At 39.3% G+C, this 62612-nt stretch overlaps 2 protein-coding genes across 2 annotated transcripts; both read right to left on the bottom strand.

The window, feature by feature from the left end:
- Positions 1-6593: 6593 nt before the first annotated feature.
- SPATS2 (spermatogenesis associated serine rich 2) lies at positions 6594-41276 on the bottom strand. Its single transcript, XM_063293548.1, has 12 exons — positions 40988-41276; positions 24401-24480; positions 23694-23802; positions 21977-22026; positions 20006-20264; positions 19278-19490; positions 17264-17399; positions 12330-12388; positions 10210-10319; positions 9306-9408; positions 8234-8433; positions 6594-7679 (listed from the first exon to the last, which is right to left on the bottom strand). Exons 1-12 carry the CDS (start codon positions 41010-41012, stop codon positions 7362-7364), a joined length of 1662 nt encoding a protein of 553 aa, XP_063149618.1. The 5' UTR covers positions 41013-41276; the 3' UTR covers positions 6594-7361.
- Positions 41277-51276: 10000 nt separating this feature from the next.
- DNAJC22 (DnaJ heat shock protein family (Hsp40) member C22) lies at positions 51277-55115 on the bottom strand. The gene is made up of 3 exons (XM_063293551.1): positions 55018-55115; positions 53579-54474; positions 51277-51893 (listed from the first exon to the last, which is right to left on the bottom strand). The coding sequence occupies exons 2-3, from the start codon at positions 54398-54400 to the stop codon at positions 51714-51716; spliced, it is 1002 nt and encodes a 333-aa protein (XP_063149621.1). The 5' UTR covers positions 54401-54474; positions 55018-55115; the 3' UTR covers positions 51277-51713.
- Between the last annotated feature and the right edge of the window lie 7497 nt (positions 55116-62612).

Genomic DNA, 62612 nt, shown 5'->3' with positions numbered 1-62612 from the left:
ATGAAATGTGTCCTGAATGTGACTGTTTCTCCGCTCCAAAAATCCGCTTTTGCAATATACTTGAAAAGCAGCTTAGACTAGAAGTAGTCAGGTTTGCAAAACTAGTTTTGTTTTCTAATAGATTTTCAATGTCACTAATGCGAACTAGTTGCAAAATACTGGCAGTTAAGGAAGAAGCAGCACACACAGAAATATGGCGCAAAGTGTGAGGTTATGCTAAATCCTGGAATTTGTTTCAGAAATAGCTCTGGAGTCTAGAAGAAGTGACTGAATCAATCAATCTTGCTTCTACATTCAACCTTCCTAAGGGCGGTTCTGCATGGCAGGATTAAAGTGCTGTCATCCAATGCAGAAGCTGGCAGAAAAGTATGCCAGCTTAAATATCTGTACGTTCCTGACTGCATTCAGTATTACAGTTCTGTGGCAACCACTGGTGATCTAGGGAGCTGCAGACGTCCTGGGGCCACAATTTGTGCCCCTTTGCCCCAGGGTTCAATTGACTCTGATGCACAAATGGTAGGCTTTGGCACTACCATGACAGTTCCTAAGGTTGAGGCTGAATCTTACAACCACCATATCCAAGGATCCCCAAAGGCACCTGCCAGCTTGCCAGAGAAGAAAACCACTCTTGCTCGGGTAAGAATCCAGAAACAAGGTGTCCTGCTATTTTGTTGTTCTTGGAGAAGAGGGACAGCAGACTGACTTCAGAAGCACAAGAACAGGAGTTGAGCTGAATATGAGATTTATGGAGAGTTGGAAGGCTTTCTCCTGCTTTCTAAATGCCTGGGCCTTATGCAATGCAGGGAGCAGCTCCTTCTCCATCTCCTCAGTTACATGGGAGGACCAAGATTCACTCCTTTCTTCCCACTATGCTAAGACACAAGTTCTCCACAAGGCCAGAAGACAGGGCTATTAGATCTGGGTGCAAAAATCCAGACAATCATTAGAGGACAAGGAGTAAGAGGTTCTAGAAGCTCTTTGTTGTTTGAGGTTTCATAGTCCAGACCTTGTAGCCCCACCAGGAGATTCAACCCTTTTCTACTGACTAAAGCACATTTGGGCCAGCTTCCAAGGCAAACCAAAATGTGTTGACTCTTGGTCAGATTTCTGCCTTTAATCCCAGCAGTGCAAATCAAAGTGCTGGTGATTATTTCTAAAGTCCTATGTGACTCAGGACCTGGCTACCTCCAAGCCCACCTACTCTAAGTAGACTCTACTTGTCCTGCTCAAAATGTGTCTGTGGAGAGTGCTAGCTGTAATAAATAAATAATAAATAAACCTACCTTCCCAGAGGGTGCAATACATTTAGATATGCTTTCTGGATTCTTATCAAGGACACAGCTTTTTGTGAAAGAACTTACAAGCAAGTTTAGAAATTAGTTAAAGCACACAAACACAAAACAGAGGCCCAGATCTTCGGGCTTCAGATAGTCATTTTAACAGTCCCAAACTATAAGCAGAGTTCTCACAATATCCTTGGAAGATATTCTCCAAATATGAATTCCACTTATTGCCAAACTGTTTCCATGGTCTTCTCCCAACTATTAATTCAGTTTTTCTCTGTTATGCTCCTGTGCCTTCCCCAGGCAAAGATAAAAAGCAGCTCTCTGTTCTACACACTTGGAAAACTCTCCACCTTGCACAGGGGTGAGCAGGGAGAGGAGGAGTGTAAAAAATCAAGATGATGACTGCTACCACATGGTTGAAGCCTGCTCCTTTTTACATGCCCCCCACTGTAAGACATAGGGGATAAATTAAAGATAGATTATCTGTTTCTGTCAATCAATAGAACAAATCAATCCAGAGTTCTCAGTCAAGGCACAAATGATTAGACTCAAATTACTGCATGTTTGACACATTAGACAAAGACCCATCTCTTTGGAGAAGTCTGTAATGCTGGGAGAGGTGTAAGGAATAAATATATAGGACCAAAAAATAAAACAAATAAATGAAAATGTTGAAAACTTCTTAGGTGACTAAGAAGGTTGCAGATGGCTCCATTTGGGTAATTGTCATTAGCACAGCAAACACTCAGAGCCTTTGCTGAATAGCAACCAGCATCCGTATTATTCTGAAAGAAATGTGGGGGACAGTAGTTAATTACCAGCCATTTTATTCTAACAGAACCCTTATGCCTTTTAATCTTGCATGACAGTAAATTTCCACATCACTGCATCCCTATGTTGGGTTGGCTCATATGTATATTTAAGCTACTTCCCCAGCAGTTTCAAGGCCTGCTTTTGAATGGGGGCTGGGGGGGGGAGAGGTCTCACAAAGGAGCCAAGGGCTTCCTTTGCTGCTGCCCTGCTTGAGACAGTGGGCAAAGGGAGGCAGTCCTAATCTCTGGGCATATGGCCTGGCTGTCCCATGAAATATTGGGGTGGGGGAATATGAATTGTATGAAATTTCAAAATAATTATGTCAAGGTATGGAGTGAAATTAAGGAAGATTTCTTAAGATGGGAAAAGTTATAATTATCATTGTTTGGAAGAATTTCTGTGGTAAAAATGAATGTGTTACCTAGAATGATTTTATTTCAAACAATGAAGTTTGGTCTAGTGGTTAAGGTGCTGGGCTAGAAACCAGGAATCTGAGAGTTCTAGTCCCTCCTTAGGCATGAAAGCCAGCTGGGTGACCTTGGGCCAGTCCCACTCTCTCAGCCCAACCCACCTCACAGGGTGGGTGTTGTGGGGAAAAGAGGAGGAGAAGGGAGTATTAGTACGTTCCCCACCTTGAGCTGTTTATAAAAATAAAAAAGGTGGGATAGAAAATAAATAAATACCAGTTTTGAAGAATGATGCACCTTTCAAGCAATGGCAAAAAGATACATCCAGATGTATATGGCAGGGTAAGAAGCCAAGGATTAAATATAAAAATCTTCAAGATGCAAACAGAAGAGGAACAAGTTAAAGATTGCATGATAAAATGGGCTAAAAATGTTGGTTATAATATACAGATGGAACAGTGGGAGAGAATGTGGATAAAGGGACCAAAATTCACCCTGTGTTATTATTTAAGAAAGAATTTTCACAAAATGACATACTGTTGGTATATGACACCAGAGAAATTATCTAAGAAGTATAAAGGTATTTCTAGCCAATATTGCAAATGTGAAAAACATGAAAAAAGGAAACAAATACATACGATGATACAAAGAATTTTGAAGATTAATATTGAGATTAAACCAGAACTCTTTTCATTGGAACTTATGAATACTCTATTAGAAAAGAGTCTTGGAAGACTGATTTTATATATAACTGCAGCAGAATTATTATATGCACACCTACAATGGAAGAATGAACTGTGAAGATGGCAGAACTAGAGATAGCAAAAATGACCTCTTTGGTCAGGGACAAAACAATAAGTACTTTTATAAATGACTGGAAACCTTTTATGGACTTTTTGCTGAAGATGGAAAAAAGTGAAATGGTGATTTTTTGGATTTGACAATTGAAAAAAAGATTGAGGAAGGGGCTGAAGGGATTATTGTAATGTTATGGAGGGATAAGGAGTTTGTAACTGCCGCAAAAAAGGGTAGTTGCATCTTTAACAGTTTCTTTAACTGTATTATTTTCTGCATGTTTTATTTCTCTTTCTTTTCTTTATATACTTCTGTATTTGTCCTTTAGCTATGTAAGAGCCCTTAATAAAAATTAATTAAGAAAAAGAAACCTTGGGGGGATGAACTCAGAAGTAACAGGCAGCAGCTGGCAACGATGGACACTTTGGAGAGATTCCCTTGAAGTGGTGGTGAAGGAGAAACCAGCCTGGAGCGCATCCTCCTCTCAGCTGCCCATTCCCCCACTGGGTGTGGCCCTACAGGATACAAGCTCAGGCTTGTTATGGGCAGGTACACCTGCTATGGGAGGGTAGATCATCAAAGGAGCACCTTAGCAGAGGAAGCGGCCAACAGTCTTGGAACTCCTTCCATTCAAAAGCAGCTCTTGAACTGCTAGGCAAGAGTATAATACATATTTCGAGGTTGTTCTCCTTTAGCAAAATGTGTGCCAGCAACTCACTGGGCAGATTGTTCAAGCAGTTGCTGTTTTTCCCACTGCGCGTTATGGCCTAAATGCATTTGGGGTTGGCCACTAGTAGCTTCCCTGCTTTGGACTAATAGCATTCGTATCTAATACTGGGGAATACTGTCACACAACTGAGTAACTGTGAGTTGTGTATAGTTATACACCTTCTCTGCTGCAAGGGACCGTGTTCATGTGGACACTCCTTACATTTTTTTCTTGAGGAAAGAAATAAAGGACGTTTCCACATCACCCTACCCCAAACCTTACGTACCTTTGGGGGGTTCGCTAGTCTTTGCAACCTCACTTGCAGGGACTAAAACTCCCCCTAGGAAATTTGTATTTTGAAACTTAAGGCAATGTAGATATAACAATTCTGAGAAGCGTTAGGGTTTCCTGTACTTAAAAGTTTCTCTTGACTGTTTGGAAGGAGAGTGTTTTGCATGGAGTACCAAGTTCGAGCTCAGGACGTTGTAAACATGAGACAGAGTGTTGGAATCTGAAAGCAAACCTCTTATTGGCTGTGTTCCAATGACACTGAGGCTACAAGTGAGCCAGACATGCTTAACCTAGTCTATCCTAGCCTTTATGTAAACTCAGTCTGCACCATGCAGTTAGTTTATATTGCGTATGAACCCAGACAAATAGTGTCCAGTTGAGTCAACCACAGTTCAGTAAATCAGGGGGAAGCATATTGTGCAAAGATGGATTCCTTTGTTAGAGCTTCTAGACTGGTTCTGTGCAAGATGAAGACACATGCAATTACAGTATTCTTAAGATCATTGACTGTAGGCAAGATACTTACCTACATCAATCATGTGTACAGTTTTATATTACATATGACTAAGAACTTTATTCTGGAGAAAGACTACGTCCATACTAGCTTCCGCACAGGTTTGATATTCTCCCCAGCAGGCCCTAAATCTGCCTATTTCTCCCCAAGTGCATCATTGCTGTTTGGTTAGCAAAGCCACTATACTGCCTTGAGGCTGTAGTTGCATTATAGTGTCATTTTCGCATTAAATTACCATGCCAGTGAAGAGAACGTCACTGCAGCCCTCTCGATTGACATAATTAGAAGGTAAGATTGCATCATTGTGAATAATATTACATCAACAATGTTCTTCAGTTATCCAAATTAGTTCATGTATACTATTTCAGCAAACCTAAACACAGTTATAAGGTAGCTTGGTTATTATCTTCATGTTTAGGTTGTATAGAAGGCCTGAGAAAATTAAAGCCTCCAGCCACACAATAGCCACATGTGCTCCCATAGTGAATTTATGATTTACCTCCACATGCCTCATCCGAGCCACATGGTGGCTTTTTGCTATCTGAAGTTTCAAAAGGAAAAAACTTCTAGGGCCAGATGCAATAGCCAATGAAGACATTAACTGGAATAATACATTCAGACATACACAGGGAGTTGGGAGAGGCAAATACTTTAAAATATTAAATGGGACAATGGGGGCTTTCTGGTTCTTGGTAGTTATCATCTGAGGCAGTTAACACACATAACCATTACTGCAATTGTTCTGAAACCTTATTGTACTTCTCCAGTTTTCCTTTTCAAACCAATTTTGTCATTTTTATGACTGCTTGAAAAGCTTCCTAATTAAAATTCAACTCTATTACCATAAGCACGTCTTCCTAACCTATATCTAAACATTCTCAAACTGATATTCAGTAGTCAGATTCAAGTTAACTTCCATGCAAAATAGAAAGGTGTGTGTGGTTCTCGCTTGCTTTACTACTGTCCAGGCCTTGGTCATACACAGTTCTTTGCCAGCCATCCAGGCTTCTGGAGGATCACTTAGATGCTTTTACTATTCATCTTCATAATTTACTAGCAAGTTTGAGAAACTGCATCTTATACAGATCTTTACCAAATATGATTTTATTAACCCGAATACTTCTATATACGTACTTTTAAATTAACCATTTATTATTGCCTATCTTCTAGGACCTATTTGTGGCTACAGTAAAGATTCTAATGCTTCTCTACACTACGATCCAGTATTTTGCTACTCCATTTTTATTTAATATAAATAGTGTAATAAGAAACTGAGTTTGAACCAAATTTCACTTCTGCAATAAAGTAATTGATTGGTCTCAAGCAAATCACCATTTTCAGTTATCTGCAATATAGGTGCTAACACACAGCCTGGCTGTATGAAATACTCAGATTCTCTGAAGTTCCTTGAACACGCTAGCATCCTAAACAAAGTATTTTGAGATCCACTCTTTTTCCAAAGACTGATTTTTCTTCCTCCTTTTTCACTTACTCTGCAAGTCCAAGCCTGAAGCCCAAATTGAACATTCTGAATTAATCTGTTATTATCTCCAGAGGTCTTATCATTTTTTTCTTTCTTGATTTATCAGTTGCAGCAGCAAACTAGATACCCAAACTAGCCATAAGCGTACTATTTTCTGCAAAATAGTCCAGAACTTTGGTTTTTGCTCCTTGAAATTAAACCAATCCCGAATTAATCTAACCCACATCTCCAATAATCCATTTACTATTAACTCTTTTTAAGGAGAAGAAATAAGGGCACAAAGTGAAGGCTACCATCTTTTAAACATGTATGTTGTTTTTATTTATACAAGGATAGAGAGGCTGTAGCAATCTTTGTTTTTACTTGCGACCACTTAGGCTTAGCACTACTAATAAGTTGCTAGAAATTTAGTTTAGGATCAGATAGTGGGATTTTGGCTGGGAAGTGAAAAAATGAAACCTCCCATCCCACACCAGACATTAAAACTAGGGAACATCTAAATGTATACATGACATATAGACAGCATGTTAATTCTCTCAGGAAAAAATGGGAATAACTCACCCACTGCTGGAAGAGATATTCCCCAGTATTCCCAAGTGTAGACTTTAGGATAAGTTGCAAAAAAAAAGAAAATAACTATTTCAGCAATCTCTTACAGCTTCTCCCCTTCAAATTTCTCATCTTGAACTCACAATTCACAGCAACTTGTTTCACTGCCAGCATGAATAGCTTTTGCTGTTAGAAATAAGGCCTGGCTAGTGCCATCCTGGGAAGAGTTGGACTCAGAGAATTTAGGATTAGAGCTATTGGAAGATATCCCCCCACCCCCAAGATGCTTTTAGGATATAGACCTACCAATGTTTAAAACTGGCGCTAACATAAGAGGAGCCGTTGGATGTTAAGGAGGGGCATCAGTAAGAAGCTGCTTTCCCAGAATGGAATGATTGGGAAAAAGAGGTGGCACATGGATAGCAAAGTGTAAGTTTTCTTTGTTAATATCTCTAGCTAAGTGTGTCCTACAATCTTGTTATCCAGTTTTGGAAAGTGGCAGAGTTTGTGGTCCTCAGGACTCAGATGCCTCATGTTGGCTTGATCTAGGTTTCCTCTGTGGCAGAGCCTTGGCTTCCTTGTTGAGCGGGACCAAATGTGTCTGTATGGATGGGGCTGGTGGACCTGGCTCAGGACCAGTTCCAGTTCCATTGATTCCGGCGGTGCAAGTCTGGTTGAGGTTGTTTGCATTTCCAGAGGGTGGTCGGGACCTGAAGTTGGACTGGTACCAAGACCCATTTCTGTAGCGATTTGAATTGAGGTGCGATGAGCCATTTTGGCGTTGTCCTTGGGACCTGTAACCTTGACCAGATCTTCTATTTCCCTGGAAACCCTGAAACAGAAAAAAAGGAGGGGATCAGTATGATCAGTACCAGTACTACCCGGGTACTTTTTTCCATACTCGGCACAGGGTAAAGATCCACAGATGCCAAGGATATTGTTCTACAACCAAATCAGTAGAACACCTTGCCAGACTCTAATTCTAAGAGGTTCTGAAAATATAGTACTCCATCCATTTCCTAACAACATACAATTAGAACTTAGGCAGCATGTTTAGCCTTGTATTACTGCATATTAGCATTCTTTACTTTACAAGTGATGCTAAGAAGATGCAATAGCCTAGAACATTTCACTTGAATGCTGTCAATCCAGTATTTAAAAATGGGAGGTTATTTTAAATTTGATGCACGTTCTAGTAGAGTTGAATTTTCATTCCAAGTGCTGGCTTAAGAAAAGCAAATGTAAGATTAAAGGTGTGGTGTGACACTGTATGCATAAAAGGTGGGGCCTTCACATTCCCTCTCTAAGTGAAAAACACTGAAGAGGACCCGAGTCTGGCCAATCTCCAGGCCACTCTCAACTGCAGAAACAACATGAAATCATTACCTCTCTGTGGGACTGGTATGGGCGACTTGTTGCATTGGTGGAGTTTTCTACAGGGGATGATGGTTTCTTATTAGCCGTTATGAGGCTAGGAGAAGCAGAGGCACACACTGTGGTAGTGGACTCATCTGGGCTGCTCACAGCCATGGAGGTAATAGAGCTACACCGCAACCTGGTTGAATAACTGTTCTTTGGATGTGAAACTGAAACAAGAATGACAAACCCCCCTTTTCTTTTAACAAGGCTATTTCACACATTTTCTGTAACGTAAAGGTGAATTTACCCTCCACCCCACCTGCAACCAGTGATACATTTTCTAAATCCTTACAATCAAATTGCAGCTAAAAGAAAAATTGCTCCCATCCCCACTGCCACCACTTTACAAACACTCCTGACCAGATGGATGCCATGTGCCTGCTGGAGAGAACCCTGAGGCAGAGACATATTGAAAACACTGGAAGAGGCGAGGCACAATCCAATCAGAATCTGACAATCCTGATAGGCCCAAAGGTAGAGTAAAATTGGAGAATAAAAAACAGAACTGGTGAGCAGAGAGGAGAAGCCTGCAAAGGCATTTTTGTATAAGCTAATGGCATTCACTTCACTAGTACTGCAACAGGGCTTCAAACATTTTTTGTTTTCTCTTAAAATCTACAGTGTTGGGCTATGTCAAACGGAGGCTTCCAAATAGAGGCCCCTGTTCCACACGTATTAATTTGAAATATTTATAGTGTGCCCCCTACCCCAAGGATATATAAAATATAAATATACAATATCTACAAAATAAGCAAAATAAGCAAAGTAAAGTGGTAAAAGCATGTAAGTAACTTAATTCAGAAACACCCAGTAATAATATCAAGACTAAGAGTGAAACACATCAGGGATCTAGATCGTCCTCCTTTTCTGAGCTGATAAAATTCTGAGTAGGGCCTTTTCAGCTGAAGGCCGTGGAAAAACACATTTTCGTTAGAAATGCTTTTACCACTCACATCTGTTTAGTTCAGTTTAGCTTTATCCCAGAATTGCAGTGTTTTTGTGTGGGTACCCAGGTTATACAATGTTTAGACCAGCTCACCTTGTCCAAAGGATTCAATGCTTTTCTTTAGTGCATCAAGGTCACAAGTGAAGCGAGCCACCCTTCCAAGATCTTCATCGTATTTGCGCTCACTAACAAAGTGCTGCAGTGAAGAAAAATGTAGGCATATTAACCTTATACACAAAGCACATTAATGGTTTGGAAGAGAAGCTGTCATATGGATTGCTGGTATCAACCAAGGCACAAACTGCATCTGCTTTTCTCTGATTCTACACAATTGCAGAAGAATAAACAATGGGATTTGTTTTGCAAGATAACCCCACTGGCAAATAATAAATGGTTTAAAGATGGAACTGCTGAGAGAAAACCAATGATCGGGGTGTATTTTTCCATGCAGTGAGATTTTATTGGAATGTGAACATAACTTCATTCTGGCCTCTAGTGGTAGGCAAAGGAAGCATTTGTCAGAGTTGCTGGTTCATACAGCACAACACACCCAAGATCAAGTCTTTGCCGTCACAATCAAATTATTCTTCAGCTTTATGGATGTTAATAAATGTGAAAAGGTTCAAACAAAGTCTTCAACTTCATTTTTGAGTTTCAAAAATGTTCTTTTATTTAAAAAAATAGTGCTCTTGTTTTTCAGTCAGTCCTGAGCTTAAGCAAAAGTTGTTGCCAGCTCTGGTACTGAAATTGCCTGTTTCAGTTTCAAATGCTAAAGATTAAAGCCCCTAAAGGCCCCTAAGTATGTACTCTACTGTTCAACTATAGCCCTTCTGCAAAAGAGGAACATAAGGAAATGTAACTACATTAACAGAAGCTGGGGGAGTGGAATTTCTCTGTGCACCGTTGTGGCTGCCCTTTGACAGGATCTCTGCCCCAACTGCCTAGTCTGTGTAGATTAGAAGAAGATTTATATAGCCCAAAGCAGTCTGAGATTCACCTTTATGTCAGCTCTGAGTTCTACCAGTTGCTCCTCTGACATTCGGACCGCTACATCAGTTAGTTTCTTCAGTGCCTCTGCCTTCTTTTGGCGGCTGCTTAGGATTTCCACTATAATGTAAAACAGAGCCCAAAAAGTGCAATCACCTTTCCAGAACATTTATAATAAATATTTATTATAGTTAACCAATTCATGCAGAGAAAGGCCATGTCTAATCACTGCAAATCTAATTCCCACCTCCCCCCTGCCCCCTCCCCCCCCCAATATTTTAGTTTAGTTTATCCTTCTAAGGTCAGCTCAAGCTTTGCAATACATCTGAAAAATGCTTGAGGCCTTGGAAAACACCCAGGAAGGCTGGAGTTCAGTGTCAAAGGACAATCACCTAGAGGACACTGAAAAGTCTTAAGTCCCCTATATTGATAGACTCTTATCTAGCTCAGGCTCAACACAAGAAATCTGTGAATAGGGTCTTTTTACTCTCTCTCTCTGCCTTTTTAATAAGAAATTGAACAAGTTCTCAAGTTAAATCAGTTGTTTACTTGATTGCAATGCTTTGAGGGGGGCGTAGTTTGTAACTCTTTTCTCCTGTACTCTTTTCCCAATGAACAAGTTAATCAAAGCAGTTCTTTTGCTGCATCAAAGCAGTTATTTTGTCATATAGAGAGAAAACCATATAGATACTACAATAAAGCCCCGGGGAACATAAGTTTCTTCGCATGTTGTGCATAGCCATTTAAGATGAGTATGAACACTTTCAATATTACCATGGGCTAAGGTTCTCATGCTTTTTGCCAGAAAAAGCTACTTCTGTACAGTCATCAGGCCAGTTCCAAACAAAATACACTTTGATAACTTTACCTACTGCTTCAAGTTTTAAATGCTGTTTTTTGCAAGTCGGCAACCAATAGAAAGAACTGCAGTTTTTCTATTGAGAGAAGTAATGGGAATGGCTTTTATAAACAGGTAGTTCTTGGTTAAAATGGTAATTGGGACCAGAATTTCCATTGCTAAGTGCTGTGGCTGTAAAACCCAACCTCACGTGAATGCATCGCTTGGCAATTCCAGCACTCTCCATTGCTGTCCTTAAGCGAGGATCACAGATCGTTAAGCAAGTCCCAGGTGGCTTGCAAGCAGGCCAGCAGGCAGGTAAGTGGCTGCTGCCGGGGTGGGGGGAGTGCGAGCAACTTACCGGAGCAACTTGCGACCTTCCCTGCCGGCTTCCCCATTGACTTTGCTTTCAGGAAGCCAGCAGGGAAGGTCGCAAATAGCGGTCACATGACCACAGGATGCTGCAACCGTCATAAATGCAAACCCACTGCCAAGCGCCCAGACTGTGATCAAGTGTCTGAAGGGGTCCTGTCCTCATTCAGCACCATCGAAACTTCAAACAGTTGCTGAATGAATGGTCGTTGAATGAGACTACTTGTATGAGCCATATTAATCAAGTTGCATGTTAATGAAGTCTTCAAGGAGTATGTTTTCTCTTTACCTTGTTCTGGGGAATCCACATCTTTCATAGTACAGGACTAGTAGCAGCAGTAGGTTTATTTAGGTATGAAGACTATGGAATCACAAGAGTGATTCGAGTCTCAGTTCAGACAATCAGGCTAGACACATATCTTATTCTTATACTTTTCAGCATATTTGGAATCTGTAGTGAGAAGTTTCATACCAGTTGGAATGATGCTGTTCTATTGGTCACAGAAAATGAGACATTGATAGTTGACCTCCAGGGTGAGTAAGTTAGCATATAAAGAGGTCTTAGGAGCACTCTGTTTAGCACTGCTTTTGTACATGAGAAAATCTCCCATGCTGTTCTGGTGTAGTGGCAACTTAGATTAAATATGGCACTACGCTTGGAAAATAAGTAAAGACCACAACCAGGTCTTACCCGTGTATACTTAATTATAAGATATTTGAAACATGAACCTGTACAACTAGATGTGATTGAAAAATAACCGATGTGCACGTATATAGTATGGGGTTTACATACCTGCAAATAGTGTGGAAATGGAAGCCCTACTTTGTATTGTGTCTTGCAGTGCTTACATTAAAAATCTGGTGGCTTTGTACAGTTTCAGTACAAAGATAATAGCATAGTTGTGCTTTTTAAAACTTACTTGCTTCTGCTTTTACTTTGTCCATTTCACCTAGAAGGGCTACTTCTCGATCCATGAGGCTAAAGAGAAGAGAAGATTAAAATTCTTATATTCATAGGCTATACACCCCATTTGCAGAAACCAACCCAGCAACCAATCAGACGGTAAGAAATGAATTGGGACAAATCTCTGCCTCCTTGATGAAAACAGTTCCTTGTGGTACACTAAGCTTTCAAACACTGAATGGATCAATATCACTAACGTGGAACAAGCCAACAAATGGTAGCTGAAAACTGCAATTTTTTCTGAGATTTCCAGCACAACTTCTCTTTCTTAGTAAACCCAAGAAACCCCACATGATTCATCACTGTTTTGGTTCCAAAAATCACAAGTATCTTGATAGGACATTTTAAGCAATAATCTCCAAAATTATCTACAGTTTTCTAATCTACTTTTAATTCCCAGAGCTATACCATTCAAGAGTCTGTACATACAGGTCAATACATAGCTGAAGTGGAATGATCCAATACAGACTGGGCTCCTTTGCCAGCTCACAGTGTATCAAAATAGCAGCATTTTACATGACACAGGTACCACTTTCTTAATCCTTCAGAGTACAGGAAAATATACTGTTCCTTATTATGCATAGCATATCCCAAAGAGAAAGACAGATTTGGAAAAAAAATAGGAAGAATAAATTCTCGGTTGAAATGAAAGATAGAATACGCTTTGGTAGCATCAGTTTATTCCTATGGAATGCCAAGAATTTGTTTATAGGGTGCAAAGTTCACTCATACTTCATGCTGTAATACTTGTGAGAAAAAATGGTCCAGTAAATGCAGGATAATAAATGCATGGGGATTATTTACGGGCATAATCTGAACCTCTAAAAGTCTCTGAAAAGACATTCACCTCAGGATTCTCAGCAGAGGTTGGCATGGCTACCAAGGGCTGCTCGCCATGCAGCTGGTTCTGCCTTAACTAATCTTCACTACCACCCTCATTAACAAGGAACAAGGAACAAGAAAACAAATAAAACATTATTTGTTGATATTCTATCCTTTATTCACTATGTCTTTTTTATTTTGTAGCTATTTATTCTGTTCCTTCAAATGTTTTAGTAAATAAATTGCATCCCCCCACCCTCCAAAATATAACAGTCTTATGGGATCTGAAGAAGCCCTGAGATTTTCTAAGGGGGGTGCTGGGCCCCAGTCTCTAAGTACTGCATCTGAGAAAGACATGAAGGAACCATCTGATGCTTCAGTTTTAATTCCAAATTTCTCAGTGGTTGAGGATAGTTCAGAGTGGTTATCTATCATGCACTTCTACTGAAACATGCACAGAGATGGGTGACAATGGCACATTTTGGATATCTGCATGAGTAGCTTTCTGTTTAGATGTATTCAGATGAACAACTGGTGAAGAATAAAACTTAATGAGTGAAGGGGCTGAAAGCTTGCATCTCAGAGGCTGAACAGTCCCAGAGCAATGGTTCAGGGGTTGTGATGATAAAGCCCACGGATGATGATGCAATTTTAAATCCTAGTAACCATCCATACACATGTTCCAGCTTCTATTCAGGGCAGCAAGCCAAGGGAAGCCAATAAGAACCTTTAGAGTGAGGAGAATCAAGACCGTGTAGATATCAGCCTTTATCCTACTGTTAGAGCATCTAGAATAGAGATCTACTGCTTGCCTTCATAAATGAAAGAACTATTACAGGTAGTCCTTGCTTAACAATGGTAATTGGGACTGGCAACTCCATCGTTAAGTGATGCAGTTGTAAAGCACAACATCACATGACCACACCAACTTATAACAGAAGTTGCGGCAATTCCAGTTCCCACCATTGGGCAAATCCTGTGCAGTCATTAAGTGTGACATCACGTGATTGCCATTTGCAACCTCCTGCCGGCTTCCCCATTGACTTTGCTTGTTGGGAGCTGGCAGGAAAGGTTGCAAATGGCGATTATGTGACTGTGGGATGCTACGACCGTCATAATTAGGAGCCGATTGTCAAGTGCCTGAATCGCAATCACATGACCATGGGGATTCTGCAACAAATGCAACTATGAGGACCGGTCATAAGTCTCCTCATTCAGTGCCATCATAACTTTGAACAGTTGCTGAACAAGTGGTCATTAAACAAGGACTACCTGTAGAGGGAACCAGATGTTTGTGTCTGAATGCTGTGTTTGAATGACAGAATTGAGCGAAGAAATAAAAGCAATCCTGATGGCAAGGCCGATGAAGTCACAAGTAATGGATGCATTTCTCAGACCAGTACTATAAAAAGTGGGCCTGAAGGGCTGAACTGCCCATGTACTTTGTATTTTGTTCTCTTTATTATACCTTAAATCTTCAATATCAAGTGTGGTCTGCCTGCTTAATTGTTTGCGCTTTAAGTCCCAAAATAATTTTAGTGTTCAAGGCAGTCACAGGGTCTGATCAGAAGGCTCAGAGGGCTGATCAAGCTGGACTTGTGATGTACTCCCAGATACAGATGATTTGTCCTTCAATAGGAACATCACTAGAACTCAGAATTTACAGACTGAATTTAAGGATTTAAAAGTTTGGGCATCTTCAGCAGTGATATCCAAAACCTGAAAGGCTTGAACACAGAGGGGAGCTCTTAATCTGCCTACTTCATTCCTGGCAACGACTGAAGGAATCCACAGCACGTTCTCCTCTTTTGGGAGAGGCAAAGAGAGTTTCCCATCAGGTAGAAGTTTTACTGCCATACTTCCTGCAGTTATAAAATAGCATCTATAGTGCATGTGGCTCCAAAAAGATCTATGGTGGAAGAACAGTGCCTGACTCTGATGAAAATAAAAATATAAAAGAAAAGGTGATAGGTATTTGATACCGAAAGAAGGAAAATATACCAAAAAAAGAGTAAACACTTTCCCAACATATTACCATAAAGAAGTCAAAGAAAAACTGAGAATATAGTTTTCAATTGCAGAGTTGTTAAAAATTACTGTAGAATAGCTGAAGTTGAAAACTCTGAAAAAGTAATGCAGAGAATATCTAGTATGAGCGTTTGATCTTCAGAAAACTGTGAACACTTCAGTCTGCAACAGAACAAGGTATTTCTGAAGGCATTTCCTTTTTATGCCTAATATTATAAATTCATTTATATTTAAAAAGAAATACAGCCTGCATTATGAGCACATCATAAATTTCTGAAGCAAAGCAATTAAGTTTTCAAAGATGCTATAAAACACATTGTATGTTCAATTTTAGTGTACAGAATTGTGGCAATTCCTTCTATACTTCTTTCAGCAACAGCCAACGTATATTAAGAGAACCTAATATTTGTAATGCTAACAGCTGTAAGATCAGTTCTCTTGACAGACTTAAATTGAATAGGCATTGCTGCATTTATGGGCTAATACAAATAATTTTCCTCAGAAGTGAACAGAAAGGGATTTGATCTGTATGACCTGGTTCAAATATACATAACCTTACTTGCAGAATAGCAATCACCATGTTTTCAGGAAACGCCAAATAACAAAGCCTTGCTTCTTCATCTGGCATTTACTAAAGGAGGCTCCAATGGCTTACTTCCAAACAGGCCCTGCATTTCCCTGTGTCACGGAACTGCACTTCCTGGTTTCTGCCCTTACCCTGCCCCACAGCAAGCAGATTTATTGAAACAAGGTCTTTAACCTTTTAAAACATGACGCATGATGAGGCAAAGATCAGAGGACTGATGTAGGAGGAGATGATCTGTAAGTAGCACAACCAGAGCTTTTTACATTGAAGGAATGATAGTTACTGTATGTAGAGTTATCTGTAGAAGAACAAACTATCCAAATGAATGTTGGATAATACTAAATAACAAATCTATTAGCAAAATCCATAACCAGAATTCTAAATATTAAAGTCATGCAGAGGCTGTTAGCATTTGACGAATCTTTCAAGTTTCCCCTATGCCTACATTCTCCATATATATCCTTGGAAAAATAAGTCAGATGCAAGTGTCCCTCAGTAAAAAAATTTGCTTCCATTATCTTTCCTAAGGCTGTACGTGGGATAAATATCAAGGATTTTAGTAGAGGTAAGTACAAATTTTAGCTATGCAGATCATCCATTTTATAGCAGTACTCTAACAATGTGTTTGATAAGCAACACGCAGAGTTGTAACAGATCAGGTCAGCCTATAAACCCCACACGTCCCTTGATTTGCTAAGATTTGAGAAATGAAAATGTTTTTTGACATGGAAAATAATTCTGTCCTCGATATTTCTACTTATTTAGTCAGATTTCAAACTTTTTAAACTCGCTCAGTATTAAGCATCAAGTTGTTATTTATATCTCTGTTTACTGTTCATGTTGTAGCTTTATGGAACTTGGGAATCAAATTGCTTTAATCACTTCATTTGAAATGCAAATGCAATAGATTTCTCAACCATGATGAGGATTAATTACTAAAAGGGAGTGGTCAGTAAAATCCTGTATATGTACAAAACATTTCTTTCTCAACTTTGGCCTATTTTCATCACAAGCCGGTTTCTAAAAATTAGGATAACATAAAAAGTGACTACCATATGTTGCAATACTGTAGATGATCTCTAAGGCTTCTGTTCTTAGGAACTTGCCATTCTTAAGTCCATGACTTCCCTACATAAAGTCACCCTTATACACTGTTGTTTTATTTGGGGATAAAGATGCTATTTGGAAACAGTTTGTACCCTAAGAACATACCACCAGAATCTGGTAGTCAGACGCCATTATGGTTACGAAATTTTGTATATTTTCCCCCCAAATAAAAATCCCTAGACCATTTATAGAACACATGCCCAAGACTGAACCATATGCGGTACTGTATGACTCATCTAATCATTGACCTGAGGCAAGGACTAGTTTGGTGAAGAAAAAAAAGGGAAATTAGAAAGAGTTATTTGTGATGAAAATCCTTTAAAATTATATTGAGAGTATTAGCATACCAGCTCTGAAGCTCTGCAAACACCTGCTTCATTTTCTTAATAGAAGCATCCATCTCTTCTTTAACCACAACCCGATATCGAGACAGTGAAACAGTGCATCGCTGGAGGTCTTTTACAGATTTTTCAATATTGGAACCTATCCAAAAAGAACACACACACAGTACTAAAACATCAGTGGTCCTTACAAGTTTTCCAATAACTATCAAAACTACAGATTATGTGCCATGGAGTATTTTTTCTTCACACACAAAAAAAGGGATTCAAAGAAACTTGAATGCTATTTTGAATGCCATTTCTTCCAAATAATGCTAAATATTTACCAGAAAAAAAAAATCAAGGAATAAAGGAGCAGCATGGGATTATAAAGAGAAAATATCCAGTTGTGAACAAAACTATAAAGTTCACACCAAGTGTGTCTCCATTAAAATCCAATCTGCATGAGAATGCTGTTTCCTCTAAAAGGAGAGATGTACGGTTTAGGTCAGGCCTTCTGCCTCCTGTCTCCAAGACAGCACATTTCCATGCTTCTTTCTCTCACCAGAAACTGCTGAAGTGCTCACCCCTGCAAAGCTGCTTGTCATGGTCCTTGTTAAAGCAAAAAGCTGAAATGCTGCTGCCAAGAGGCAGATGTTCCCATCTCCCCAAAACTATGGATAATGACCACGTTTAGAATCAAGATCTTGAAGGTCTTACTTGCCGACAGGTGGAAAAGGGAAGAACAGAAACTAAAAGCAGCAGCAGCAAGGGGCTGTTGCTCCTCATTAGCCATTAAGGTTCACTGAAAACCTGGCTAACACCATGGAAAAAAGCCTGCGAAGCTGGGATAAGAAATATAATGACTATGAGGGAGAGTATACTTTTCTAGAACTATGTTGCAAGTTATACAGAGTGAATCACTGAGTAATGCCAGCTAATAAAACAATTTCAATCAGTTAATTCTCATTTTATTTGTATATCCAGATGAGGAAAGAAGGTGTAATCTACAACCTGCCCCAAAAGAAAAGACGCAATATTTATATTAAATAACTTATAATCTTTCCACTACTTGGTAATTTAATTACAATAAATTTCAAGTGACTCTAGCTGCCTAATGTATTCTGCAAATTAATCCCCACTTTATACAACACATTATGCAAGAGCTCTCTGCAACCCAAATAGAAATAGATATGGAATTCAAATGGAACTGGATAGAGATATTCTGCCCAGTGAACGCATTCATTCCCAGAGCAATCGGATATTAAGCCATCAGGCTTGGACAGGTCTGTAGCAATTTTGAATTTGGATCTAGAAATCCCTTAGATCCAAGTCTTGCAAAGTCACCATAAAGCTGGATGTGAATTACCATAACAGCAGCCACTTAACATTGAAATAGGCAAGATACAGTGATTGATCAAAATTAAGGAGGGGAGGAAGTGGCAATCAACTTCCACAGGGATCAACTCTGCATTTACCAGACCCAGCTAACATATTACTTATATTAAAAAGCAATAAAAAAACCTCCCATGATGACAAATTGTTGTTCAGAGCATAATAAAGTGTTATCAATAAGCATCACTCAAGACAGAATGAGGGTAATCATACTGACATGTCCTTAAGTATTAAGATGAAGTAAAATAACATACATCTTCATATATTTGAACACTAAGTATTCAGAACAAAAAATAACAATTCCAATTTTAGATCCCGTTTAGTTTAATCTTCCTGTTTCCCAAAGAATATCTTAAATGATAGATTAGGTTCTTTTTGCTTTATCTTTGAAACAGCTGAAGGTTAGGCTGACTTGGTATATGGTTACCCAATGAACTTTTATGATTCAGCAGGATCTGAACTGATCAAAGTCCTGTACTATCCACAGTCACACAATAACTAATGAGATATACACTAGGAATTACAAGCTTTATGGTTGGACCAAATGTCAGTTGGCATCATATAATTATTTTGCAACAAGGCAAGAACTTCTTAGAAAAACTAGAAAGAGATCAACAGAATCACATCACAGATCCATCAATTCTACCTAGTTTTTTGTTTCCAGGGGCCACAGGGACATCGTCCAGCATTGCTAGGGATGAAGGAGCCAGAGACTGGTTGCTGGAGGCAGGTCTGGCAAGCGGCTTGCCAGCATTTCTCAATTCAGGTTGCACTCTGAGGGACTGAGTATTCTGGGAAGACCGCATGGTTGCAGATTTTGGACTCAAGTTGGTTATTCCATTTTCAAACTGAAACAATGCTGAGGAAGGAAAAAAAAAAGTCTTACTCTAAACATTGTGCAACCATAAAAGAATATAAAAAAGAACAATAGGGGAAGGGATTTTATGTAGACCAAGATCCCAAATTACTTTTCTAGGGAATCTCTGCATGGTGAACATCTACCTACCTAAAATTTACATGGTACCCAATTTTCCATTTCAATACATTCACTGCCCTCGCAATCCATAGACTTTCAAGTGAGACTATATAATTTAGTACAAATTCTAGTTATCTGTAGTTTCTCTCATCTTGCTTCCATTTCCACCTCTTTCCCCCCCTTTGGAAACCTGGGAAGAGTCAAAGCTATTTCAAAAAGAATGGTTCACCTCCTTTCTGTGACAACTGCTGAATAGTGGAAGGCAAACCGTAACTGTTTTGTTATTAAATACTGAAGCAGGGCAGAAGACGCTACACAGGTAGAATGGAAGAAGAAAGCCTTCCTCCTTTCTATATAGACTTATACAGACATTCTGGTTTTTATAATAGAGAACTAACCTGCCCCATTAGGACCCTCAGGCATAGCAGGCTCACTCTCCTCTAACTCTCTTGCATCTATGGAAAGTGTATCCAAGCCTTCACTGAGTGAGTCCACAGACTCTGTGTCATTGGCCGAACCATTGACATGGTAACCATTAATCCCGCCCTTCTCTGACGAAACTGCAGACTGTTCTTCAGTGGCTGCTGGCTTGCTGGGGTCAGGAAGGTTGGCACTTGATTCTGCGGCGGGCTTTGACTTGGTTTTCTTCTTTTTGTTCTAGGATTAAGATAGCGATGTTATGAGAGAAGAAACTAAGCTTAATTCCTGGTGTGAAACTGAACATTTAAAAGAATTAAATTCTTCAGTAGTCAAGTCTTAGGACTGATCCCTTAAGTGTGGGATGGACTTATTTAACAGCCAGAACTGATGGACTGTGATATTAATGAAATTTGAGAGTGCTATGCGTAGCAGCCATGTATGGAGAAAAACAGTGGATCTGAGTGATGTTAAAAATGCTGCATTTTATCACAGATTAGTCTGAAGAACTGACTATTCTCAGAGATATGCACATTCCACAGTTCCATACAAATACAGAAACAGACTGAATGTGGAATTAAGTCCTCCAAGACTGCTTTCCATTTCCAGCAATTACAGAAAAAATATGCCTTGTGAAATCTTAGAAGACAGGACAATGGCTGAGTCAGATTTCAAATAGTTAACGGGTGAGACCTTACCATGACACATTAACCCTTCTAAATTACTAAAAGGAGCAGAATGATTTAGTGTATGCTTGATTTTTATTATGGTTATATATCCACACTAATCTTCGCGCACATATGGAAGGGGGTAAATGTTCTTGCATTTATATTGTATTTCTGGGCTTTCCACAGACAATTGATGGAGAATGCTGGAGAAGTTGTTCTGATCCAGCAGGGATCTTATGTTCTCACGTATTGTATGTTCCGTGTTTCTGGGAAATCCCACCTGACGTTTCAGAGTGCTCTAACAAACATAAATGACTGCTGGAATATTTGCTTCTCTCTCCCTTCCCAGGAGGTCTTTTTAAAAAGTCATTTCCTCTTACTGAAATTAGTGGGAATGAACTGAGTTGCACCACCTCAGTTATGCCATGTAAAATCAGCAGCTAATGGGGCATGACTGTGGATCGGCTATGGATCCACAACTTCCTGCTGCAAGACCCGCCTTCAGCATAGCTTACTTTTAATGTTGCCAGTGTCAGGATTAGGAAAGGAAAGGCTGAAGAGGTTTTCATAAAGGCTGGCAATGAGTGTCAAGTTCCCCCCTCCAAAGCCTATCTCTCTCTTCACTGGGGCAGCCAGACTTTTGGGACTAGCAGGTACTGTTGGAATTTCAAGATTATGTTGTGGGGACTAACAGGGGGATGGAGATCCCTGACTATAATATTAGATAAATAAAAAATAAAACATGGTAGTTTTACTATTTCCAAAATGATTGCAATAGGAGGAACAGCCAGTCACAAAATACTCATTTACCAGGAGACAAACTGATGGGTTTGGTCCTTCAGTACTTTTCTTACACCCTACCTTACTTTTGTATTTTTTTCTAATTATATGGGCACACTTCTAACCAAACTAGTGGACTATACTCACCAACAGTATTCATTTTCTAAGAAGGTGTGCAGTATCCATTTGTAAATTTAGATTATGCCAGTAATCAGCTCTTTGTTATGCAGCATACTCAATTCCTTTTTTAAAAAAATGTTAAAAGAAAGGTGGGCTTGGAGCCCTGAAGGTACTAAATGAGGGTCCTGTAGATGCTTTGGAACTTATAAATGCTCCATTGGGGATGCCAGCTTTACATCCCTGGTGGGGGAGCAAGGACCTATGAATGAGGAACTAAAGCCTGTGGCATATTTGTCACGAGGACCAGAGATAATAACCAACAGCCTCAATATAATTCAGTAGAATACCCTACCAAGGCAAGCTCAAGACCAAATCAAGACTTACCTTTTTTTTGCCAGTTACCGTCCATTCTTTCAACACTGCAGTAGCACTACCTATTAAAAGAAAAATCACAAAATTATTAAGGTTCATATGCTTCTCAGCTATACAAAATAACAGTGCAAAACACAAATTACAAGAATAGAATTTAAGTGCAGTAAACCTATATCACTGATATCAAAAGTTGGCATACAGAGAGAAAGAATATGAATTTATTTTCTGGTCAGAAGATAGAAGACAGAGCTATTTTGTTGTTGTTAAAAAAGGGAATGACTGTGATTCTTAAGGCGAGACATAGGGTATATCACTGAAGTTTTAAGTCTTTAAAATTTACTTTAAAAAATAAATACAATAACAAAACACCTATAAATATGTAAATATATTCTTGGGAAGAGTGAGCTTTTTGCTTTTCTATCATGGTGGGGCCTGCACTGTTTTCCAGAATAATTGGTGGAATTTAAAATACAAAAGCTGAAGAATACTAATCTACAAGACGTTGAGTAGAAGCTAAGTTGCTAAATGGATATCTTCAGGCTACTTGTTAGACAAAGTGGTTTTGTATCATAGTGACAAGATTTTAGGGTTTCTATGCTTAATCAGTCTTTTTTAAGCCAAAGGCCAATAAATGGCAATGTGAGTGGAAATCAAAAACCCTTATAAAGTTCCTGAAATCATATTTTCCAGTTAATTTTAGCACCTAATGAAAAGCATCAATCCACTTCATCATTTCAGCATTGAACTGTATTTTGGAAGGGGTCTCAGCAAAATGCTTTCCCAGTCTAGGGAAGTCTAGGCCCTGAAATGTACAATTCTAGGCTCAGCCAGAAAGTCTTGTTTTCAGAAGTCTTAAAGAGATTGTGAAAGAAGCCACAGAATAAAACCATATCTAGAATAACGAATGAAACCTTTCTTTTAAAAGCTATGAAAAAGGACTATATTGTTTAGAACAGAGATGCACCACACTTTCTGGGCTAACAGCACACACCAAAAAACAGTAGGCTGAATCACCTCAAAAAAACATTTATTTCATTTTTATTTAATTAAAATTAAAGTTAATATGTTATTCTCCAGTAGGGCACTTAATGCTTCTCCCCTTCTGTGACATTTAAAATGACAATCTGATAACAACCTTTGGTGTCTCTGGGGCAGCACTCAAAGCTTTCAAAGGCAGCATGTAAGCATCACAAGTAGTTCCTGCTGAGTTTCTCATTAGGCAAGGAAAATTTCAGTTTCCATGAGTTTCCATGAATAGGGATAAATAAGTTGTGGAGAAAACGTGTGAATATGCATTGCTATTGGAGAATATAGAACTCAATAGCTAAAGCAGAAGTTTAACTGAGTGCACCACTCACTTTTCTCTACCCCAGGCAGCCATTTCTAGTCTTCAGCAATGAAAATAGAACTTAGAAATGTTTTTAATAAAAAGGGCATGGAGACATTTTGTATTTCCTGCATAACTTTAACCTTCACATAGAAAGTTTAAGTAAAATATACTCCAAGTAGCATGACAAACATGTAAGCCCTGTGCCTTTGTTATATTTCTTGAAACACTACAGTATTAGAAAATGAATGTATAAAGTTATTTTAGTGAGTAATTCTTTAACAGTCTGTAATAGCATTATGGTAAGATTACATGTTAAATGACAACCCATTGCTTTTTTTCATCAGCTATTTATTTTTGAAGCCTGCCAGAAAACATCTCAGGTAGGAATTAAGAACTTACCTTCCATGAAAGCCTGTACAGTTCGATCTACACAGTTATCAAAGTGCTGCAGCACTAGGATAATCTCATTGTTGCTGCGGTTAGGGACTATTGCTCTCACAGCACTAATCTAGAAAAATGAGATATGCAAGTCACACAATAGCCACTTACTTCCAAGAGAAATATGTGCTATAAACACCAAGGAAAAATTAGGTTTCTGTTCCTCTAAGTTGATGTCAGTTTCGTTTTTACTCTGGGAACAGCCCATTCATTTTTCCCTTGGCAGCATGCGTGCTGTGTTAAACCAATCCCAAGCATTTAAACTACAGCTGCAAGCTACATGAGCCCACAGCATGAGTAAAGCCACCCAGCTTCCACTGGTTAAGCTGCCACTGAAAAGCAAATAATATGACTCAATATGCTCTCAAACAGATTCTGACCAGAAAAGCTTGCTCCCAAAATCAATGGCAGCTAAAAATAAAAGAGGAAAAAAAATGTTTGGCCATGACACAAGCTATCTGTCAACAAATGTTGAGATTGTGGAAGGAACAAGATGCCACTTCCAACAGTAAAAGGGTCACAAGAACAATAAGAGGCCTCCTTATTGTAAGCTGAAAACTTCCATGTATTCTCTATTCATACTTCTAAGGAGTCATCATACTTTCTGACTTTCAAAACAATACATTATTTTAAGCTCTTAGTGAAGTAACCATTAAGGTATTACTTACCTTCTCCTTCATGTTTTCAAAGGTACCTCCTTGGGCCATCACAGTGTTTGACTGCACATCAAAAATAAATCCTGACAAGTCTGAAGAATCAGAAAGAGATTAATGTTCAGAATGTGGGGCAGCAACAAGGAAGAAATTAAGGTCAGAGACTAGCTATAGTTATAGATTGTTCTGTGCAGAATCATATAAATAGCAGGCTGAAAATTATGCTAGAATAACTCATCCAATCCCTGTAAGCAATAATATCCAGGCACGCCTCCTGGGAGAGGCAGAAAGCGTAGCAGTTGTACCTGTTGAACACCACAGCATTGCTAAACACTTCCTTGAAGCAGGATTCTGAAACAAATAACTCTGGCAGTAGTGCAAAACTAGTCAAATATTAAAACCTGCCCCAGAAAACATTTCAGCTGAATAGTTTTCAAAGTCAGAAATTCAGATTCCTATGTCCAGAGACATACTAAAGTTCTTTTTAATATTTATCACTATTCTATGTAATTTTCAGTGAATTCTATTTTTAGACCAAAATTACAGCAAGCTGTGTGTCCTGCTGGCTGTAAACATTTCTTGGCTATTTTCTCTATGTTCCAAGGTGGCACTGCTGATCTGTCATTAGCTGGTTGCTTGGAAAAAACTCATGTTCCAATGTTGATGTAGCTGAGGTCATTGTAACAGCAGTGAAGAATCAGTTCTTACTTTCAGGATTCCTGGGGAGAAGTGATAGGATTTAACTGTCCTCCATTGATTCCATACCTAGGTCTACATGCTCTTCCCAGCCCACAAAACATAGTAAGTTATGTGGGAGAAGTACAAATTTCACCTCTGTGGTAAAGACACCCTTCTCTACCTCAGGGTTGGCATTGGGCCACCAACTCAGATCAGATTTCAAACTATATAGCAGTGGCATGTATTAACAATCAACTGGAATCCACTATCTTTGACTGAACTCACAGCAGGAGTACCAGGCTGAGTAAGTAGAGCGTTTATCAAGAGACATGCTAGTTCTGTTTCGATTCTAGCACATTCATTTTTTAAAATGTTATTATATTGTTGAAATTCTTCTTCATTGGCCAGTTTGGCTAAAAGAAAAACATCCAGAAAGATCACAAAAGCATGAAGGAATGTGAACTCTAACAAAATCAGCAATATGGTATCAATTGTGACAACTGGACCAATTTCAGTACTGCACTAATTTTGCTGCTCTTTGCTAATCCAAAGATAAGGTACCAAATCTATGCAGAGGAATCCACTTCAGCCCCAATATTTTACTCAATAATTAATATTGCCTCTTTCTTCTGGATGTATAAACTGCAGGAGTGTTCTAATGCATTTATTAGATCTACTAGCCATTATAATTTTCACAAAAAATAATTATATGTTCTGCTTTTATTCATGCCACAACATAGATATTCCTGTACTATCCTTTTATCAATTCGAGACCTAAAGAAAGCACTAAAGCAGCAAATGAGTAACTTGATGACTTAAATATCCAGTTGGTGATACAGAAATCAGTGGTACAGCAAACGTGACTGGAGATACAGTATTTTATCTGAAAATTCTTTAAAGTCTCCAAACCTGAAATTTAAAGTTCAGCCAGGAACCAAACATGATTCACCTTTCTTTCAAAGGCTATCCAGAAACTTATTAGTTTGAAGTATCTTTTGATTTTAACAGACATTGCTCTGACTCTTGAATTGCCTGAGTTAAATGTGGATGATATATTAATTAGCATAATGCATTTATGCTCTCCAATAATGACTTGGGGTCTTTTTCCTTTACAAAGGAATAGTTTAAAAAACAATTTGGGGGGGAAATCAATTAATTGTTCCTCCTAGATCCTTAAAAATATCTCGACTTGCTTGTTAACAATGATTTAACAGTCCTCTTTTTACAAGAATACATTTACACCATAATGAATGCATAAAGAAGAAGAAATCAAGCATATATTTTGTGGCTCTAAAAGAACACAGCATAAAGCATCTCTTCATTAGATACAGTCTCTTCCAGGGACAATATTACAATATTGTAATTGCTTTACTGTTCAGCCCTTTCTTTCACAGACAAAAGCATATGCAGGTAGTTGCCACAAGTAATTCACATTCAGATTATCATTCAATCATATTTCATAAATACTAAAACTAATAATTAAAGTAACTAAAACATTGGAAACAACCCATTCACCATAGCAACAGTATATTTGTTATTTGCTGTCTGCATTCATATAGCCAATTACCTTGACACTATTTTAGTAAACAAACCTTAAGGAATAATTGGTGTTAGCAAGAATTCAGTCAGGTGTTCCCAAGACTTTTTCCCACGCTCCTTATTAAGATGAAACCCAAATATGGAATATTCTATCAATAATAATGGCAGCAAGGTAACACTTAATAGCACTTTTATTTACTTCTAATTTAGTATATTAGAAAACAGACATTAATTTTAAGACTATATGTTGTAGTCTAGTCCTATAAATTCAACATGAACTGTGATTACAGATGATCCCATCAACCTGCCATGTCAGCATTATTAAAGCTGCACAAGAAAATATTCTATACTGCAAACCATTTATACGACTTTCCACATGTCACTGCCAAGGCACAGATCTCAAGATGTGAATGTAGTGTGGCGGTGAGTGTGGAATTTGTTTAACTATAAAAAAGAGCATATGGGGAAAATACACCGAGCTCTTCCTTCTTCCATACCTTATGCCATTTTCTCTGTATTGAGAAGAATGGATGGAGCATTCTTCTGGATGAACATGGAGCACATTGTAGGTTTAACAATGAAGGAAATCTGCTGTTGTCATCATAATAAAAAGATTAAGGAAATAATCTTTTTGGACAGTTTTAAATTACAGAGAAAGCCAAGATAAGCTAAAGTATCTAAACTGACACATTTTTCTTAAAAGATGACAGTTTGAAAACTGCTGCTCCAGGCTGCGCAGAATTTATTCATAATATGTACTTGTTTTATATAGGAAGACTACAGGACATGTGAAGATGTACACAAGGTCTTATAATACACATTGAGCTATCAGGGTTCAAAATCTTGTTTGTGCTGCACATTCCTGTGCATTTTTAGACGCAAGTCTTCCTCTGAAACTTCAAAATGACCACGGCAAACATACTAGCAAGGTACATCTATCAGGTCAAGCAGGAACTAAACCTTTGCTCCCTGATGACACTTCCATAAAAGACAGGACAACCTGACAAGGTGAAGAAAGTATGCTTTGCTTGCCAAGAGAGAATGTGTTTAGGGCACCATTATTTAATCATCCTATTTATTTCCCAATTACTTAGAAGCAGTTCTCCACAGAACACAGCACATCATAGATTTAACAATGGAGGAAATCTGCTGTTGTTGTCCTAACAAAAAAATTAAAGAAATAATCTTTGTGGACAGTTTTAACTACAGAAGAGAAACTATTCACTTAATTAGTTATACCTAAGCAGGAAATGCTGGAAATTCAAACACCTTCTCTTCAGCTGATCATTATTCAATTAACTCTTCAAGAGCTACCTGAAAAGGTTTATCACTCTATGTAAAATGGTTTGAAAACAAAATCATAATCATCTGCTGGGAGACACCCCCACCCCCGCTATGGCTCTGAGGCCAAATATGAAGAAAATGGGAAACAAAGATCAGCACAATAATAATACAAGTAGCAATGGAATTTCAGCTAGTAGTCTGATATGTCCAGAATTCCCAAATCATGTTGGATTCAAAGACTCTAATATTAACTAATCTATTTCTTTATTATTCAGGAAATTTTATTAAAATCTGAGTAGTGTAAAGGTTTCTATGAAGACTTTTGGGTAGGCTAGGGTAGCATATGCACTGGGGCTTGAGTAAGGTTTTCAGTTTTGGCAAAAATACACAAAACCACATTCTTGTTCTTGTACTCTTCATGATAGAGAAGGCAACAAATCTTTAACTAGTATTGTTTAATCTCTTACAATTTCTTATGTCTGAAGAAGCAGCATTCAAGAAACAATATCAGCTGAATAACTAGATTTGGTGAAAGGATTGGATTTGGCTTCCCAACTGAGTTAACAGGTCAAACGGCATCATCATTCTATAATCTTATTAAAGCCCCACCTCCTGATGTCACCCATTTCATCATCAAGGTAGACACAGAAAGCCACTGGAAAAAAATAGATTTGTATTCTATAAATGGGGGAAGATACAGTTTGAGCAAATGAGCTGCCAAGTCTTGGCTTTTCCAGTGAGGGAAACAGGGGAATGGGCCAAGTGAACCCATTGAATGGATTAAAAGAAACAGCAAAGCAAGAAAAAGCTGTTAATATGATGGACTGCAGAGCCAGTTAAGTCAGCAGGCAGGTAGCATGAATTGGGCCCAGAAGAGTCCTATTCCTGATTTACAAATCAATTTTTAAGAAAGTACGCTTATCAGCCTGATAATAAAAAATATTTACTCACAAAATTTGCCTAACTATTTTCAAGTATAAATGTATAATTAAGTTTGCATCCTTCATCCTTTAAGCAGTTTTCTGGTCTCCACTGTGGAGAGCAGATAGTCTTGTTAATATAAGCTTTCATATGGCATAAGATTGGCATGTAGCCTTGTCCAATTTATTTCCTATATACAACTTAGGTGCTAGAGGCCCTGAGGGATTCATTCTCTCACAGTAATCTACAAAGTTCTGTACCAAGATGTCCACATAACATTAGCTGTATATATGATTAGCTATCGTTAATGGCATGAAAGACTCAGGAGACAAGTGCGGTATCTTGGAGGTTACACTGAACTTCAGTGGCACTGTGGAACTATAAGACTGCTTCCAGCCAAGATACGACTGCGACTGCCAACCGCATTTATAAAATAATCTATAGCATGAGAAGTAATATTTTTCTGAATAAACTGAGATTCTCAGGAGTTACTTTAACTGCCAAGGAAACAACATTAGATACCACTTCTGACTGGAAATAAGATCCAGCATAAGTCACCTATATAAAATGGAGCTACATCTGCTGTCCTCTGTTGCTCTACCGAATTCCGCAGCTTCTGTGCAAACATATTCTCTGTTTAGAAAGGAAAAAAATGAGTGAATTTGAGGGTAGGGGTGTGTTTTAAGCTTGCCTAGAATTACTGTCTACACTGAAACATGATGGCCTACTATTTAGCAGTTTGTATACAGATTTCTCTGGAATTTTACCCATAGTTGTAGACATGGAGATTTCAAATGAGTTTATTTTTATTATATGTATAGTTCTCTTATGTAGTTCCTTATTTTATGTTTACAGGTTGCAATAATGCCATACTATTTCTTTCTTTGCTGGCTCACTGGTCTTAGCAGAATGGTTATATATATGCTTTTTACATATATGAGAAATGGAATTTTTTTACAGCTCACTGAGGGCCACCAGAAGGTCAAACATATTTGGTTTTATTATAGATAATTATAAAATGAATATGTTTTTTAAGTTTTTTTAATTTTTAAAATTGTAATTGGTTCATGCATTTTAGTTTATGAAGTTTACAGTCTCTCTTTTGCTGTTATTTCAGACAACAGTGAATTAGCAGACCAAACCTTATTATTTATTTATGTGGTTACCATCAAGGAATAATGCTTAGATGGCTACAAGGATATTTCCACGAAATTTCTAACTAATTCTGATAGAAAGACACTACATTTATCACTAATGCTTCCCCATTTGAACTAGTTATTTTGTAATACACTGATTACAGTTTTACATCTAGAGTAAAAGAACACATAACTGAAGTAGTGAACCACTTAAGACAGCAAAAGTGACACAAGACATAACTCTTTTTGCTCTTAAAGAGTACCTTTCAGGGTTGACAATAATGATATCCATTCATTAAAATGCACACCAAAAAGTTACCTTTTACTCTTAATTTGCTTTCAAAACAAAGCAGCAAAACAAATTATTTTGCCAGAGAATTATAATTTCACACACATATAAATATATGGAGCTTAAGCACAGTATCCAAAGTGAGGATGGTGACAAACAAGGCATTTCAGGGAGATTAGTCTTGAGAAACTTTAAAAAGAGTGGGTAATATTTATAGATATATGTTTATGCAACAATGTAAGTTCAACAAGGAGAAGTGCAAGATGGAAAGCTACAAAACTTTTCTCTGTAGCAGCTGTCCTATGCAGCTCAAAACAATTACTGAAACTTCTAAGTGAGAAATTCTGATGCAATACAAGAGAGCTATTGCTGATAAAAGCAAAAAGTATAGCTGCAAATTCCTTTGTAAAAGATGGATGCATAATTTTCATTGTTCTATGCAATACACTCATCACTAAATCAACTGTGATTTTTGCAGTTGTTTGTTCCATAAACTCATTTTTTTTCAACAAGGGAAGATAAAAAACCAAATATAACCAAAGCAGTTATTCTACAAAACAACTGTAGAATAGGCAGATTAATTACAGCTAGTGACATAATCAAAAACACAACTACTCTCATGAAATTAAGATTACATAAAATGAACTCTATTTTGTTAGAAGTTGGAGCATGATTATTTTGGAGCATTTTTTTAAAAAGATGGCACTAAATGGCAGCTACTTCCTCAGGAGTCAGTGAGTTGGGGTGGACAGAATGAATAGAGGTAGAAGTGGTGGTTTTGGACAGAGTTGAGGGACTTTAATGGACTCCTAGTGGGATGTGCCAGTGTGGATGCGGTGAACTTGTATTCAGTGAAGTAGTGCCTTGGACAGATATTGGAGATTTGGAAGAGAGAGAATGGATATCAGGAATTCAATTCATGGTGGTTCATCATGATGGAATGCAGGTTTCAGGTTCAAGAATCTGAAACTGGAGTGGAAATCACCTGCAATTTCCAGACTTGGGTGGTTCCTGGAGCACTGTGGTTGGGTGTCAATGAAGCCTGATTTACTTCTAGCATTTTAGGAATGGGACAACAGAGTCAGGATAGGATGCCCTATGTCTGGTGGGAGCTTCAGGAGCCTAGCAATTGAAGTCCTGGAATTGGTTACAGCTCAGGTCAGGACCCCTGGTAACATGAGAATCCCTCTGAGAAATTTATCAATAGAATGACCCCAATGGGATGTTGCTGTCGTGGGGTCAGTGGAAGAGCTGTTTTAAGTAAAAGGAGAAGCAGATCGAGGTGGGCTCCCACTTCTGGTGAGGTAGTAAGTCAGGGGCTATGATGGGGTACATTAATAAGAAGGCGTATCCTTGCCAACAGGAACACTTGGGGGTGGATTAGGATGGTAGTAGAAGAGGGAGGTGGGTGCCTGGTTGGATTCCAGTATGAGTGGCTTTGCCATATCGCTGGCAGCCTGTAGCTGCTGAAACTGAGTAGAAAGTAGCCAGAATATCTGATACTACACTGGGGGGCTACGATCAGGGGGGAGGTGTATCTTGATTGTGGTGTGAGAGGATAGGCAACAGTAGGTTTACCATTAAGTGGAAGAGGGGGTGACTATCTGTTGTCAGTCCTTGCTTCTGGCCTAGTGGCTTCACACCCGAGTAACAGGATTGCTGGTGACTTTGACCTCAAAGTACTGGCTTTCTGCTTGTTATTAAAACTGAAACTATTTTGTATGGTCCTTTGGAGACTGAAGTGACACCATCAGTTTACTAATTGGCGTATGGGGTTGGAGCTGTTATTATTTTTAGTTATAAATATATGTACAGTATGTCTTTAAGTAAATCATGAATACAAAATTAGCACTTTTTACAATCTAAACTGCCTGTCTTTGTCACTTATCAAGACTATTCAGCTGCAGCTCTGAGCAAAACTATACTTGAAAACAGTTTCCAATTCCATCAAATTACAGCTGAATCTACTTATAACAATTTACAAAAAAGATAAACGTGACACATTAAGGAGCTGCAGATTCTATTACTAGATTAAAAAAAAAAAGTATAGTCTGGAAAACAAAGTAATTACCTTCAGAAGCCCTTTCAGACAATGATGTCCAATATTAACACATTGCCTGTACACATGTCAGAAAAATTCTCCCAGGACCTAAACATAACTGGATTGTTTCAATTCTCATTTGCTTCTCGGCCTTTTGGCTAAGATTAAGCACAGTGCTTTCAAGTTTCATGCAGGCACCTCTCATAAACAATTTTCCTTATTAAATTCTTAAAGATACTAGTCCATTCAATCCCCACAGAAATTATCTATAAGGACTGTAATTCTTTTTCAAAACTGAGCCCCAAGTATTCTTCTATCTATACTATTTTGCTCAACTGGGTCTTTACAATACTAGGAACTTCAAATGCAATTTGCCATCAATACAGTAAATGTAAAAACTAGTTTTATACAATCTTACCATTCCAAATGCAGATATACAATATTCTGAGCACTGTGAGAATGATTTTTTAAATTATTTATTAAACAAATTTATATAGCTGCCCAACTCACACACAGTGATTGATAAACTGTTTTTTTTTTAAATAGCCAATGTAAATAATTGGAGCTCCAAACGATTTACTCAATGAAAATGTCAAATTTGACCAAAAAGAAAACAAAAACCACCAAAACACGCTAAATTTTCCTGTTGCTGGAACCTCATCCACATCCTGTGGATTTTGCTACCATACTTATATTGTTTTTTTCTTTCACACTCACTCCAGATTCTGTTCAATATACGATTATATATTCAAGAGGTATGTTGTTCATACTATACAGTATATTGCTTTGAATTCCTATATTAGTTACTAACAAAAGAAAATACAAGTTTTCAGGCTACTTTCTAAGAAGTTTATAGTTACTTTGCCTCAATAATCATCTGCTTGTTTAAAACTCAAAAAGCGGCTAATGCATTACTATGTCAGGTGACTTAGTTGTATGTCAGGAGAAAACTAGAGAAAAAATAAGCTAATATATAAAATCAGACCACATTCAGCTGTTATATGTTTCCTTATGAGCTGCTGCATGAGTTATGCAGTGTTGATAGATTTTTATGAAGTAGCTCAGGAGATATTTAATTTGACTTTCACTCTTTTCAGAGTTTATTAATGTTTTGAACAAGACTAAATTGGGCACTTCAAATTCCTATTTTCTGCTCATGCAAATCTTAATCACTTGGTTTAAATTATTTTATTTTAAATATTTAAGCTCAGTTCTTTTACAAGAAAACAAAACGCAAGATGTTTCAACCACTAAAAATTATGCATTTTAACAGGGAATTCCATTAGCAGGGGATGCTGTATGTGGCAAGACTACAGCTAAAGTCTGTAACCAGATCGACCACTTTTCTAAATTACTAAAAAGCCTTAAGCAAAAGTCTTACCTGACTGGGCAGCGGAGATTAGTATGTATTGGCCCATCTGGTGTTGCCCATGGCATATGGAATATTGTGACTTGGAATGTAAGAACAGTTAGTGGTAAAGATATTAACTCTGGATGTATCATAAAGGTCTTTTTTCTACAATGGAGACAGTACACTCAACAGTGGATCTCTCCCCCACCCCCAATCCAGAGAAAGGATCAGAATATTCTGGCAGTGTTTCCTGTGTGAAGAAATAGATCCATCTCCAGATCTGTAATAACAAGCCCGAAAGGAAGCACACAAGAAAGGCAGGGGTAAGGTACAGATATAAATGAAACTATATACTACTGATTGTGGAATAAACTAGAGTATTGGGGCCCCATCAGTGTGTGAATGGGCTGGATACCTTTTCTCCTGCACAAAAATGACCTTCAGGTAAGTCTAGTGTACCATTTGCCTACAGCAAAGCCACAGTATTCAATATAGGATATGCCACAGCTGTCCCTGGGAATGGGATCTTACTTCTGGAGGGCCTCTGATCCTTGGTGGAAATTATTTCCTGCAACATCATCCAGCTGAAAGATGCTTTATCAGAATGTAGAAGTGAACAGTGCTTTCTAAAGAAAGATACTGTGTGGCAGTCCTACATATGCATCCCTAGGGGGGTTTAGTGTAGGGGTGCTACTAGTGAAGTCATCCACAATTTTCTATGTGCCTGGCATACTTGGAATTACACAGGCTAATTTGATGCATGCACTGTCCCACATGGAGATTTTGGTCAGTGCTTTATTTACTTATGAAATTTATATGGCTGCCCAACTTGAATGCTACAATTCTGGGTGGCTTATAATAAACCAAAATAAAGAAAAGCAGCTAAAACAATTCCATTCCAAATCCTTGATAGGCAATCAGGGATTCACAATTATTACTTCCTTCCAGATAGAGACTCTTGTCTTCCTGGCCCCAAAACCTGAGGAAACAATCAGGTTTAATATCTTTCTAAAAGCCAACAGGTTCAGGGTCAAATATACATTGGGGGGGACATTGTTCCAGAATCACTGCAGTCCACATGGAGTTGTTGGAACCAAACTAAGTTGCAGATTGAATTCCTCTTTCTACACAAGTAGATTCTGCTCATCTGATGACCAAGTTATTCCAATACTTCTCTAATTGGATTTTGGGAAGGGAATGGAGGGAGGGAAGGATCATTTCCTGGCTGTAGTGAAAGGCCCAATTAACCTTATTCATGAAGGTAGGGCTTTTCTCCTTTGCTATCCTTCCTTGGTTCCAGCTTCATCCCAAATCAATTGCCTTTCCTCCATTAAAGTTGACAAGACCTGTTTGATTGCTACTTAGAACCATACTAAATCTGATCCATATTCCAAAGAGAAATTGACAATCTGGGATTATGTCAGTTTCAGAATTGCAGGCAAATCTCTCCCTTTTTTAGAACTCATGGGCAAAGAATGGTATTAATACCCTAGATCAGCTTATGATTAATTCATTTTTAAAGCATTAGTCATGCAGCAAGATGAATTGGTCTGAATAAAATTGCAGAATGGCAATATACACATTAAAACATATTGTGACACTAATGTTAGCAACTCCTGAATTACTATTATTATGGGAAAGTGTTTGGGAGGCTTCTAAACCCATGATTTTTTAAAAAACAATTCACTGAAGAACATTATGAAGATAGATACTGGTAATTTGCAAGAGAAATGGGATAAGGCAGAATATCCTATTTTAACTAAGAAGCAGGTTAAGGTTTTAAACAAAGTTAAATATGTCTCTCAGAAAATGTTTAATAAGGCTGGATATCAATTTTACACATTGAGAGTATAAAATGGTAGAGAACATATTGATGTGTAAGTTTTGGGAATGCTCTATCGTTGTCCAGTTTTAGTTTGATATCTATATATCTACATCATAATTTTTATTTTTATTTATTTATTGAAGTGCCCAATAGCCGAAGCTCTTCGGGTAGTTTGCCATAAAATACACTAAAAATACAATTTGAATAAAAACATATACAAAAAAATGTTTAAATGCAAAATAAAAACACCATATAAACCACATAACACTACTGTATATAAACTAGGCAGCAAGACAGTCATTCAAAATCTAAAACAATACAAATTAAAATACAATTAAGAGCCAATTAAAAAACCTGGGAAAATAGAAAGGTATTATGTCAGAACAAATCACAAGCATACAACATTAACTAAAAGTGGAAGCATTAAAAGGTCTGAATAAAACTGGTTCGATCTTGTGGAGGTGATGAATACATGCATGGAAGTAAAGATGTAGGTTTAATTATAAAAGGGATAATACAGATGTCAGAGAATACAAATTGGTATCATCTAGACCGTGGTAGGTGTATATTAAAATAAGAATTCATAGTTTGATGACAATGACATGTTATGCTCCAGAGAGTGGCAATAATGGAAGAATTAGAAATGAGCTTTGAGAAAGGTAGCACAATTTTATGAACTACTGTAATGCAAGGAAAAAAAATTATTCTGCTGGGTAACATGAATGGATGAGAGAGAACAGAAAATGCCATTCAGAGACCTAAGAATAAATAAGAACGGTGAATACCCGCTTAGAAAAAGGTCTTTTTGGAATATTGTATGTGGTTTAAGTGTAAGTTTATTGAGGTGCACATATGGCAAAGAGATTAACATAAATCTAAAGGAATGATTGATCTCATCACTTGTGTTGAAAGACTGAATCAGTGAAGGATACAAGGGTGATGAGAGACTCTGAACATAAGATGGACCATCAAATGACTGAGGCCCAGAGATGCTGCTTTTCAGTGACAGCACCAGATCCCTGGAACAGCCTCCCACTGGAGATTAGACTTGCCCTATCCCTGATTGCCTTTCAGGAGATGCTACACACCAAGCTCTTCTGCAGAGCATCTGCTAATTGAACAGTTGCTGTGATTGGACTGTTGTGATTATTGCTGCTGTGTCATTTTTAATCTGTATTTTTATCTGATTCTCTACGATTTTTGAACTTATTACCTTCCTTACTGTGGCTGTTCTAGTTCATGTTATGGATGTTTTTACTTGTTGTATGCTACTGACACGTAAACAGACACGGCAATAAGAACCACAAACAAACAAACAAACAAACATGCCAGTAAGGTTATTTGATAGCGCCAAGGGTGGAATTTGGGAAAATTGAACATGGAAAAAAAAAGTGAAAGAAATAAGAATAACGGTAGAATGGTTACAGGGGGAGAAAGTATTTTTTAAAAGTATTACAAGACAAATTAATCTCCCAACAAAAGTAATGGAAAATGGGACATTAGGGTACCGTAACTGGAAGCATCAAACAGACTGCTTGGTGAAATGATGAGGTCAAAGAGTGTATGGATAAGAAAAAAAATGGTTTACAAGAGAATGATGGCTGCAAAAAATAAAACTGAAAGATATTATATAATGTTGTAATGAATGGGCAGGCAAGTCCCCATCCTCATATTCACTGTCACAGCCGCCAGCTCAGACATTCAAATCAGCACCTTCTTTGTCACAAACAGAAACAGATGGGTTTTGGCATGTATGCAACAAGCAGCTGCCCCAAAAACCTAATCCTTTTTTCGAATTAGAAAAAGTTTTCTCCTTTTAGAAATCAGGCAGAAGTTGCGGGACAAAAGGCTGGAAACAAGTGAAATCTTCTCTCAGCCTCAGATTTAAGCTGGAATTTGCAGGAAGCAGGATTACTAAAGAATCTGTTCCAAGGCTAATCTATTCTCTAGAGGAATAGAGGAAAATTAACTAAGAACAACACTGTTTCATTTATTTCCTGCTAGTTAATGCTTTGTGGTTTCTGATATTTATGTTTTTTATACATATTCAGTAAATTGTTTTATGCACTTCTTCACATCAGAGCTGCTTCTATATTAGTAGCAGATCTTTGTGATTCACTTAGAATCAAACATTGTTCTGTGCCATTTTTCCATGGGAGATTCTTTTAAGATGCTATCTGTGATCTGAGCGTCCCTATAATTTCTTCCCCAACAGTAAAGGTTTTGCATATGACTATTTGAAAAGGAATTTCTACATTCGCTTTTTCTTTCCCCTTGGAAGATAAGTAGCGGCAGCAACAACTACTAAGCAGCTACACCAAAGCAGGAAGGAGGGGCCAGGCTGTGTAAATCCAGAGGGCTTCTGAGAGAGAAGGTTTGAGACTTACAACGATTAGACTCAGCCCTGCCACTACAAACGTGTATACGGAAAAAAGACAGTTGGAAAGAATGTCACAAGAGAACCAGGGAGAGTTAAGTTTAAAAGAGGCAGAGAAAATACAGAGCAGTTTTGATGGAAGTAGATGAAAGCTATAAGTGCTAACATCTCAGAAAAAAAATAAGGAAAGGGATAAATATTGTGAAATTGTTGAAAAACGCTAAGTTTGCAGATGTAGGTGGTATGCCTGGAAAAATGTAAAAGTATAGATTTGGAGTTTTTTATGGAGTGCTGTGTAACTTATTTAACGTGCGTGAGAAGACTACATCTGTGCCCGATGATTGGAAAATGCCACTGTTGTTCTTCTAATGAAAGGAAAAAATAGCAAGAGTAAATGCAAAAACTATAGGGGAATTAATTAAGCATAACTGGAAAGGCGTGTGGCAGAATTCTGATTGAAAGAGTACAAGAATTGATAATGAGAAATATTTGGAAATCCTGTCAGGGCAGTGTGTATACAGATCAGATATTTGTTCTTTGCTGAAAAATGTACAAAAGTGAGAATGCTTATTGTACGTTTGTTGATTTAGAGAAAGTGTATGATAGAGTGGTGATGTTAAAAGTGTGCTGGTCGGTTGGGAATATAAATTTTATAATTTCTGAGTTGTTAGCTGAGAACCCAAATAATCTGCAGGTAGATTGTATGATGCAATGAGGAGTATGGACTATAATTAATGTATTTAAAACCGAGCTAACTGTGTTTGACAGGGAATACAGAGTGAACAACTGCAAGTTATACCCAAGTAGTGAAAAATTAGGGCAAGTAGAATTAATCTGCAGGAACGGAGTACAAAAAACTCTGTGTGGGGTCAAGAATGAATGTGGTCTGTACACAAAAGTGACTGACATCTCCTCGTTATTTGCTTACTATTTCTTCTTTTCTGCAATTTGCTTAATATTTTTCCCAAAAGAGAATAAAATGAGTATGTATATGCAAGGTAGTACAGTACTCAGTTACCTACTAGTACAACTAATATTCAGTACTTGTTATTTAAATTCATCTAATGTATACATGAAAAATTTCACTAAGAAAACCTGACTCATTACAATTTCCCATCGCAAATAATGTACAAAATTGAAACATTAGAAATTACAACTGTCTACAAGATGACTATTTTCTATGTGAAAGGTGTAATGTTTGAAACAAGACCAAATCTTTGCTGGTTCATAAAAACTGGGCAGGGTTTCTGCAGCCATAACTCAATACATTTGCTTCATATTATACCCCTGGAAACAGGATGAAACATATACTTGTCAGAACTCAGGGTTAAGACATTTGTGTTGTGGGGAAACTGTAAATAAACAAATTAGAAATAAATACCAATTATAAAATACAGATCAGAGCTAATATATTAATAACTTAAGAATATGCATCATTAAAATACAAATTCTTTAGTCATATGTTCTATTTCTAGACATTACAGCACAGACTATTAACACAACCATAATTAAGCATTTAAGTACACTGGAAACAGTAATTTGAACCAAATGTCTGTTCTAGAACGGAGAACCACAAATCTTTTTTCCACGGGATGAATAGTGTAACAATTTACAGCTGGAAATAGTGCACACAGCAAACTTAGCAATTTATTCTTGCACAATTTTCAAATTTTATTTCAGGAGGGACTGGCAACAGAAATCAATAGTTAGGTTTATTGAACATTATGACATAGAAGCAGTAAGACTATATTGCACCCTACATTAGATTTATTCAAAATGCCCTTTTTGGGGGTCAGTAACTTGTTCTCAATGCAGTAATCCAAACACTCTTAAAAGGAACACCTAGCCATCAGAGTTCAGGGACCCGAATAAAACTTACAAATCAACACTTCAAATTAGCTTCAGGAACTAAGTATGCAGAAAGGCCTCTTGTGTGCTTAAAAATCAGTCAGATGTGTCTAACACTGAAAGAGAAATGCCCTTTCCAATATGCAAGAAAAAGACAAAACAAAAAACATAAAAAGGGCACATTTCCAAAACAGAAATAAATTGTAAGCCAGTTGTAAGCTAGTTATTCCAGTGTAGCCTCTTTGAAAGATGGTTGCACAAAAGGTAAGTGGGAACCGATTCATGCCAATTTGGGAAGAAGTGGGACTAACCAATCACATATTCTGCTCTAGGATGTTTCTGAAGCCCCTGAACAGTCATAGTTTTGGAATCTAGATAATAAGCCTAGTTATCTTAGATGAAAGTTGTTCGATAAGACTGTTCAATAAGCATGCCAATTATTCAGAATCAGAACACTTCCAGTAAAGCTGGAACAATCTACCTCAAACTCAAAATGTCTCAAAGACATCTTCTACATATTCATAAAACCCTTAATTGACTCTTAGTTGTTTCCTGAATCTAATTCAAAGTGCTAGTTTTGATCTTTAAAACCTGCCAAAATTTCATGTTAACTCTCCAACTCAAAGATGCATAGTGAACCTTGCATCTTGACATATTATCAGCGGCAACTAAGAGACAGCAGGGAAATGTACAATGTGTGATAGCATTATCAAGGTGGGAAAAGTCACCAGCAACTTCCATTTTCGATACCTACATACATAAAATAATATGTTCGTGCAGATAGACATACTTCTCATACAATCTTTACTTAATATTAACTGGCAAATAGAGGTATCAGTTTTCAAAAAGATCTACTGTTCCTAAAGTAGTGGTTCTTAAAATGACACTGACTTCTCAGAGGAAGGCAAAATTCTGCCTAGAGATAGGTGCAACTCCTTAAATGAGATACAGAGAATAGTCAACTCACTGCCATAGCAGGTCTTGTCAGTTGTTAGTACTGATGATTCTGAAGCAAAACTGTATCTCATGTATGCCATTAGCTTAAATTCCTAACACTAGAAAGTCAAAAGTTTTTCAGATGCAGAAGACATTCCTTCTTTGATTTGAGAAAGAGATTAAGGACTGTATTTTCAGAAAGGTAATCTTATATTTAGCAAGATGTGAATAGGATTTCTCTTCTTTACAGACACTTAGAGTTTGAGAACCTCCTTTACTTTGATAAATATATTAACACTGATTAAATTTCCATATTTGATAGCCACCTATAACATAGTCCATCTTATTAGTTATTCTAGCTTTATGTTAAAGCTTACCTTTTTGGTTTTGCTTCTTCGACATAATAGCTTATCTTATTTAATGTCTGATTACACAGCAAAAATATATTTCCTCAAATATGAGAGTGGCAGATGTGATTCAAGTACTGCTTTGCATCCAGGCAGGAAATGGCAAATATCTGCTCAGAGACAGCAACCTCCCCAGCTCCCAAGGCAACTGGAGAGTTGTCAAAATCCTGCTAGACCAAGACTGTAGATTCTTTCTTTTAGCACCAATCTTCTGTCAAGAAGCACTCACACAGCAGTTCATGTTGCTGTTTTTCAGATTCTGAAAAACAAAAAATTACAGGAGGGATTTACTTTACCCCTTCTATTTATTTTAACAAAGAAAATCCAGGATAAAGAACTATGTGGGATAAATAAACGATCATAACAATACATTGTAGTCACTATGCAAGAGCATTCTCCAAAATGCGGGGGTTTTCACCAAACTCAATGTTTCTTCACTGAAATGCAAAACAAGAGAGCAAGCGAAAATCATCAAGGTCAGTATAACATCTGGCAGACTTTGCCCTCCATTTAAACAGCCAGTAATTCTGAAACCGAAGTTAATGTGTTTTCTCAAAACACAACGTAATCATTTTGAGAGCACTGAGAAGGTTTGACTCGTGAGCAGCAGCTCTACAAAAAGAGCTTATAGCAGGAAAGTAAGATTTATGAGTGAATTCCGCACAAAAGAAGTGATGAAATTTTGTAGTTCCTAGGGTATAGCAACTTTTAAAGTAAAGAAGTTAAGCTTATGTTACAGAAAAAAATGTTTAGAAAAAGGGCTATGTTATTACCACAATCATAAAAGACAATAAAATAAACAAAATTAGAAATAATTAGATATTAGCCTTATAATTTTTTTCTTTGTCACTAGAAGTGGTTATAATTTCACTATAAACACCACCCGCAGAGAGACACAAAACACCCAACAAACCTGAAAGTGACTTTTAAAATGTATAAATTGAAGAACAGAAATAGTCACAGAGGAATAGCATTTCACTATATTCCAAACTTTAATACAATTAAACAATCAGATAATAATTTCACTTTTTTTTTTAGTTCTAAGCTTTTAGCATACAGTATTGTAGGTGCAGCAGATTTGCTTAATTCTAATTCCAGTGATAGACAATTTCTGAAATTTACACTTAGGGCAGAAAATCAAATTATATCCCCTCCCTATGGGTGAAAAAGGAAGCAACCAAACAAAAAGTCTTCCTAATCATCAATTGATCTCTTGACCCTTTTTTCCCAACATCAGAGGGTCCTAATTAGATATTATCCACAAGGGCTTCCTAGCACAGAATCCTACAGATCTTGCAATCATATATTAGAATACATAGAACTATGATAATTGTTGCTGTATGGGTAAAAAGGATAGGTAAGGGCTTTACTGAGTAGATTTCAGCTCCTAGTGACTTTGAGGGTCTGAAACTAAAACAAATTATGTACAAATATGCCAATAAATGGTGTTTTATCTCTTTAATACACTTAGGACATTTTATGTGAAAAGTCTTTGCATTTCTACAATAAAATGCGATTTTTTAAAATAGATAATTTTACTTGATATTGAAAATCAAGAATAAATGTAAGGCAAGCAAAGGATCCTGAAACCATTTCCTAACAGTTTGAAAAGTCCTCCAAGGCAACAACACTGTAAACTCAACAGATCTGAAACTCACACGTGTTACTCATTTAGTTTGGTGTAGGGTATTTTTAATTCTAAATCCATCCAATTTAAGCTCTGCTAGCTACACAATCCAACATCAGTCAGGAAACTAAAAATACCATTTCGAAATGGTAAAGGTTCAGTATTCATTCAAGATAGAATTTCCTGTTCTCTACTTGGCAACCAACATTCTCAGAAGAAGGCAATTTTACTACCTTTATTTATTTATTTATCAATCAATCAAATTTATAACCGCCCATCTCCCCCCTAGGAGGGACTCTGGGTGGTTTACAATAAAACGAAATGTTTTAGATTACACAATTTGGGGGACAGTATGTGACCTGAAGGTTGCAGTTGCTGAGCCCTGCTTAAAATGTGTAATAAAGTCTGAATTCTTCTAAAAGAATTTATTATTGTTACCTGACAGACCATCTCATCCCCATCACATCAATCCGTCCCACCCAGGCACGCAGAGAGGGCATGCTACAGATCCTATCTGCTAGCTGCTAGAGAATTCCATCTGGTGGGGCCGCGGAAGCGTGCCTTCTCCGCAGTAGCCCCTGCCCTTTGGAACATTCTTCCCCCAGAGTTGAGACAGGCCCCTTCGCTCCTGGACTTCCGCAAGCAATTGTAAACCTGGTTTTGCCATCTTTCCTGGGGCAGGAAGGAGAGCAGTCACTCTTGGGGATGGCTAGCTCCCTAGAAGGACCCTGTTTTACTTGCGGATTTATAGAGAACTTTTTGCCATCAGGTTTTTATTATATTCATTTTATTGTGTATCTGCATTTATTGTATCGTTTTATATTATATCGTTTTAAATGTGTTTTATTTCAATATTTTTCTTTTGCTTCCAGCATTCAAAAATACCTCAGTGAAAGAAAATTTTGGTTGGAAGAAATGCACAACCCTGAAAGTTTCAAGGTTTTAGAAACTGCCACATCCACACATCTGGAAACCCATTCCAGTCCCCCCCCCCTTTCAAAAAGAGAGTATTTCAGCAACATACATTGTTTTGATTAAGGCATTCAGTTTGATTCCCTGAATGGGTTATTTTATTTGAGATATTTTCTCCAATTAATCAACAATGAAAGTCAGAGGTATCATCTGAATGGACTGAAGTTGCAAATCAAGGAAATCAATTATATAGGAGTGTAAGAGAACCAAACATATATTTGGTACAGTTCATATATCCATGAACTGAACATTTTAAAAACTAAAAGGTATATTGTCAAAAATATCAGAGATACATCTATCTCTGGTGTATCACTGGAGATATCTACAGTATTTGTCTATACCAAATGGCAACTTTGGACTGTAGCCCAAGATGATTAGCTTCCAGCTTTTAACACTGAATTATGTTTTAAAAAAACAGTGGCTGGATCAGTTATTCCAGCCATACAAAGGGCTGTTGTCATGGCTGTTTGCCCCTAGACAAAATAATTGCTGTGAGAATAAGCATGTTGATCCTTGTTCATGAATAACTGTCCCAAAACCAACTAGCAACTCTAGAAGCATTACATAAAAGCAAGGGCTGTTTCATACAGCCATTTTTCTAACAGGCAATACTCTATTCAGCCAGAAGCCAACCATACTAATAGAAAACTAAGCATGCTTACGGGCTGTGTGACACACTCCACCACTATTACATTCTGTAACAAACTGTTTCTTATAGAGTTAGATCTGAGCCCTTAGAAGAAACAAATGGCTTTACAACATCTGTAGTCAGCCATCAGCTGCATTAGTACTTATACAATATTAATACTTTATGAAGTTTCACAAGCTAGAAAGAACACTCTTGTCCAACACGAGGCTACTAAGATCAAGAATGGAGCAAACAGAGAAAGAAACAAAAATGTATTAAGGCTCTTTTTTTTAAAAAAAAATTGTGCCTTTGAGTCAGTTTTTGATTCCTGGCGACTGCCTGGACATTGATTTTGATTATATGCCATCAAGTTGTTTTCAATTTCTAGAGACCATATAGATAGATTTTCTCATAACAATCTATCCCTAACCTGTTCTTTCAAGTCTCCCAATGGTGCACTCATAGGCACTGTAACTGAGGCCTGGACATAGATGTAAGAAAATAAGGACTATCAGGAAAATCCATGAAAATGGGTAGTGACAAAGATATTAAGAAAACCTACCTGGCACAGCTGGGGGAAGTGAATCATAATGGAACTTAAGTGCAGACAATTATTTTGTAATCAGTCTGGCCATGGGTTCTTTCAGAATGTTATCACACGGCAGTTAAAATACATTTAACAAGTATACACTGTGTGATGCATTTGATTATGTCTGAACTTCTGCCTATCATAAAGCAGAAAAAGCTCATCTCTTCAGATAGTGTCCTATGAAAAGCTCTAAATACAACTAACCTTACATTCATTATAGGGACGCGGTGGCGCTGCGGGTTAAACCGCTGAGCTGTCGATCGGAAGGTCGGCGGTTCGAAACCGCGCGGCGGGGTGAGCTCCCGTTGCTCGTCCCAGCTCCTGCTCACCTAGCAGTTCGAAAACATGCAAATGTGAGTAGATCAATAGGTACCGCTTCGGCGGGAAGGTAACGGCGTTCCGAGTCGTCATGCTGGCCACATGACCCGGAAGTGTCTATGACAACGCCGGCTCTAAGGCTTAGAAACGGAGATGAGCACCGCCCCCTAGAGTCGGATTCGACTGGACTTTACGTCAAGGGAAACCTTTACCTTTACCTTACATTCATTGTTGGCTTTTTGCAAGCTCTTTGACAATAAAACTATCCCATAATACTCAAACAGGAAGCATACATCTAGCTGAAATTATAAGAACAAGCAAAGCACTTGTTTATTACAAGACTTGGTCAAAAATGATTGATTTCATAAGAATATGAAGCATCCATTTAGCTGCCATATTGAAGAACTCCCATGTTGATGAAATAACGTCTCTAAACATGTGTTCATCATGTACAACCGATAAGAAGAGTAAGCAGTGTTTTGGGTGGATTGTTGCATTTTTTAAAATTCATTTTCCCCCACCTCTCCTTGAATGAGATTCAAAGTGACTTCATATTTTAAAGCCACCAAATGAGCCCAGGAGTAAACAGAGAGCACATAATTATTTGAATGCTGCACTCAGTTTCAGAGCCACTCAGAAAGCAGAAGTGCTTCTGAAACTGTGCACAATTGCAGGCTGCAACCCTCACACCTTGCCAGTGCTGTATCAATCTGTTAAGCCCATCTGTGATTAGGAACATTTTCCCTTGTAGTGCAATCCTATTCAAAAGTCAGCCCCACTGAACTCAATGCTGCCTATCCCAAGAGAACGGCACAGGATTGTAACTTAATCAGATGAATTCCAAAAATCAAAACCACACGTCTATTCTCAGACTGCAATATCTGACGTTATACTTTATAAAGTATAAATACTGTACTTTACAAATACAGGCTATGAATGTGACAGTTATGAAATAAACTGCTCAAGATTTGGAAAAGGAGGTTGATAAATTGTAAAGAAATTGAAATGAATGGATTAATGAATAACTATAAATCTATAGCCAAATAAACTTCACAACAAAGATGATGAAGGCAATAGAATTAGAACAGCTTCAGGTTCTGCTTATCCCAAAAAGCCACAAGCAGTATATGAAAGTTCACACAGAGCTGTGCACGTCCTCCAAAAGAGGTGTTCTAGAACAAGTGGGAACATGAAATGAAGTCACTATGCATGCATATATATGCAGAGAAGACCACAAACAGCTTCCAAACAAACCACATAAGCCTAGAAAAAGTTGCAGCTGCTTTGACAATTCAGAAATATCAGGTTTCTGAAGTTCCTCTTTCAAAAGAGTTGCACAGCTGTAGAAAGATTTATAAGGTACTGCATAGAACTGTTGCGTAGAAATTCAAGATTTGGGAGCAAACAATTCAGCAATGTAGAGAATATTTAAAAGCGGTTTTGAATGCACTGTGAAATTAAGTACTGATAGTAATATACAGTCCTGATTTGCCAAAGAATGACCTAAGCATAAAAGTCCTGTTATTGTTATTAGATGCAATATAGGCTTCTTTACTGACTATACATATACATATACATATACATATACATATACATATACATATACACATAGCAGTTTGCTTTAGTCACTACAGAAAACAAAGTAAATGATTATTTCTTTACCATTAACAATCAAGGGGACTGACTTCCAATGCCAAATAAAACAGCCTTGTGGAAGGTTTGGGAAAACAGAATAAACTATGGTTTGTCCAAGGTCTATTTTATTTAACTGTAGAAGATTCCTTGGCATATGTTAAGTCAAGAAAGATTCTGTGTTCATGATGTTCATCAATATTCTAGACTAAAGGTGCAACAAATCTATAACTGAAATAAGCAAATATTATTTGAAAGCATTTCTAAATTGTGCAAGTCTGTCAGGACATTATACAGAAATCACTCTGAACTAACTCTTTAAATAAGGAGTAAGATACAAGACACAACTATGCAACATAAAATAGAAACAAATAGCTATCATTTTATCACAATCACAAGACATCTAGCCACTATGTCCAACTTCAATACTTAAAAAAGATTTAAAAGAAACTAACTGCAGAGTCTCCCTTCCCATCGTTACAAAACTCTGAACAACACACACCTTGTCTGCACAACTATGCTTTCTATATTTATATAGCATCATTAGTCTATAATGCATCTGACAATCCCAGAAACCTGCCACAGTGCCATCTGTAATAGATCACTACATTCAAAGCTCTTGGAGGCCAGTCTACTTTGAACCAAGGCAGCAAGCGCTGCTTAGACAGATCTAGTGTTTTTCGCTTCATTCTGTGACACTGAACAAAGAAAAAAAGTTTATCCTCTTCCAAGCCTGAACAACATCTATGTTAAAACAGTAACATCTGGCTAATTGGCTTTTGAGTATAGGAGTCCCTTACCAACCTATTTTAGTCTTGTTGATCACAAACACGAAGAGCTCTGCATGTGCACAGTCTGAAACTTTCAATTACTTTCAAAGATCATAAGGTAGAAGCATTACAACAAATGGTAAATGCCCTAAAAACCAAAAGTGTTTATCCCAACTTACATGCATTTTTGTAATCAGGCAAATGAATGTTATTTCCTTGCTTAGAATGGGTTCACACTTCAGATTAAAGCCACAGACCACAGTGTAGCTTAGTACTGTGTGAATGGAGCTGTACAATTAAACAAGAAAACTCTCTAACTCAGCCTCCATTCTTAGGAAATTCTTTCCACCCTACTGTGCCTTGATTTCTCTTTCCTGCTTTGTTGTTCAGTAGTTAAGTCATGTCCAAGCCTTCGTGACCCCCATGTCGTTCCATTCAGTCTAAAGCCCCCACAAGCTTCTCTGCTTCACCTTTCCATTAGAGTTAGGGTACACTGTACACTGCCACCTTATCTTTCCAGAACAACAGTACCGTAACTCACTTCAGCAGTAGCATACTTCACTTTTGCACTCTTTAGCTACTGCTGTTTCCCTTTGAAAACATGTTTTTCAAATATTAAATTACTGCAGTTCAGGTGCAAATCCTACAGCAGCAGGCAACAGCCTACAGTACTGCTAGGACAGAACACCCACACTTTTTCTAACCCTCCTCCCATGAGTCTTCATAATCCCTATTGTTACTTTGCCTTCTTCCTCCTTCCATCATCTCCCTCTACCAGTGCTTCGTGGGGGAAGGGGGTGAAAGTGGAATGAAAGGTTTAGGGCATGTGGGAACACTCTCATCCGGTACGGAAAACAAATCCTGATGTGGGGACAGACCCTCTGGACAAGCTCAGGAACACTTTCGTGTCTTCCTGTAGGCGTTTAGCAGGCTGCCTGATGAACGGCTCTCCTAAACCGAACAGCCTGCCCTGCAGCCTGTTCTGTAAATTGTTCTTTGTGAATTGTCCTGAGAAAGGGCTGTCCTTATCAGTAAGGATCTGGGTCTCTTTTTCGCACGGGCAACGCAGCTACTTTTCCGTGGGCGCGCTTTCTTTTTTATTCCTCGTCGGATACAGATATTGTTCCTATCCCGTGGAGTCAAGGAGTCGCTAGGGCTCTGGGCTGAGCTTTAGTCCTGCCTGCCACATATCCAACCCCTCCTTCCACCGCCACATCGGCTCTGCGCTCTCCAGCCCGCCGCCCCTCAGTGGCCTGCCTCTCAGCCCACCCCTTACTCTCCTCATACAGGCCATTCACTCGGTTGCCCGCCTGTGCCGCGACTCCTTTTCTTCTCCCCCATCCCCGCTTCCAGCCCCTTTCCTCCGAGGCTCCTTCCCAGATGCCTTTGATCCCCGCAACGCCCCCCCATCCCCGCTCTCCGCCTTGTTCCCACGCGCCCTAGTCCTACCCTCCTCGGCGGAGAAGCCCATCACCGCGGCCGCTCCGATTCCCCTCCTTACCTCCGTCCGCCGCCGCCGCCGCCGCCAAGCGCCGGGAAAGTGAGCCCCGCCCACCCGTAAGGGAGAGACAGAAAGAGCAAAACCGTCGAAGGCTATGCCAGCCCCACAGCCAACCGGACACAGGCGCCCCCTTTCCTTCAGCCAATAAGAAAGGTCTTTCCCTTCGGCAGAGCGCCGGCCAATAGGAGTAACGGAGAAGAGAGTTCGCTCCCACCCTTTCCCTCCCCCCCGAGATCCAAAATTGAGTTCGGCTCGAGGGCAACGGAACCGCTCTAGCCACCGAAATACTTCACCCGTTGCCCAATCGGCTTTGGCGTTAGAAAGGCCCAATCAGCTACCGCGAAAGAGGTTGTTTTGGCCGAATCGTTACGGCGCTAGACCATTTGCCAAAGCCGTGCAAGGAGACCCAATCCAGACGTAGAGAGGGGCGCGAGGAGCTCTGGCTATCCAATAACGGCCCTCTTTAATCCCCACCGTTCTTTCCTCTCGTTCCGCGAATCCTGAAACGAGGTGTGTAGATCCGCGTTCTTTCCGGCAACGGCCAAGGGAGGATCCTTTGATGGCGGTTGCCTAGCTACTCCAGAGCCCTGCTGGAGGCGGAGGACGCGACCTTCCCAATTCCTGCATGCCGCTTGTACTTTTTAAGTTTCGGATATGCCGTGTGTATAAACCTTTGTTCATTGTGCTCTCCATCTGCCCTGTTTTATGTGAGGGATTCAGAACATCTGCTCCTGCAGGCTTGTCGCCGTCATGGATGACATGACGTACTGAACTATGGATAGCTTACCTACGGTTTCTCGATCCAATTTTCTGAATTCATCGAGCACATTAATTCATGATTGCACCCTACACTAGCCCCACTGTATAGTTGGGTTTTGTCTGAATGTAGGCCCTTTAAAAATCTTGATAATGCTTTTTAATAAACCTACAAGTATGCTGGGTTCACACATACAACTAGGCCATGGTTGGTTGAGTGTACATATTGCTCAAAACCATAAATGTTTCACTTAGGCAAAACCAAACCAACCATGTTAGTGTAGCGTGAAATCATTCTCAGAAGGCAATGGTACATTTCCAAGTCTCCTGTATGTCAGTGCAGGATTCCACAATGGTACTATGATGAACTCCAGTTCACACTGAATTTGTCTGATTTAAAGCCTCTCCAAACCCTTTATCTTTCAGGCAAAGCACCACTTGCCTTCAGACTTCAAGATGACTTCTGGATTTGGCCTGAGACCCATTGTCTTCCCAGCCACAATATTTAGGGTATGCTGCTACTTCTAAAACAGATAATATAACTTTCCCTAAAGCTAGTAGATCTGGACTGTGAAAATCTGAATGTCTCTTAAATGAGAGCACATTGCTATAGAAAATGCTAATTCATTTCTGGCACCTGGTTGTCACCTTAAGTTTTGCCCCTAGTTTCTGTTTAATACAATTTTTCCTTCCCAGATTTCTTTACAGATCAAGTCCCAGTCATTCATTTTCTGTTTTTTTCAGTAGCTCAATAGTGTCACCTGCTGGGCCTAGATGGGCTTGTAAGCATTTCAAACCAATAATCCATGCTATGTTTCCAGTAAAATATAGTTAATAAAATAATAAATAAAAAATAAAATATAGATATGTATTTTACCAACTACCATCATCCAAGCACTCAAGAAAAGTTAGCAAGACAAATTGCAATGCAGAGGGAAAGTACTGTTTCAAATGCTATGCCGTAATAAAACATATGACAGAGTTTACTGTTTACTCATGTTGAGGATAATTTAATGTTATTGTGGGGAAAAAAAGAAAAACCCTTACAGCATTTAATGCTGTTGCTCTATCAAAGAGAATATTGGGGCAATTAAAACTCCTAAAAGAGATATGGGAAAGAGTATTAATGAAGCAAGCAGTTTAGAGAGAATATAACAAGTTTAAGGAAACCCAAGATGTGATTATTGTAGTTAAGCACTGGATTCAATAAGACTTCTAAGTATGCACAGCATGAGTTTGCATACTATGCTGCAACCCTGGGCTAACCCCTTGCTTGATTTTTTAATTCAATTTTTTTTTCAGTGTAAAAGTTTTCAGGGTGGCTTAAAACTATGGTTAAAACTGTCATAACCAATCACTATAGTTAACATTAATCAAAAACATAAAACCAGCAATAAAATACAAAGAAAATTAGTCAGAACATGTAGTTCCTATTTTTTTCCTGATGTTAGAAAGGATTAGGTTCATTGTTAACAAAGTAGGATTTATTTGATAAATAAGATACCTATTTTTTCAAAACAGTACAGATATTTCAGGGGCAGAAACCAGCAAAGGTTGATGGCACTGACTCCCTTTTTAAGTCAGGAGATGGCCAACCTGAAAAGAGAATGATAGTATCTCCTCATAAAAAACAAGCCTAGAGAATAAGCAGTCCAATAAGAAGACTCCCCCACACACACATACAAATGTCAAAAAAACTGTGAGTCCTGGAACTACCACCACCATTTAGTGAACAATCATAAAACAGTTGTGTTTGTAATCTTCACCTTCTAACAAATTTAAAGTACAGAGGAAGTAGCACACTTACAACATGGCCCATGTATTTTGAGAACCATTACTTTAATAATGGTTTGATCCTCAGCTGCTTGATGGTAACAGAATTTCTGTGACATCTCAAATGCAATCATGCAAATTTTGGTTTCTTGGTCTGCATGAGGAGCTCGTAGGCAGCCTGCACTTCAATAAAATGTCTTTCAGCTTCTGCTACTTGATGCTGATTGTGATCAGGATGCCAAAGCTTCACCAGCTCCCTGTAGCTTTTGGTGATTTCTTCTGGAGTGGCATCATCAGGAACGCCTAAGATCTAGAAGGAGAGAGAAGTATGAACATCCCATCAGAGGTGTGAGTTGAGTATTTTAGTGAGGTTGATAACTAGTCATATGTCAGTGATGGAGCGGAGGTGGAGAGAACAAAGAATAATTTCCTTGTACTTGCTGTTATAACTTACTGGAAAATCTATAGAAGCCAAAAGTCCAAGGATGATTTTGTAGCCTTTCAATTAATATTAGAGCACATAACTTTGATGAGTTTTGAGAAGCAAAGCACAAAGGTACTTTCTCTTCCTTGCAATTCTGCAAAGTACAGTTATCCTTTCTTACTACATCCAAAGACATCAAGAATTGAAGACCCTTGTTATTATCTCTGGTCGTATATTTCAGGTATGGCTTTCAGCCAGTGAGATGACACATTTTATATAGTTTCCAGCCTTTAATGATGACATGTTTTGCTGTAGTATTTCAGAGAATCCCACTAAAATCAACATGGCGTTCTTGTGTTAAGTCCAAGATTGCAGAATTCTAGCCAAGGGTTATACTAAGAATTCTTGGAATTCTAGTTCTAAGACGCAAGGGAAATACGCTGTAAAGGGAAGAAATACAGAGAACTGGAGCAGGTGTGTGTGACAGACAGCTTAGCACATTGTTTACTTCTTTGCCCCTTGTATTCTTTTGCTTATAACCAAATAGCTCTGGTTTCAAAAAATCATATTCTTTTCACATGTAGCATCTAAAATTAGTAAATGAATGTAAGAGTGTAAAATCATTGGCTAGGGTCTTTTGTTGTATTTATTTAGTTGCCCATCTATGTTTATATACTGTTAAAATATAAGATTTTATTAATGAATTGCATAACAATTTTTCACATGTCTGTTTCTTTTCCCCTTTTTGTGTAAGTAGATTTAATGTCTCACATTTTGTTTTTATCTTGTACACTGTATTATTATATGAGCTTGCTTTTTATTCTCCTTTAATGCCATTTTACCGTTAACACAATTTGCAGTCCTTTGATGGTACCCGAGGCTTGAAGTGGCCATTTCAATCTGTCTGGTGGCAAGAGCCAGTTTGATGTAGTGGTTAAGACATCAGGCTAGAAACTGGGGGACCGAAAGTTTTAATCCCGCCTTAGGCACAAAGCCAGCTGGGTGATCTTGGGCCATTCGTTCTCTTTCAGCCCTAGAAGGAAGAATGCAATGGCAAACCATTTCTGAAAAGCCTTGCCGAGAAAACTGCAGGGACTAGTCGAGGCAGTCACCAGGAATCAAAAACTGACTTGAAGGCACACACACACAAACATAAAAATATGACAAGACTGAGTCAGGGATGACTGTGGGAGGGGGTAAAACAATCAAGAGGATGGTCACAAATTTGCAGTTGAAGCTTATATACACTGTGATGCATATTAAAAAGGGGCAAGGCTTCAGTCAAGTGGTAGTGACCACCATCTTGACTTTTTTATCCTTCCTGCAGATCCTCCTGGGCTAGTCCAGAATGTAAGGAAAGATTTAGTGTCATGACATGCAGAGATTCTCAGGGCTATATTTGATTATATAACATCCTATCTTTGAGACAGAAGAGCCCATGAATCTGAAAGGCTTTTCTCCTCCCAACATAGTTACCCACAGACTTTAAATAACATTGCTCTACTTACTGTTTCCTAACGTACACTTCCCACAAAGTGTGCTGAGCTGAGAAATAATAAATTTCACTGTACCTGATACGCCATCTGACGTCTTTCATTCTGGAAAGACTGTACAAATTTAAAAATGTTCTCCCATTCCTGGAAATAGCCACCACTGAAGCCCAACATCTTCCAGGCACGGTAGGGGAGAAGCAGCACTGATTCCAGTATTCCATTCAATGATGGAAACACGCTGACATAATCCAGGGCTGCTCCAATCATGCTGGCTATGTGGTTGGCAGTGGCTGCTGTGTTGATGAAGGCAGAGTAGGCCAGTGGAGTTGAGAAAGCCAGATAGGCCAGGCCTAGTCGGTAAAGTCGGAGACCTAGCTTCTTTTTGGTGCTATTGCTGGCTTTATAGCGTCGGTACTTCTGGGCTGTCACACTGGTGGTGAAAGTAATGGGCAAAATCCCCAGAGAATGGCCATAGAAGATTGGTGCAGTTATGAAGGCAGCCATTAAGGTTGCTTGAAGATTGGAGGCTTGGTTACCTACCTCAGACACCAAATGAACTCCAAGGCCTACAGCCAGAGGGAGAGCCAGAAAGTAAAAACCTGGCAGAGTAGAGAGACCAATGAAAGCCACTATCCCAAAGTAGATGCCTACTAAAGCTTGGCCAAGAAAACGCACAGGGTTCAAAGGTGGGTGTTGACCATTGGGCATGTTTGGGGTACCATTTGCCTCTGCTACCCAACCAGGTAGCAGCCACATCTCCCAAAGCCACCCTATTCCAAAGCCACCCAAAGTCAGCATCCAGAGTAAGGCGTGGTTATCTCGGCCCAGGTAGAGATGGTGAAGCCCAGCAGGGCCCCCCACAGCCCAGAGAGCAATAGCCACCACAAGACGTTTGGCCATATCATCCACCAGACATTTCTTCACTGCAGACAATGCTGTTTTCTGTAGTCTACCTTGGGAGCCAAATAGTAGTTCTGAGGAGAGAGAAAAACAGTAAAATACAGCAGTGTCTGCAGTATAAGGCTAGGCAAATCTCTGGACAGATAAGGTCATGGTTCCTGGCTGCTGACAAACCTCACACTTCCTGGTAGTGACTGCCTGCCTTTTCCTTTTCTGGGTCCACATGTCTGCATTATGATACTGTGCAGGAGGTCCTAGTGGCAGTGTGATTTTCCTGGCAAGTAACACAGGGATCCATTGGTGCTTTCCTAGAGCTTATCATCTAGAAGATAAATCATTTCCTAATCAGAGCATTGATTCCATAGCTTCCCAAAACTTTCATAGATTGAATCCAGCCAAACAATCACCATATTTCAGTGGCAGAGTATATGCTTTTCAAGCAAAAGTTCCCAGTTCTTGCATACCTAGCATCTTTAGGGAGGACTAGGAAAGACTCCTGCCAGGAACCCTGAAGGTTCTCCAGTAAGCATAGATGGTTCTGAATTAGAGGATGCAAATGTTTGATTTGATCTAAGGCAGATCTCTGTGAACCACTTTCCAGAATCATAATCACGTACCTTTCGGCTCACTGTCAGAGGGAACACCAGCAAAACGCAACCAATTCTAATGCCTCAGAAAGCCTTTGATCTCACAAGGCTAACAAATTTGGACTTCGTCTCCCTTCTGGGGGAGGAGCTACAGCAGAGGATTGCACACACAGGACATATGCCAGGAAAGGAGGAGGAGTGGTCAAAGGGCAGTGTGGCGCACACTGTGTTACAAATAACATCAGAGAGATGGCTGTGCAGAGAATCTTCACCAGAACTTGATGGAGAATTAAGCACTGGAGCTTGGCCAAAATTATCATCTACCCACACTTTTCAGAGTTCATTTATACCAATCAAATTAATGACATAGATTGTTCGTTTATTATTTCTTTATTTACCCAGTGTGGTGTAGTGGCTAAGGTATTAATCTAGGACTGGGGGAGATCCAGATTCAAGCCAGCCCTCAGTCATGGATGCTGATTGAGGGATTTGGGGCCAGTCACTTCTCTCACAGGGTTGATCTTACAGGGATAAAATGAAAGAAGAACCCCATGAAAGCCACCCTGAGGTCTTAAAGGAAAGGTGTGATGTAAATCTAACAAATTAAAAATAATTATTAAAATAATTACTATTTAAAAATAATTAAAATATATCTTGCCTGTCATGCAATACATCTCCAGTTGGTGTACAAATGTAAAAACATTAAATTGTATAAATACAATAATAACAAAAACAAAATAATGTAATTATAGCGGTTAAGTTGAACAATAGGAGCATCCACAACCTTTAAAAGCTAAGCTGAATAAAGAAAGCCTTCAACATATATAGTATCTGAACAGTACCAATGTATACCCTTTAGTTCTTGTTGTAGGTAGGTAGGGAAGCTGTTCCAAAGAAGAACCTCTTCCTGGTTGAATTAATTAACTGGAATTCATATTTTCAGAAATGGTGGACTATTTTTTTAATTCCTTTTTTTTTCATTCCAGCAGTCCTGGATTCAACTGAAACTATCTCAGGATTTGATAGAGCCTTACTTGAAAATATGCAATCTGTTGTCACATTCAGTCTTATAACCTAATGTAGACTTGGGACTTGAATATAATCCACTTTTTTCTCTCCCTTTTTTTTTTGTTAGGTTTATGTCAACAGTGACCAAACTTTATGCAGCCTGAGGCTGCTCTTTTACTTCCTTAAAAGAATGTTTAGCTTCTGAAAAGCTTGGCGGGGGAAACAAATTTTCAGCCCTTGTGTTTTTTGGCAAGATTGGGGAGGTTCATGGGGCAAAATAAGTGTATTATCCCCCTAAGGAAAACATTGTACCAGTTAAAATAGGTGATTTTGTGGCTTAATTTTGGCAGCACAATCTGAGGTTGCTCTAGGGGCTAAAGTAGAGCTGGGGGATCACACATGGCCCCTAAGTCATAAGTTCCCCTCTCCTGGTTTACCTGATGAAGAGTGCTTATGAACTCAAAAGCTTGCATAGTGTTCTGCGGACTTGAGTTAACCTAATAAAGGGAACTCCCCTAATAATGGCTTTGGAGATTTTTCTTTGGCCAAGGTGGGCTCCTCTGTTTGCTGACTGATACAGTGGCTATTGTTACAGGTGAACTGGAAGTCCCCCGGAGGCTAAATGTGATCACTCACCTCATGACAGTTAATTGGGTCAATCAACAATATCTGTCATGAGTACTGATGGTGAGCAGGAGGGGGCCCCTATCCAGGGGGGAAAATGCATGCGTAGTACTGAGGAGTTAAGCAGCCATTCAAAGAGACACAGATCAGACCCACTTGAACTTTTGGGGTTTATCTGTCTGGGTTTTTCCCACGCTTCTTCAGTCTGTTAAGATTTTCTGTCTAATGTAGCAGTAATAAAACACTAGAGACCTATTCCTTGTCTCAGCGTGGTTCCTGACTGTTAGGACATAAATCCTAACAAACTCAGTACTCCCATTGAAAGAGGGAGGAACAACAACAACAAAAAAAGGAAGAGACATTTGGGAAAATGTCTTTGGAAAACCAGGAAATTCGGCAAGCCATCCAACAACTGGCAGCAGCATTGCAACAACATCAACAACAAGTAGATTTCCAGATCAACACATTACAAGCAGCCATGCTACAGCAGTTACAACAACCAGCTCCGATTAACCCACAACCGGTGCCAGCAGCAGCAGCAGCAGCTCCACCAGTAGTCTTGAGATCCCAGGGCAGTCTACCAGAGAAGTTTGGAGACATAGGACAGTTGAGAACCTTTCTCACACAGTGCACAATGTTTTTCGACAGCAGACCGGCAGAGTTTCCCACAGACAGAACCAGAGTCACCTTCATTTTAAGTCTGCTAAAGGGCCCAGCAGCCAAATGGGCTATTCCCATGGTGGAGAACAACGACCCAATTCTCAACGACTACCAGAATTTTCTGGCAGGGTTCCGAGCACACTTTGACAACCCGATCAGAGAGGTCACTGCCAGCCGGGAAATTCAGAAGCTCAAGCAAGGCAACAAGAGGGTGGGAATTTACATTGCTGATTTCAAGCTGTTAGCAGGAGATCTGGACTGGAATGAGAGTGCCTTGAAAGACCAATTCAAACAGGGACTGGATGAGGAAATTAAAAACGAATTAGTGCGCCAGGGAACACCAGCTACCCTAGAAGGTTTATATCAACTGTCTGTGGTCATAGACACCAGGCTAGAAGAGCTCAGACAGATGCAGCCGGGGAGAAACAGGGGCCTCAGAGTGCTTCCAGGATTTCCAGCTCTGCAGCATCTCTTTACTCAGGACCAGAGGAGCCGATGCAGATTGGGGCGAGCAGGAGGCTTATTTCCGAGGCTGAGAGACAGAGAAGGAGAGAGAGAGCCCTCTGTTTCTACTGCGGAGTCCAGGGGCACATGGTAAGAGCTTGCCCAGCGAGAAGCCAAGCAAATTCCGTAAGAGCCCCAGGGCAAGCAGCAGATCCAAGAGCCACCTCCACCTTGACTTCCAACCAGGAAAACTCCGTCGGTCTCCCTCCACAGATCTCAGCAGGGAGACCATCAATCAATCAAGAAGGGCTCATTCCGAGGATTCCAGGCAATCCTTTTACTACTTACCAGTCATAATGCATGTAAACCCAGAGCACCAGGTCAAGCTAGAGGCCCTTGTGGATTCCAGAGCTTCCACCAATTTTATTGATGTACAGACTGTACAAGACCTCGACATCCCAACCATAGAATTGCCACGTCCCATAGAAGTTGAGACCATTGACGGCCAGCCCCTCAAGGCAGGGCCGATTAGAAGTTTCACAGAACCTTTGCAACTAACAACGGGAGACCACACTGAGTGGATTCAACTTTATGTTACTGCATCATTTAATGTGCCTATAGTCCTGGGCACACCTTGGCTGAATATCCACAACCCATTGTTGAACTGGGCTACGGGAGCAATCTCCTTCCCAGCTAAGGAATGCCAGCACCACAAGATTCAAGCCGTTCTTCTCTCTCCAGGAACCAACGCAGTCACAGAAGCAGGGGGGGTCCAGTTGCCAGCCAAGTATGCAGATTTCGCAGACGTTTTCAGCGAACAAGAGGCCACAGCACTACCCCCCCCCCCCATAGGGACTGTGATTGCACCATTGAGTTGATACCAGGAGCCAAGATTCCAGCAAGGAAACAATATCCCATGTCCCCCAAGGAACTAGCCACCTTAAAGGATTACTTGGATTCTAACCTCCAAAAGGGTTTCATCCGACCATCTACTTCCCCAGCGTCTGCTCCTACCTTCTTCGTACCAAAGAAGCCTGACCCGTTGGCATCGACAAACCAGGAGGCACCCATGAGAGTGGTGCATGATTTCAGTTCCCTCAATAAAGTCATGGTCAAGGAAAATTACCCACTCCCCCTAATATCTGATCTGCTGGATCGCTTACAGAAAGCACGCATTTTTACTAGGTTGGACCTCAGGAATGCGTACAATCTGATCCAGATGAAAGAGGGGCATGAATATCTGACTGCCTTCGATACCAGGTTTGGTAAATTTGAGTACCTTGTTTTGCCCTTTGGCTTGTCTAATGCAGGAGCCATATTTTCCCGATTTATGAATCAAATTTTCTCTGATTTACTAGATAAGTATCTGGTCATTTATCTAGATGACATATTAATATTCTCTGAGGACGCTACAACTCATGTAACCCATGTACGTAATGTCTTACAAAGACTGAGAGAGAACAAGCTGTTCGCCAAGCTAGAGAAGTGTCCCTTCGATTTAACTGAATTACATTTCCTGGGCTATAAAATATCAACAGAAGGCATATCCATGGATCCTTCTAAGGTCCAGGCCAATTCTCTCTTGGCAACCCCCCCAAAATGTGAAAGAGGTACAAAAGTTTCTAGGGTTCTGCAATTTTTACAGGAGATTCATAAATAAATTTAGTGACAGGGCTAAACCCCTCACACAGCTTTTGAAGAAAGGATCAAAATTCATTTGGGGGGAGAGAGAGCAAGTAGCCTTCCAAGAATTTAAGCAACTCTTTGCATCCCAGCCGCTTTTAATGCACCCTGATCCCACGAAGCAATTCATAATGCATTCAGATGCTTCAGATATTGCTATTGCTGCTGTTTTATTGCAATATACAAACAAAACAGAGAACACATTGCTCCCTTGTGCATTTTTCTCCCTCACGCTCTCACCAGCAGAGAGAAACTATGATGTTTTTAACAAGGAGTTGCTAGCAATTAAAGCAGCATTTCAAGTGTGGAGGCACTGGCTAGAAGCTGCAACCTTTCCTGTGAAAGTTTGCACCGATCACAAGAATTTACAGCTTCTACAAAACACCAGATCCCTCACCCCACACCAAATCAGATGGAGCCAGTTTTTCTCCCGTTTCAATTTTGTTATTTCTTATCTTCCCGGGGCAGAACTGTTTGGCAGATGCCCTGTCTCGATCCATTCAGGCAACCCCCGCTACTCACCAGGAGGTACAGGCTACTATATTACAACCTCACAACTTTCAGCAGTCTATGAGGGGGAACCAGACAGATTTTAGCAACAGGCAGACAAGCAGAGGACCTATTTACAAGAGTCAGAGCTCAGCAGCAACAGGACCCGTATGCCAGGGCCAGGATGGATGACCTCCAGAGGGGCCCACAAGACACTGCCTCTCCCTTTAATGTGGAGACAGGAATCCTCTGGCATAGCGGGCAATTATACATTCCCCCCTCATTGAGGGAAGAAGTACTGAGACTTTGCCATGACCATCAAACGGCAGGCCACGGAGGTGTTTTCAAAACTCTCCATAGAGCTCTGAGAGACTACTGGTGGCCTAAGATGACTGCAGACATAAAGGGTTACGTTGCTTCTTGTCATACCTGTAGACGAGCCAAGCCTCTCCCAGGGAAGCCCACAGGACTCTTGCAACCCCTACCCACCCCCAGTAGGCCTTGGGATACAATCTCCATCGATTTCATCACTGATTTACCCCCGGTCCAGGGGCTGACTTCCATACTAGTGGTGGTGGACCTTTTCACTAAAATGGCGCATTTTATTCCTTGCAAGGGCCTCCCATCTGCACAAGCCACAGCGCAGTTGTTTATGGACATGTTTTTAGATATAGAGGCATGATAAATCACTTGGTGAGTGACAGAGGCCCTCAGTTCACTTCCAAGTTCTGGAGGGCACTTTTCCAGTCATTAGGGGTCCAGATCCACCTATCATCATCACATCATCCAACTAGTAACGGGCAAGCTGAGAAAATTAACCGATGGTTACAGCAGTATCTCAGGTGTTACACCACTTATCAGCAAGACAATTGACCAGCCCTGCTCCCCATGGCAGAATTTATGTATAACAACTCTGTGCAATCCTCTACCAAGATGTCTCCTTTCCAAGCACTCTACAGGGTTAACCCTCGGGTGTTGCCCACCTCCTCCCAGCAGGGAACTGTTCCAGCCACGGCTGATTTTCTTACAGAGCAACAAGCCACACAGGAGTTGTTAAAGGAGCAGCTGAGCAGGGCAAAGAGTGCTTACAAGAGAGCTGCAGATGCTCACAGACAAGAGGGGCCAGCGATTGTGGTAGGAGACAAAGTGTGGCTCTCTACCAAGTTTTTGACCTCTACCAGACCCTCCAAGAAGTTGGACTCTAAGTTTGTGGGCCTTTTCACTGTGGTACAGCAGATAAATCCAGTGGCTTATCGCTTAAAGCTGCCAGCATCCATGAAAATCCATCCAGTCTTTCACAGAGCCTTGCTAGCCAAAGACCCTCCCCCAAGTACCTTACGATCGCAAATGCCCCCCCCCCACCTCCAGTAATTGTGGAGGGGGAGGAGGAATACGAAGTCGAGGAAATTCTGGACTCTAGGAGGAGGGGAAGGGGCATCCAATATTTAATACACTGGAAAGGTTACCCTGAGGAAGAGCGCACGTAGGAAAATGCCAGAGATGTGCATGCACCAGCGCTGGTTCATCGATTCCATCAGCTTTTCCCTCACAAACCCAAGCCTCGCACTCTACCAGAGATTCCTCACTTGGCCGAGCAAGCAGAGGAATCCCAAGCAGAGGAGTTTGTAAGTTTGCAGTTTCCACCCCCGCCTGAAGCCTTGACACCAGTAAGGGGGGAACCGCAGCCCTCCGCCTCGGGCTTGCATTTCCCAAGGGGGAGGTGGGACGACTCTTCTAATTATCTAGCTATTTTCCAGCAGCAGCCACCTGGGCCAGAAGAGTTATCAGACCTGGAAAGCAGCACTGATTCGTCCTTGAAGGAGTTTTCCTTTGAAGACTTTCCATCGTTGCCCAGTTCCCATGGGAGCTTAGAAGGAGACATAGACTCTTATAAAACCTCTGGAGGGGAGGTGGCTAAAATGGAATGTGAATCTGGAGGGGAGGGTGATGTCATGAGTACTGATGGCGAGCAGGAGGGGGCCTCTATCCAGGGGCGAAAACGCATGCGTAGTACTGAGGAATTAAGCAGCCATTCAAAGAGACACAGATCAGACCCGCCTTAACTTTTGGGGTTTATCTGTCTGGGTTTTTCCCACGCTTCTTCAGTTTGTTAGGATTTTCTGTCTAATGTAGCAGTAATAAAACACTAGAGACCTATTCCTTGTCTCAGTGTGGTTCCTGACTGTTAGGACAATATCTGCCTAAACCAATCATTGCTGAGTTGCCTTGTTTGACCACAAAAATCCAGAGATTGACAGTACGAAGGATTTAGGCTAGATCCTTAAACCCTCTAATAACATGAATAAATCTATAGCTGAAAGGTTTACAACAGATGTACAAAATCTACAGTGTATTGATGGATACATTAATTAAGATTGGTACAGAAAAGAAAACAAGCAAAGTACTTAATAGTGGAAATTAACATGGGGAGTAAGGGACAGGTATTTAAATAACCTTTCTCAACTTTTTTTTTTCTCATCCTAATCCCTAATACAGAAGAACTAGATACAACTGCAGGACTCATGGTTGGCTACTTAATTCCTGCCTGTATATAACTTCTTGGAACAGAGGTTGTCTAAATCAGAGGTTCTCAAACTTTGAGGTAACTTGACCCCCTGAAATATTGACAGAACCGTGCAACTCTAGAAAAAGAGATCTTTTCGGGACTTCTGGTAGGGACATGACTGACTGAACAGCTGTGCCTGTGACTGCTGCAG

The sequence above is a fragment of the Candoia aspera genome, chromosome 2 (genome assembly GCF_035149785.1).
Source record: "Candoia aspera isolate rCanAsp1 chromosome 2, rCanAsp1.hap2, whole genome shotgun sequence".
NCBI classification, from domain to species: Eukaryota; Metazoa; Chordata; class Lepidosauria; order Squamata; family Boidae; genus Candoia; species Candoia aspera.
Note: the sequence above shows the minus strand (reverse complement) of the source record. Positions and strands in the feature narration are given on the sequence as shown.

Excerpts from the sequence above, each read along its gene's own strand:
- DNAJC22 (XM_063293551.1), bottom strand. The coding sequence starts at position 54,400 with ATGGCCAAACGTCTTGTGGTGGCTATTGCTCTCTGGGCTGTGGGGGGC. Across the intron at positions 51,894-53,578 it reads GACGTCAGATGGCGTATCAG|ATCTTAGGCGTTCCTGATGA; the intron begins GTACAGTGAAAT and ends CTCTCCTTCTAG.
- SPATS2 (XM_063293548.1), bottom strand. The coding sequence starts at position 41,012 with ATGTCGAAGAAGCAAAACCAAAAAG. Across the intron at positions 10,320-12,329 it reads CAAAGTAAAAGCAGAAGCAA|TGGAAATCCTAAGCAGCCGC; the intron begins GTAAGTTTTAAA and ends TTTACATTATAG. Across the intron at positions 7,680-8,233 it reads CATACCAGTCCCACAGAGAG|GGTTTCCAGGGAAATAGAAG; the intron begins GTAATGATTTCA and ends TTTCTGTTTCAG.